The sequence below is a fragment of the Quercus robur genome, chromosome 3 (genome assembly GCF_932294415.1).
Source record: "Quercus robur chromosome 3, dhQueRobu3.1, whole genome shotgun sequence".
In the NCBI taxonomy this organism is placed as follows: Eukaryota; Viridiplantae; Streptophyta; class Magnoliopsida; order Fagales; family Fagaceae; genus Quercus; species Quercus robur.
In genome coordinates, this window is record NC_065536.1 from 59,283,941 (window position 1) to 59,344,888 (window position 60,948).

Genomic DNA, 60,948 nt, shown 5'->3' on the forward strand with positions numbered 1-60,948 from the left:
TGGAAGGAATGTCTATGATCTAGAAACTGGGCGGGAAATCTATAAGCATGTTCTCGGACTCAAGACTTGTCGTGGGACAAGTAAATGGAGAATTGGGGGCGAGGGATGAAAGAATGTAAGAGTACCTAGTCCAAGTCAAGCGCTTGCAGGCGCATTTCAACAATTTCAGCCTAATGCACGTATCCAGGAGCGGGAACACCCACGCTGACTCCCTTGTAACGCTTGCCACCTCCTCGGCGCAACCCCTCCCTTGGGTCATACTCGTAAAAGATCTATACAGGCCATTGATGGTGAGAACCGAGTTGGTGCATGTTCACAGCGTCAGGGCAGGGCCTAGCTGGATGGATCCTCTAGTACTGTTTTTAAAGAACGACATCTTACCTGAAGATAAGAACGAGGCCGACAAGATTAGAAGAAAGGCTTCTCGATTCTGGCTATCCGAAGACTCCAAACTGTATAAGCGCTCATTTTCAGGACCGTACTTGCTATGCGTGCAACTAGATGCCACTGAGGCTATCCTGGAGGAATTGCACGAAGGGATTTGTGGAAGCCATACGAGGGGTAGGTCCTTGTCTCATAGGGCCATAACGCAAGGTTAGTGGTGGCCGAGCATACAGAAAGAGGTGCAGGAATATGTGAAGAAATGCGATCAATGCCAAAGGTTCGCCCCGAATATACATCAACCAGGCGGGACCCTTAATCCGCTGTCCAGCCCTTGGTCATTCGCGCAATGGAGCCTGGACATCCTAGGACCATTTCCCAAAGCAATGAGGAACAAAAGGTTTCTCCTTGTCGACACGGATTATTTCACAAAATGGGTTGAAGCTGAGCCGCTAGCAAACATTAGAGACGTTGACGCTAAGAAATTTATTTGGAAGAACATCGTCACCAGGTTCGATGTCCCTCACACCCTAATCTCGGACAACAGTCTTCAGTTTGATAGTAAAACTTTCAAAAGGTATTGCAGCGAGTTGGGAATTGCGAATAGGTACTCCACACTGGCTTACCCACAGGGGAATGGGCAGGCCGAAGCCGTCAACAAAGTCATAGTAAATGGGTTGAAGAAGAGATTAATTGACGCGAAAAGAAGGTGGGTAGAGGAATTACCCCATGTTTTGTGGACGTACCGCGCCACGCCACGCAAGCCCACAAGGGAGACCCCCTTTTCAATGACCTATGGAGCTGAGGCCGTCATTCCCCTAGAGACAAATTTCCCAACACTGAAGACCAGCACATTCTGCCCTAATTCTAACAACTGGCTACTAGAAAAAAGTTTAGACCTCATCGAGGAAAGAAGGGAGAGAGCAATGGTCCAACTTGCCTACTATCAGCATAAGCTCAAGCAAGGTTATGATGTCAAGGTGAAGCTAAGACCCCTAGCACCTGGGGATCTGGTATTGAGGAAGGTCCTGGGCACTGCAAGAAATCCCACGTGGGGAAAACTCGGACCAAATTGGGAAGGCCCATATGTATCACCTCGGTGGCTGACATAGGGGCCTACTTTTTAGAAGATTTGGACAAACATGTAGTACCATGCCCTTGAAATGTAAATAACCTGAAAAGGTATAATTATTAATGAAAGTTTGTAATTCTTGGCGCCACACCATTGTGTAGTTTTATCTAAGTGTTAAACAGAACTCAAGTCCTGTCTGGCTCCTCGGACCATAAGGTAGGGGGAAATTAACTACTGTGCAGTTTTATCTAAGTGTTAAACAGAACCCAAATCCTGTCTGACTCCTCGGACCACAGACTAAGGGGAAATTAACTACTACGTAGTTTTATCTAAATGTTAAACAGAACCCAAATTCTGTCTAGCTCCTTGGACCACAGGCTAGGGGGAAATTAACTACTATGTAGTTTTATCTAAGTGTTAAACAGAACCCAAGTCCTGTGTGGCCCTTCAGACCATAGGCTTGGGTGAAATTAACCTCGATGCGATTTTATCTAAGTGTTAAACAGAACCCAAATCCTATTTGTCTCTTTGGACCACAGGTTAGGGGGAAATTAACTACTACGCAGTTTTATCTAAGTGTTAAACAGAACCCAAATCCTGTCTAACTCCTCGGACCACAGGCTAGAGGGAAATTAACTACTACGCAGTTTTATCTAAGTGTTAAATAGAACCCAAGTCCTATGTGGCTCCTCTGACCACAGGTTTGGGGGAAATTAACCTCGATGCAGTTTTATCTAAGTGTTAAACAAAACTCAAATCCTGTCTGGCTCCTCGGACCACAGGCTAGAGGGAAATTAACTACTACGCAGTTTTATCTAAGTGTTAAACAAAACTCAAATCCTGTCTGGCTTCTCGGACCACAGGCTAGGGGGAAATTAACTACTACGCAGTTTTATCTAAGTGTTAAACAGAACCTAAGTCCTGTGTGGCCCATTGGACCACAGGCTTGGGGAAAATTAACCTCGATGCAGTTTTATCTAAGTGTTAAACAGAACCCAAATCTTGTCTGGTTCCTCGGACCACAAGCTAGGGGGGAATTAACTACTACGCAGTTTTATCTAAGTGTTAAACAGAACCCAAATCCTGTCTGGTTCCTCGGACCACAGGCTAGGGGAAAATTAACTACTACGTAGTTTTATCTAAATGTTAAACAGAATTCAAGTCCTGTGTGGCCCCTTGGACCACAGGCTTGGGGGAAATTAACCTCGATGCAGTTTTATCTAAGTGTTAAACAGAACCCAAGTCCTGTATGGCTCATCAAATCACAGGCTAGGGGGAAATTAACTACTACGCAGTCCTATCTAAGTGTTAAACAGAACCCAAGTCCTGCCTGGCTCCTCAGACCACAGGCTTGGGGGAAATTAACCACGATGCAGTTCAATCTAAGTGTTGGATAGAACCCGAGCCCTGTGTGGCCCCTCGGACCACAGGCTTAGGGGAAATTAACCTCGATGCAGTTTTATCTAAGTGTTAACTATCATTTTTTCATTCTTTCATTCATGCTTAGCCGTATTGCTTAAATTTCGAGTAACGTTTGGCCCTCAGAAGTTAGTAACATAACCGAAATTCATTCATAACAAAGGCAGAAAAGGAATAAGTAAAACAAGATTCAAAGAAGAAATCATATCATTCATTGAAGAAATCATATCATTCATTAGGCTCCGAAATGTATTTTCTTACAAACATTGGTAAAATAAGGAAATAAAAGATAAAAAAAGACAACTAGAAGAAAAGTCCTACACTAACGTCCTAGGCTTTATCTTGGGCAGAACTCTTTGCAGGGATCTCTGCCTCGGGGTGATCACCTCCTGCCTTGGGCTCAGGTCCGGCCTCCTTGGCTTGCGCGACAACGTCCCTTATAGTGAGGGTGTCCTCAGGCGACTTGTGCTTTGCAGGTGGCTGCACCTCCTCGGCTTTTGGTATGAGAGAATCTGAAGTAGTGACCCTAGCAAAGAGGGGCTCCTCAGGAGGACCTGAGCCCGGAATCTCGCGAATATCTTCAGGAAATAAGATATTCTCAATCTTCCTAAGGTCGGAGTCCGCGGGAACTACTGCCCGGTCCAAGGCCACCCCCCAAGACATAGTGATGTAGTCCCTACAGACTGTAGCCACCTCCTCGGTCAGCCTGGCCTCGGTATCCGCCACTCCGCGCTAGTAAGAGGCTGCCACCGCAGCCTCAGCCTCCTCCCTGGCCAAGCGAGCCGCCTCTTTTGTCTTTATTAGCTTTGCCTTGAGGTCCGAGACCATCTGCTTCTCGATCGCGAGGTTTATTTCGGACAGATGAAGTTGTTAGCGCATGTCCCCAGCCTGCTTGGTTGTGGTCTTAAGGCCAGCCTCAGCACTGTCTCGGGCCTTAAGCACCTCCTTTATTTCCTTATTCAGGCGGTCTTTTTCCAGCCTAAGGGCACCGGTAGCTTTCTCTGCGGCAAGGCAGGACTGAACCTCAGTGTTCAGACTTCCCAGGATTTCTTGGCCCACTCCTCAGCCACGAAGATTTGTTGAGTGACTTACACGGGAGTGACGGAGGAATCATTAAAAGAAAATAACGAATAGGCAGGTGCGGAATAAAGAAATTGAACAAAGAGGAGTCTTCGTTTACCATGGCCAGATCTCTCTTCAGCGACATGAAGAGATCCGGTTGCCGAGTAGCCCAGAGCCCCTCCATGTCACGAGGTAGGAGAAGGGGCAACTGCAAGGCCTCAGCAAGGTAAGACACCTGCCCTCGTTGGGACTCCCAAAGAGTTGCGTTCCACGAAATAGGGGTGCCGTCCAGCTCTAGGCGTGGGGACCAAGTGCGCTGCTCCCTCTTCATAGCCGCCTCATCTCAGCTATCAACGGACCTTGTCCTTTTTTCCTTGGGCTCTTTACCCTTCTTCTGTTGCTTAGCCTTTTAAGGGCCGACCTTGCCCTCTTCCAATTCTTCCACTGGTCTCTTCTGCTTTAAATTAGGAAGGGGTTGTAGCGCTGGGTCAGTGGAGGGGGGAAGAGGAGGAGGAAGCTTGGCTGTAACCTGCTCCTTGGGGGCATCCTTGGAAGACTGCCCCTTGTTTCTGTTGGATAAAAGGCCCCTCAGACCGGACCTCGGCTTCAGATCCATATCCTCCTCTTCAACCTCTTGGCTAGTGTCAATCTGAGCAATTACTAAGTCAGGAGTGTGAGCCGCTGAGAAGCAATCAATGTCTGAACCGGAATCTGAGAGTTCTACAGGCCCGGTTGACACCTCTCCCTCCTCGGCGAAGCAGAACTGGTCGATTTCAGCCTCAAGAGATGAATGCAAGGAGTCAACTCCTTCTCCTAGGGTGGCTACCTCTGGGAGAACGCGCTGAACAGGCAATTGGACTGGAGGTAGGTCTCTCCAAGCAAGAAAGCCTGGTTTAGAAACGTCGATGCGAGCTAACCGGAGACTTCCAACCTTGATGGCTTGACCGGCGTCCACAAAAGTGCGAGAAAAGGGCTCGTAGTCCAAGATAAGAGGAGCGGCACGCAGTTGCTCGTCCTCACTCACAAAGATTTCGGACCTTAGGAGGAAGTTGAGGGCCTGGACGTTGACCAAACTTATCCGCGGAGTTGTTTGTTCTTTGTCTGCAAAAACCCAAAGGAAGGGTTATGTTAGTCCGAGGAGGCAATTAATAAAAACTAAAACCGAAATAAAGGAGAGAAAAACTTAAAACTAAGATCCCCTCCAAGGGATCTGACCCTACAGTGCCCCACCTGGTGTTCCCGCCTTAACTGGGCAATGAAGACCATCGTGCCATGCTCTGGAGACGATCAAAAGGTCGTTCTTCAAGCCTTTGTTGGACTTGGGAAGGCAGGATATCAGCCTCACCTCGTCGGACCTGGATTTCAAGTAATACGACTCATTGAGGCAATGACATTCATACAAGTGAACTACATCGTGCCATGAGAGGCCGAGGTTCATCTGTTCATTCAAAGCGTCTACGCACCCCAGGATTCGGAACATGTTCGTAGCGCACTGGTGGGGGGCTAGCCTATGACCACGCAAATAATCCCTAGTTATTCTCCCCATGGGGATCGTCATTCCTCCTTCTATGAAAGCTATCATTGGAATAGCGACCTACCCCGTCTTTCTCTTGGTTAAGATCTGGTCCGAAGAGCAATATTCTAGACCTACTCCCAGTGGGATACGGTATTTGGCCCTGAAACCTTCCATACCGGCCGGAGAGTCTACCAGTTTCTCAAACTTACCCATCCTACTAACCCTAGGTGATACGAAGAAGGTTTACTTAAGAAAGGAAGCCGGGAAAGGCAGCAGAGAGGAAAGGCTAAGTAATACGGGAATTGAGCACTTACGGGAGCGAAGATCCTAAACCTCTTGAGCTTGCGAAGAACTCGCCGGAAATCTTCAAGGGAATGGCTGTGGAGTTTTGAATGCTTTGCAAAAGGAAGTACTGGAGTGCTCTGGGACGTTTGAGTGCTTTTGCAAAAAAGTGGAAATAATTCCCCTTAAAAGCCTTATATAGCGGGGAGAAACTGAACGGGCTTACTCCCGCCCAAAGAATTGGGGAAATATCAACCGTTAATTAGGCACCCCACCATTGGATTCGAGGGACATAAAGCCGCCTAGCATAATAATTAGCGCCTCGTGGGTTACGAAACGCTAGTAGTAGTAATGAGGCACGTGAGGCTGTACCTCCACACGCGTAAGTCAAGGATTTACAATAAGTAATCCCATAAGTGTCAAAATCCCGCCTTTTCTCCTCAGATAAGAGGGAAAGACCCGGAATTTTGAGGGGCTATTGTAGGGGCAAAGGCCCAAGATCACACAAGGGGCCTTGGGTCCCGTAGGAAAATTTGACCATGTCCGAGGAGAAGGCATGGGAGCCAAAAGGGCTCCCGACCCAATTCTTATGGGCCCAAAAATATTTAAAAGGCGGTCCGAGGAGAAATGTCTCCTCGGACGTACCAAATATGGCTCAAACATGCACTCTGCCTGCTATAAGGATCCACTCCTATGAGCATTAGTAACAGGGATGAGTCCTACAAGCCCGTAAGAGGGAAGAAAGTGTAGGATGCCAAAGGAAATGCTACAGCTACCACATTAAATGCATGACAACTACTTTTCTGGCCGCATTAATGTGGAGAGGACTTGCGAACAGTGTTGCCTTGGCTGCCACAACTCACAGAAAGATGGAGGAGATGTCCGATGGGATGAGTACTTAAGTGAAGGTCCAGATGATCAACAAATATAAGGCCCTGATGACTTCAAGGGGGCTATATAAGAGAGGGGAGTCCCCATGAAGGAGAGGAGGAAAAAAGAGGAACTGAGAACAGAAGAATAGGGTGAGAACCATGGCCTTTGAGCAGGGATAGAGATACATCCTCCACGTCTCCTCGGACCGTATATCTAATGGACATGAAGGAGATTTTCTTATTTTCAATTGTTGTATGGCCCAATATTAACTAGTATACACTTCGTTAAGGCCTAGTTCTGTAACCCACTCTCTATAAATTCATTGTTTCGGGCTCCTTGGGCCAGAACCCCATACCTGTTGGGCCTGGACCCTAAATTGCGACCCTACAAGTTCAATTGGTAAAAAATTTGATGGTTAAATAATAGATCTAGGTTCAATCTTCGCCTGTACCAAAAACTGATTGGTGCTTTGATTTGATGATATAAGAGTTATCATTAGCAAATGTCATATGCTGAAACTCTAAAAAAAAAAAAAAAAAAAAAAATCAAGGGTCCGTTAATTTGGTTATTGAGCAAATAACTCAAAGGTATGTTCATCTTTTAATAAATTTATTTTGGTTATGAATTCATCTTTTGAATGTAAGATGAGAGACCCACATTACCATAACGTGTTTAAATGAAAATTTATTGAGCTAAGGAGACAGTACATGTTTTGCTGCAAACAAAAAAGGGGCCTAACATAGCCAAGGTCCCATTAAAAAAAATGCAGTCAAGGTTCATTAAAAAAATAAAAGTAGTCAAGGAGCTTTTCTTTTTAATTATTATTATTAGTATTTTTATTTTTCAAAACATATTAGCAAAAATTATCACAGAGAATCTCCTTATTAACAATTAATAACTTTGTAATTTAATAACATTTCTTCTTTAAACAAAGAAGTACAAAGTTTAATCTATACTATAATTTAAATCATTCTAAAACTTGAAAGAAAACAAGTATAAACAATTAAGTTCAAATTTATAACTGTTTCTCAAAAAAAAAAAAAAAAAAAGGTTCAAATTTATAACTAATAATAATATAACTTTTATATTATTAAATCAATCAATTGGCACTCTTTATATAATCAATAGAAACATTCACAATTCAAATCTATCATCTTCCAACTACTAAATTATTATTCATATAATCTTTATAATAGGTTTACTTAGGGATGGAAAAAAAATTTTCCTCTTGTCCTACCTCACCTAAATTTTTCCTCCCTCAAATAGGTACTACAAAAAAACTAAGCTTATGCGGCGTTTGTAAAACGTCACAAAAAACCAAAAAAAGTCATTGTAGACACAAATGGTCTATTGCGGCGTTTTTTTTTTTTTTTTTTTTTTTTTTTTTTTTTTTTTTTTTTTTTTTTTTTAGGAATGTACACCACTATGCATCCCCCCTTATATGATATCTCATTAACATTAAAGTCACCTCATTAGAAATAGCAAAATACCTCAAGATTAATTCATTCTCGACCTGCCTCACTTTTGTCCAAAGAGAGGATGAGACAGGGATAGGCATCACCAATCTGACCCCAACCCACCTTTTTTTTCCATTTGTATGATAATTACTATAGATTTTATTTTTCTCATTTAAAAAAAACGTTAAACTCTTCAGACAGCTTTTTGTGGATCAATTGAAATATTTAATGGATTATAATTATTAGAATTGTATCATTCGTTACACTTCATTTAAAAATAAATAATTTATCATGTGTATTATATAATAAAAGAATGGCAAAATTTAGGTACAATACTTAGATGTTATTCCTTAGATTTTTCTTTCTTAAGATTTAATCATATGGTTGTACTTAACTAAAAATACATTTTTATCTCATGAAAAAATGCACATGACTGAATCTTAAGAAGAGAACACCGACTAAGTATTGTATCTAAATTTTGTCCATAAAAGAAAATTTGATGGACATGTTATGAGCTTATGATCATAACCATACATTTTCCAAGTGTTTTAATCTTCAAAATTTCTATGAATATAAATAAAGATTAAAATCAAAACAATTTCCTCTAAAGTAGGTTAGAGGTAACAACTACATGGTGTTTTAAACGAGTACTCACACATTTTTTGTTGTCACATAATATATTTAATAATCAGGAGATTTATTAAAATGATTTGAATGAAAAAATAAAAAGTTTCAAATCAAAATATTTAAAATAAATTATTCTAATCATAACAATATCATATCCAAAAGATGCTATAAAAAAAAAAAAGTCAAATAAGATGATTTTTACAATCTTCTTAATTTATCACAATAATAACAAAGTTTTAACCTATGAAGTATACAGCTACTACAATACTGAGAAATCAATTTTTTTTTCTTTATTTTGTTTTTAACTAAAATTAGAAAGGTTTTTTAATTAGCCAATATCTTATTCCTAAAAATCATACTAGTTTCTTTACATATAATTTGTGTAGCCATTCGTGACCTATATGGATACTCAAAATAATTATATAATACAAAAAAATCTTTAAAAAAAAAAATTCAAAAGAAAAAAAAAAGTTGATATAGCACGTGTAAGAGATTGGCGGTGGGGATAGCCACGTTCACAAAGATTGGCAAAGATATTGATGTTTCTTTCTATCTTTATTATTGCAAAAGAAAAAAAGAAAAAACGAAAAGACTTGGAAATCGGAGAAAGAAACAAAATACTCTCTCACTCAAAAATAAATAAATAAATTGTACGAACTTTACAGTAAATTTCACCGCCAAAAAGCGGTATAAAAAAAAAAGAAAAAGAAACAGAAAACATTTCCCTCTTTTTCAATGCCGGCATTTGTTAAAGCAGTAAAATTTTATATTTTATATATTTTTTTACTTTTACTTTTTGTGTTTTTTGTGTTTTCACCTACGGATTTGACGGCGCGTCACTCCATTGACCTGTGGTCAACTCTTTGTTTTCTTTTACCACCTCGATCCTAGACCAATCACTGTGTCACACATACCCATGATTGACCAAAATCTCGGGACAATCTCAACCTCAATCTCAATCAATCAAAAATATATATTGATTTATATTATCACTCGCGATACGATACGATCGCGTCAAAATACGAGATATATCGGTGACTGTGATTTGGAGATCACACCAAAGTGGATATCAGAATCTCAGAGTTTATGGCTTATAATTAAAAAAAATATTATAAAAAATAAACCTAAAAAAATAAAATATAAAAGTAGATTTGAGATTTCTTAGAGAGAGAGAAAGATTTGATTTGAGAAAGTGACTACTAATATAGTAGCGAGCGTTTTGTGTTGTGTTGTGTGTGTGTGTGACATTTTACACATTACAGCGTATAAAAAAAAACGTAGAGCCACAAAAGCTTTTACATAACAGAATCAAAATTTGTTTTTTTTTTTTTTTCAATTTTATAAAATAGTTCATAGATGGAGAGGAACGTCGTCGTTTCGCGGCGGAGGAAGACGGAGACTACGGCGGCGACGGCGGCGAAGATTGACGGTTTCGATGTTTTGCCGGCTGGTTCTGAAGAAGCTCACGTTCTGGCCGTTGACGACAGTCTCGTTGATCGGAAAGTCATTGAACGGTTACTCAAAATTTCTTCTTTCAAAGGTGACCAAAAATTTTGAATTTCACATTCTTTTTTCTTTTCTTTTTTTTTGTTTCTATTTTTGGTTGTGTATATACTGATTTTTTCAACCATGTGAAATGTGCAGTGACTGCTGTGGATAGTGGAAGAAGAGCCTTGCAATTTCTTGGTTTGGACGAAGAGAAAACCTCCTCTGTTGGTTTTGATGTGAGAATGAATTAAATTTTCAAACAATTCAGTGTTTTTTTTTTTGCTGCATATATGAGTTTCTTAATTTTTGTTTGGCTCTGTTTTACTTTTTCAGGGCTTGAAGGTGGATCTGATTATCACAGATTACTGTATGCCTGGAATGACTGGCTACGAATTGCTCAAGAAAATCAAGGTCAGAAAATTTTCACATAATTCATTTAATTCAATTTTTATCTTTTTATAAAAAAAAGATAGTGTGTAATTCTTGTTTGAAAATGTAAACAGGAATCGTCTAATTTCAGAGAGATTCCAGTGGTGATTATGTCCTCTGAGAACATCTTAACCCGTATCGACAGGTATAGACTCGGTCACATGTATTCTTTTCTTCTGTACTGTTTCCGAGGTAAAAACCTCGGAAAACAAAAGCAGAAACATATAATTGACTTTGTTTTTTTTGTTTTTTTGTTTTTTTTAAAAGATGTTTGGAGGAAGGGGCAGAGGATTTCATAGTGAAGCCGGTGAAGTTAGCAGATGTGAAGAGATTAAAGGATTACATGATGAGAGAGGTTAGGATTGAGAGTGAGAGCAACATGAACAAGAGAAAGAGTTGCTGTGATCTAACTGAATCTGAACCGTCCATTTCTTCTTCATCATCTTCTTCATCATCATCATCATCGGAATCTCCTTTACGGACTCCTATATCTTCATCAGCTCCGTCTTCTCCTACACCTTTAGATTCTCCAATCAGGCGGCTGAAAATGACCCCCACTGAATGATTATAATAGTGGGATATCCTGCAATCTCTGCAATTACTTCTTCTTCTTCTTTTTAAGAAAAAAAAAAAAAATTTAAATCCCTTTTCGTCAAAACTGCAATTGTCCGTTATCTGTAACGGTTTTTATTGCATTACCGTTATTTTTTCTCTTTTTGGGTGGGCGTTATTTGTTTTGTTTGTGCATATAAGGGGTGACTTCTGTTTTTACTAATACTGATATGATGATTTTACTGATTTACATTACTATATTAAGAACAATATCAGCCTTTTAATTGATATTTTATGTTGTGTTGTGTTGAAATACATTGCTTAATGTTAATTTTTTTTATTGCAATCGATCAACTTGTGTTAATGGAACTAATTTCAAAATGGGCTAAAGAGTGGAGTGGTATGTATAATTGTTATTTACCATTAAACCAAAACGTAAATTAGTTTTGATGTTGACGGATGATAAGAAACTTAATAAACTTAATTTGTTCGATTCTTTATTAACGGCGGGTGTAATTGGACACCTAATATGGCATTATCAACCTTTTTGTGTTAAAGGGTATTTATGAAGCTAATTTTAAAGTGGGTATACTTTTCTTTCTTTATTGGTTTGAATGGTTGTGATAATTAAAAAGAAACTTGTAAGGTCAAGCCACGCGTTCAAATTGAGCAGTAAAAAGCAATGAAAAGGAAAATGTGAAATGCGGGATTGGAATGAGGTGTACAGATTTGTTGGGGTTAGGATTGCATTGATTTGGTTGGGATTGGGAGAATAGGTATGCAAGATCTTGTCTGCTAGAAAGAATATTTGGAATGGGGATGTGAATTGGACATGTTTAAAATGTTCCCTTTCAAAGAGGCTGGGTGGTGTGGGGCTAAGATGTACTGTAAATGTTTTGTCTAGTTGTCTCTTTCAGAGTGGCATGCTAGCATATGCCCCTCTGGCCAAGAGCTTAGGTTAAAAGACCCAATCAAACCCCACAATCTCTAGGCCTGGCTTCTGTTTCCAGATAAATCAATCAGACTCTACTTCAACATGGGATAGAGACTATTGCTTTGATGTGTTTGAAAGTCGGTTTAGTTTTATCAATCTTTAGAAATTGGTTTTTGTTTGGTTCTAAACAAGCGACCAAATTTGCCTTTCTATCTAGGCTGGCATAGACTTCAATTATAGGCCTCTCACAATTATCATTTAACAGGCACTACTACTAAATTTTCATCTCATTTCTCATATGGCAATTGTTTTGTTTATATGTACAATAAGATTCGAAACTTTTGGCATTCGATGCATGATAATTATTTTTTACGATTAAGGTGTAGACAAGATTTGAACCTAAGATTTTATTTTACTAAAACCCATTATAAAGTGGCAAATTGATGAATTGAAGGTAGCACAGCACTCCTTCATCCTAATATGAATTTGAAGGTTGCCTTTCTTGATGTGGGCTGGGCATGTATGATCTGGTGTTATAGGGCCCTATGACCCCCCAAAAAAACATGCATGAAATGAATAGACAAGAGGGGCTTTCTGTTAGGTCTCTTTTGTTCTTTCTTTCGGCCATTTTTGCTGAAAGGGAGCCCAATAATGTCGTGCCTAATCTGTCACTATGAAACGGTGTTTGATCATTTACGAAAACTAAATTGGAATCTACATTGCTGGCAAGGTTATGTGCTAGTGGCTAGATATCTTTTGCATTGTTTTGTTTTGCTTAACAAATGTCCGATGCTTTGATTGGTGCCGCTACCATGGGATATTTGGGCCTCAACAACTAGCGGGTGTAGGTTTTATTCAGGACAAAAAATCTTTATTGAAGTGGAATTTATGCATTTGTCATTTCATTTTCAGAACTTGTCCTCTGATTTTAATGCTTTTACAAGGAATCGTGATAACCCATGCTTAGAAAGTGAGGTAACTGGATTTATTGTAAATAAAGATGCAAAATAAGGACAAAACTTAGTATTATAGTTAGTTGGATGTTGTATCTTAGATTCCTTAATTTAAAATTTAATGGTAGCGTATTGGCTGAATTATATAATTGATTTAATTGACTTTTGGAAAAGATAGCACATATTATATTGTCGGATTGTGAGTTTCGACATCATGCCCTGCGAGCTTATTTTTATGAATGGTTGTAGGGAGTCGAATTGTGGTCCCCCAACAATCCTCTCTCACAATGACACTCTTACGATTTGAACCCATGACCTTGGCTTTGATACCATTTGTCAGATCATGAGTTGTGCTATTCAATTTCAAAACCAATTGGTGATGAGGAAGGCACACTCTAATCTTTTATAGCATTCGATATCATGCCTTACAGCTTGTTTTTAGAGTGGTTGTAGATAATCGAATTGTGGTCCCCCCAACATATATGTTCTACTAGCAAAATAAAATGCAACACTTTCTTCTTATTGGGAATCATATAGTTATATATTATGGTTGCGTGACTTGCATTGCATCAAATGGCTACACCAAATTGTAGCAATATTTTAGATAAAAACAACATGCTTATTTGTTCTTATCTTCATCTTCTAAGATTTCTAAGTTGATAAAAATCCTAATTTGATTACAATTCAAATTCTTCATCTTCTTCTTCATCTAATCCTTTGTAATTAATTTATTTTTTACAAGAAGTTTCTTAATACACTAAAAAGAATGACTATGTTCAGTTTTTTTTTTTTTTTTTTTTAGATGATTATGTGCAAGTATATCCACATATTCACAAAAACCATATTTATATTAGATAACAAGATATATATTATAATAGAGTTTAGAGTTTAATGAAACTCTATTATACATTAATGTTAAAATCATATACACCATATAATGAAAGTTGGGCTTAGAATTTATTATTACGTCAAGTGGCTACACCAAATTGTAGTAGTATTTTAAATAGAGTTGGGTTTGCTTTGAAAAAAAAAATAGAGTTGGACTTAAAAGTCGTGGTTGCACAAAGTGGCTGACCAAATTACAACAGTGTTTTAGATAGACACAAAAACATAATTGTTCTTATAAACTTTTTCTAAACATCTCTATCAATGTTTTAGATAAATACAAAAACCTAGTTGTTGATATCTTTTGTTTTTTCTTTCACACTTTTTGCTAACATTGCACATGTCTTAGACTTCCTCCTCTCAATTTTTCTTCCTGGATAATTAAGCAATCTGGTTTAATCTTTCAATCTCTTTTTTCTTTACGTGAAAAATGACATTGCTTTAAAATCTTTTTTTTTTTTTTTTTTGGTGGTAATAGGATTTAAACCCATGTTCATGAGGCAACACATGTACCAGTTAGATTTGCTAGAAATGTGTAAACAATGTCACCAATTAAATTTGCTAGAGATGTAAACGATGTACACATACGACTAGAAGATGTCTTCCCAATAACTTGAACACAAAGTTCTTGAATTAACATTTTTATATATTTAATTTTCTTAGCCATTTGTTTTTTTTGTGGGTTTGGTATTTGGCATTTTACTATGATTATCAACATGTTTTTTTAAGGTTGTTACTTAGTAACATATATTCTTCCATGAATATAAATAAAAAGGTTAAGAATAAAAAACTTTAAATAACGTTTCTGATCACAATACTATAAAAGGACCCCATTTTTTAATTGGAATTATCAAAAGACATTATCACTTTGCTCTAAAGGTCAGGAAACTCGTGAAATAGAAAAATTTGGAAAACCTTTTTTAAAGGAGAGGGAACTCATGAAGTACCTGTTTACACCTAAAGCCTCTTTTTAAAGGGTGCTTCTTTTACCTCTCTTTTAAAAAAAAAAAAAAATTTACGGACACTTCTTATAAAATTAGACTTCTATGACCCTAAATGTTATATATAATAAGGTTCTTAATAGATATATACTTCTTTTACTATTAAAAATTATGGCAACCTTATTAAGCTATAGACAAAACAAGTCAAATGTTTACAAAGTTGATGGAATTATAGAAATTAAAATTTTAAACTATCACACGAATTTAGAAGATATTATCTTACTTGAATAAATAATTAAAAGTAAATAAAGAGATAAATTATGTCATTCCAAAAGATAAATTTGAGAGAGAAGGAGATGATCATGATAAGTAACTACAATACTACGTATTACATTTTATAAAATAATATCAAGATAAATTAAAGAGAAATTTTAGGGTACATACTTTGAACGAGTAAAATTAATAACTTTTTTTAATAATATCAAGATACTTATACATTGTTTTTTTATTATTAAAAAACAATGTCAAAAATTGTATATAAGAATGAGAATATCTTATTCATAATATAAATATATATATATATATATATATATATATATATATCAACACTTTCTCTTCGTTTGTTGCAATTTTTGCTTTACCATTAACTGCAATGCAAAACCTTTTTCTTTCCCCTTAGCACATGTCTTAATATAATAATAATAATAAGAAAAAGAATAATAATAATAATAATAATAATTTGAATTCAAATGGATTAATATTATTGTCAATAATAATATTAATAATCCCTGTGAATTCAAATAAATATATTTTTCACATAATTTTTCTCACAGCTTATTTTTAATGCATCCTTATCTTTCTTGTTATGTCATAATTGTCAATATCAAAAACCATAACTTACACTAGAAGTCACAAGTAAATACCTAGCTAAGGGTGGACTCTTAATGGCATTTATAAGTTATATCTTAAGAGCGTTATAAGAAATTCTCCATCCTCTAAATTTGGAGGTTAGATTTGACAACCCACACTCCTCGGGGAGCCTAAGTAGGAACGGGTGAAAGACTAAGTATTGCACCTGATGTAGTAGCTATCAAAAGATGAGATTGAGACTTGAAAAGAAATCTTTAAATCTCAACCATTAAATAAATAAATAAATAAGTGAGAAAAGGTAAAAATGTGAAAGTTAAAAAGTGAAGATGGTAAAAAGCATTTGTGAGTGAGGAGGGGGTAATTGCATTGGAAGGGTATTTCATTTGATTCTGATCCGAAAGTTGGCATCGCTCTCCTCTCTCTAGGTCACAGAGCAAATCACATGTCAAGTAACATTAAATGCGATGTAATTGAAGAATGACTAACATATATTGTACAAAGTACAAAGTCTTATGTTAGCATTCAAATAGGTTAGAAGTTACTTAAAGAGGAAGATCACTTTAACTGATCTCCATGGTCTTGGAAGTTACTCAAAGAGGTTACTTAGACCTCCTTTGATAAGTAACATGTTGTGGGTTGGCAGGGATTAGGGGTGTCAAATTGGTGGGTTTAAGGTGGGCATAATTAGGTTGGGTATATAAAACTCATTTACCCATTAAAACTCATTTAACTAATTACTTCTAACCCAAATCCAACCCAACCCAATTATTATGGATAAACCGCAACTCACCCAATTACCCAATTATCAAAATTACCAAAATGCCATTAAAGTGAAAACCCCAACACTTTCTTGGATTTCCTTTTCCACTCTCTCTAGTCTCCATTCTTGGGATTAAAAAATTCCACATAAGCACATCTAATCAGCAATTATATTAAAATTCCAAATAAAAAAATATTTTCTTTTCTTCTCTATTTTCTCTCACTTTCTTGGCAACCAAACAATGCAACAAATACCCACACTAAGCTCACCAACTACGACTTCCCAGTTGGACCTTACCCTCCTCAGTCCATGGCTACTCCATAAACAAGACCTCCGGTGACTTCTCCGTCGAGCTCGGCGACAACTGCAAGATCACTCTCCCATCGGACAACTATCTCGCCACCTATTCCAAGACAGTTAAGGGAAAGATCGTTTCGGGTAAGATCGCTAAGCTCAATGGGATTCAGGTCCATGCATTGTTCAAGTGGTGGTCCCATTATCGAGAACCGATCCATTGGCGAAGACTCGGGGTTCGAGGTTGGCATGGTCATCGTCAAGGCTCAAATCTAGGACACTGCTGATCAAGAATGGTACTTTATCTAGTCTAGAAACTCATACTACTTTTGCTTGATTCGTAGGGTTTTGATTTCTATGATTATTTGTTGAGAAAATAATCCCTAGGAAAAATATAAATTTATACTTCAATTGTTCATATGCTGCTTTCTTTTTTTCTTTTTTATGGGAGGGGTTGGGTTGAATTTGGGTATATTATTTTTGGGTTAAATGGGTCTCAATGGGCTTTTAGTTAAAACCCAATAATCACTGAGTCTAATTGGGTTGATATCCATTTAACCTAACTAATAATTAGGTGTGTTTGGATTCAATTAGAGTAAGTGAATTTGGGTAGACAAATGGGTTTAGGCTTACTTTGCCATCCTAGTAGGGATCAATTCTTAACATTGAGACGAGAGGCTGATAAGCAATTCTAGACTCTTATTCATGGTAATAGGGTACCTAAATTGGGCGTGAGGTTAGTATGCCCTTTTAAACCAATGGGTTTAGGCCCAATATTTTTCAAATGATAAGACTGTAGGCCTGAAAGTTTACACCCTCCAATCAAATTCATACTATCATTATAATACTGTCTTTCTTGGTACATTAAAAAGATGGAAATGGTATATTACGAAAGAAACCTTTTGAAGTTCAGCAAAAAAGAAAAAAAGAAAAAAAAAAAAAAAAAAAAACCTTTTGAAGAGAGTTTCAATATTTATTAGGAAGGGAAATGTTAAGTTGTTAATCAATACTCTAAAAGCATTGATTTAAAAACTATTTTTAGAAATATTTTATAAAAAAATGAAACAATAATTAATTTTTTTGAAAAATTTTGTATATTTTCTATAAAAATAGTGTTAAAACTTTCTAATATAACTAGTTATAAGCCCGTGCGTTGCACAATTTTATGAAAAAACTTATAAAATATATGTATAAATAATTATATATTTTAATAATTATTATAACAAAATAAGTGCTAATTTGTTAGTGACTTGAAGTACTGTTAAAAATAATATCAATGATTAAAAAATATCAGAAGTATTTTTTTTCCTTTGGAAAATCTTTGAATACTTATTTGTACACTATGTTTTTAGAGTATCCTTATTCTCCTTCGTCATTGTTCTTTATTAAAATCTTTAGACATAGTATTATAAAAATTGACCACTTTTAAAAGATAGAACTATTCGAAGAATAATAACCTTTAATTTGTTCTAATTATAGAATCTATCATAATTTTTGCTTCCTGTACTTTGCACAATTTTATACATAAATTCATATAATACAAAATTTATTTGAGAAACAAAAAGAAAATGAATAGTTTGAATTGTAAGAGAGACACTACGTGTAAATAAATAAAAAATTGCAAAGCTCTACATATAGATTACAGACCTTTCTTAAGATGGTTGGAATCTTTTATGACAAACCTGGAAAACAAAATCAAGAAAAAAATTAAACCGAGTTAAAAAAAAAAAAAAAATTTGAACCATATAGATTGTAAAATTGCATATGAGTCTATGACCATTTAATACCATGCTTTAAAATAAATTTTTTTTCTATAAAGAGCTATCATTTCCACTTTGATTTTACTACTTTAGTTAAATAAGTTCCATAATCGCAAGGAAAAAAAACTATTTTATAATGATGGTCCAAAATTTTGCTATTTAAAACCAAAAATATAAAAAGATTAATGAAGAATTTGTTGGGAATAGAAAATTATACTAATAATTAGCAAAAAAAATATTAATTAATGTTGCAAATGAATACATAATTCTATGCGCACTTTACATAAATAAATGCTGATATTCAAAATAAAAATAAAAACTAAAAAGGGAACAACATGAATAAATCATACTTGACAAAATTTATTTTATTTTGTTTGATAAATTATATAAAATAAATCCTATTAACTTAGTTTTAGTGTATTTAAATGATCTAGAAAAATAATGAAGCATATACTATTGAGCCTAATCACATCTAGCAAAATAATAGAGGATTCAAAATAAAGGCAATTTAAGTTCATATATGCTTGCATGAGATACGTACCTGTCCATAGTAGCAATGGAAGCCTCATCTTTGAGATGAAGAATCAATATAATGCTAATAAAAATAAAAATAAAAAGAGAGAAAGAGAATGTGGTTGATATTTTTATATATATATAAATGATGCAAAAATTCATATCTAGTTAAACATCTAGATGATGAAAGACAACCTACAAAAATGACAAATTTAAAAAAAAGAAAAAGAAAAACACGGCTAGGTTCTTAGTTGCGTTGACAAAAAAACAAAATGTATAATAGATAATCAACAAATATTAAGCACTGAATCCAACATTATTTTCACTCATCATCCTCATCATCATCGGCTATAGAGTTAAAAGCATTCAATCTCTCAATCAATTTGTCCTTCCTTTCCTTGTATGAAAGCTTCTTCAAGTCAACCTTTTTGTGTCCCTTTGGAGGCTGTTTCTCAAACTTCTTATTTTGATAGATTTTTTTTTTTTTTTTTGTTTAAAATGTCATCAACGTAGAAATTATCAAATTAATAGAGATATATACTGTTTTTTGGCATAGATAAAGATTATCAAATTAATTGAGATATATACTATTTCTTGGGATAGATTTATATTAATCATCTCTTAAAAAATTTGGATTTTTGTTATCCTTTAATAGTAAAAAACGTGAACAATGAACAGTGAGATGAGATTTAAATTTAGAAAATTTTTTATTATTTTTCAGTGACAATCTCCTTTGTCTCAAACTTTCTTTCTTTATTCTAGAAAATTTGAAGTATTGCAATTTTGACCTCGTGACTCGTTTTTTATACAACTCAAAGAAAAACAAAGACTATATAGACTTTCAGTGGCATTAGCTATTTTAGTATTTGAGGATGCAAAGTGCAGCATCAGCTAAAATTTAAGTTGCAACTTGAGGAAATTAGAAACAACAAAAACGTGGGATGAGATTCAAATTTAGAAATTGTTTAAAATAGACTTTTAATTAGAGTAGAATTAAAATTTTGAAAATTTAGATGATAAATATTATCTAAATTAAATTTTTGTATGTTAAATATTATCCCTTAATTTAAGAAATATATCCTAACAAATAAAAAAATAATGTTAATTAGATGATATATATTATCTAAATTAAATTTTTGTGTGTTAAATATTATCCCTTAATTTAAGAAATATATCTTAACAAATAAAAAAAATAATGTTAATCTAATTTTATTTGATGATAAGAATGTATTAGAATCCTGGTAGGATACTATTCCTTTTTAGTTCTTTAAAAATCTAAAAATTTAATAAAATTTCTGCAATTTGGTGAAACCACGTGGCGCAATCATGGCGTCTAAGCCCAACTTTTATTATATATATAATATAATATAATATAATATAATATAATATGATATGATTTATTTAGAGTTGCTATAAGTACTCCTATTAACATAACCCTCGTTAGAATATTGCACCTTAGTATGGCCAGTAACTGAGTTCTAACTTCTAAAGGCATATCAATTTCGAGAAAGGATGCAATTTTGTTGTCAGTGTCATAGCCTCTTAGTCATAGGTGAGGTTGAAAGTGCCAGTGGAAATGTAAAACCTTATATTAATTTTCTTTGAGGGATTATAAAGAACTTTTGCTTAGTGGAGGTGTGGATTTTATTTTTTATTTTTTATTTTTTTTTTGGAGGGAAAAACCAATGTCTTCATTTCATTACTATTTAAAAAACACACACACACATTATAGTGTGCATTAATATTCAATACAGACTGTATTTATAATGCATGGTGTATCCTCTTAACAAAATCTGATCTTCCAGACATACCCGAGCATGTAGAGGTGTGGATTAGTCTAAAAGTGCATGTTTCAAAAACCTCCCCCAAAAAATAAGATGTTAGTCTAAATATTCAAAAGCTCATTGTAAAGATTGATGCTAGAGTTGTTGTTGACATTATATGTTATCAAAATGCCCTGATTGAAACTTCTCACCCTTGTAGTGCTCTTATTTTTAATTGCAGGTCCCTCCTCGAGCTTTTTGATGAAGCTCTTATCCAAATCCAATACACCGTCACCCACTACAAAGGGAGTTATTGCGCAAACCTTTTGGTCAAAGAAGGAAATTTTATTAGTGACCCTTTTTGAGTTTTTTCATGTATTCAAATCCTACTCCCTATAATTTGTTTACAACTCTTAGCTGAGCTTGGGGTATTATGTATCCTAGATTTTGTGTTATTTCTATTTGATCTTTAATTCATGCTCTTTTCACCCTCTCCCCAAAAAAAAAAAAAAAGTGGGTATATGCCGTAGTTAGTTTATACACGTATGTTACAATAATATTTTGCTTACATACATAACAAATAAGGAGACTATAGTTTCTCGTTTGGTTTCCAAAGACATGGGAATAAATGCGTTTTTTTTTTTTTTTTTGGAAAATTTAGTTGTCATGATATTTAGCTAACGTAATGTGTTTGAACTTGGTAAAAGAGTATAATTAAGTGTGTATTTGAGCTTAGTTTGTTTCTTTCTAATATATAATAATAATAATAATAAAAGAAGCTAACATAACAATCGCGTTTCAAATACAAATATAAAACAATAAGATAAAAATTTAAATAAAGTTGATAAGTGATGTCAATCCATTTGCGGTCTAAAATAAATCTAAAATAATCGGCCAAAGTCATGTTAATCCATTAATGTGGTAGCCATGCATCCATAACAGATTGAACATATGTGATCATCCTCCAAAAAAAAAAAAAAACTATAATAAAATAAAATAAGCTGCCAAAACCTTGCTGCCTATAGGCTATAGCCATCATAATATTATTATATTATATTCAAAGTCATATATGTTTTTTTTTTTTTTTTGGAAAGTCATATATGTTAAACACAAAAGCTGTCAACAATTACCATCCTCCTTTCTATTATAATTACAAAGAAGACAATGTTTATTTCTCACTACCTATTGCACACAATTTTACACGCGCATAATTTTTGTATTGAAATCGTTATTTTGCACAGTCCACTTACCCTTTTATACTATTGAATTAATTTTTTTTTATTAAGTAGATTATTTCATTTCAATATAAATGGTTGAGAATCTTCAATTAAACATAACACAATGATTATTGTATATATATCTAAAAAATAAATAAAGTATATGACAAATGAATTCGTATATGGTGCATTTAAAAAAAAATAAACTTATTGTATTTGTACAAGTACCATTATTTTTTCCATTATTGTATTTTTCTGCTTAATATTCAAAACATATTTTTCTTGAAAATACCAAATTATATATGTCAATATATTTTCTGTATGATACAGATACCATATTTTACTATAAATATGGTATGTACTATGGATGAGACTGAGCATGTGTGGACAATCGTCAAATAGGCCCATATCTTATAAGCTTTGAGTGGGTTGGGCTTCTAGCGTTGTATCTTGACTCTTCATGATATTCAATGAAGTTTGCTTTTGGTTTCCAAAAAAAAGAAAAATTCATATATTCCGTCAACATTTCAGAAAATAGTCAACACACACCCTCTTGTCTTGAGCCATCTACTTTGGTTGCTCTTTATTTATTATACCAATACTATGACTCTGTAATTCATGCACATATTAATTAAAGAAGCTCAAATAATATTCAATGAAGTTTGCTTTTGGTTTCAAAAGAATAAAAAAATTCATGTATTCCGTCAACATTTCAGAAAATAGTCAACACACACCCTCTTGAGCTATCTACTTTGGTTGCTCTTTATTTATGATACCAATACTATGAGTCTATGACTCTGTAATTCATGCACATATTAATTAAAGAAGCTCAAATAATATTTCAATAATATATAATTGAAATTATATAAGAAATAGATAATGAAACTAAAAAGTAAAATGACTTTCAGGTTACAAGGTGAAAAATATACTGTATAAGATCAAATTTTTATTAAACTAAGTAGATTACGAAATAATTTAAAATAAATAGTGAAACTCTTTTAAAATTTCATGAAACTTTTTGATAATTGTGTTTTAATTGAATAAGTTTTTAATATTTCTTAACTTTGATAATTGACTTTCACTTACGCTTTTTTTGTTTCGGTGAAAAATTTTGTTTAAAAATAAGTTTCCATGTTTTTTAGTATTTGGTAGCATCAAAAAAATAAGCCAAATGAAAATTATCTTTGATCAACAAAAAAGATATAGCTTATTTTTAGAGATTGTTTTTTTCTAATTTTTTTTTGGGAAAACAACTCTATCTCAAAGTAAACTAAATAATGGAAGTTAGAATATTATTTTTCAACTCATCTAAGGTTGCTACCAAACATAGGAAAATGAGATAATTTTATATAAAATACTTTTTGAAGAATGACTCATCTTCTAAAAAAATATTATTGTTAAAACAAACAAAGCAATAAAGTAAATTATGTTAATAATTTTTATGTACTTATAATGCGTTGTATCATGTATGGCTAAAATTATGCCATACTATTTGTTAATAGTTTTATTGAGCCGCATGGTATAAGCCTAATGACCTAATTTTTTCCTATTAAAAAATAATGCTAGATTATTAAAAAAATGGCAGTCACTTGGAATAGGCAAAATGACCAATTTTTTATTTATATTATATATTTTTAATAATCTAGCATTATTTTTAATAGAAAAAAATTGGTCATAAAAAATATAATATAAATAATGCTAGGGGAATTATGCAATTTACACAAATATTTAATAAATGGTAGTTACTTGATGCAATGATAATATAATCATATCTCATTAGTCAATATCTTGGAGTCAACCTAGGGATTTCTTCTTAGTAATTACCTGCTGAGTATAGATAGGGGACTACACGTCAGGTAATAAAAAACCTCCGAAAACCATATTTACTAGTGAAGAGGATAAAATTAAAGAAGACAGGTTCATTCACTAAAGCTTGCCACAGGCGACGGTACTGAGATAATAAATAATCAAAACAAAAGGGGCAAGATGACTAATCAATATACCGAACGGAAAATAAATGAGATGGGTGGATCCTCGATTAAGGATGGATTTTGGATGGACAGACACAAGAGAGTTGATATCGAGGCCACGTGGCATCTACATGGCTTTGAGGATCTTTCTCATAAGGAAACATCTTCCTAAGCAAGAAACGAAGGTCGGTTCCACTCTACTATAAAAACCCAGATCCCTTAGAAAACAAGATACGCATAATTTACCCCAGCTCTGGCACTCTAGAATTGCGAAAGTTCTCTAACTTAGCATTCGGAGAGTCTTTGGCCGGTATCACACTGGTACTCTCTGTAGGATTTTTCTTATTTTTTATTGTATAAATTTTGTCTAGAGCACGTGAGAACTGTGTGGTTTACTGACGATCTTTAGCATCATCAACTAGTAGCCAAAAAAAAAAAAAAAAAAAAGGGTCAAACGATTTGGTGCAAAAAGTAGATAGCTACTTGATACAACTAGGACCTATAATATCTATTTTTTTAATTACAATAATATATATGATATATGATATTAACACAACAATTAGAGAAATAGCGATTACCAATAATACATTTATTACTTTAAATTAGTGACAGTTAAAAACTTTTTAAAATACTACATGCTATCTTATGTGAAATTAAAATTATATATCATTTGCGTATTTCTGTTGACAAAGTATATGATGCACAGTCAACAGATATATGAATCTAGCGTCTCACATAACGCGTGAATCGCCCAGGTGAAAAAAAATTAAGGAAATAACCAGTGGGAAACTGGGAAAGTGGGATGTCCCCATCCATCCACCGACTGACAGGGAAGTAAACAACAGATAATCGTGAAGGTAGAATTGCAATAGAAAGTTCTCAGCCACCAAGATTTACTAGGCAAAGTGCACGACAAAAACACACTATTTGACCAAGTTATTTATGAGAAGGGGCCACAAACCATGACCTGATCTGAGAGTAGTTTCTGTCAACCACTACATCACACTGTTTGATGGAGTCTTGCTTCGCTGTTCTCATTAGAGGTTTGGCATCCAAAAATGTATGAGAATTGACCCACTAGTTTATAAATGTATAAGAGAATTGACCCGTTAGTATATAATATAGCATTTTAGCTTTTAGTTTCTATGTACAATTTTTTATAATTTTATAATTTTTTTCTCACTTTTTCAAAATACAAGTATATTTTAACAAAAAGTTTTCAATAAAAAACTAAAATTGTTTAATTTTAATATACTTTAATACAATTTTAACAATAAATTTTAAGTAAAAAATTAAATAAGTGGTATCCAAATATACATAAATTTGTCTGTTTAGCCTAAACTGATTTACAAAACAATTTGGTGAGCAACCATTCTCTATGGCATTAAATAAAGAATAAAGACTTATAAATTCTAGAGCCCCAGAAGAGAAGAACAGGTGTCCATTTTTTGGTAAAGACTTTTATGGGCGCCGACAAGAAAGTGGATTTTTGATGGATTATTTTGTGCATTCATTAACTCATTTGATAAGACCATGAAAAGGAGAAGAACTTTCAACTAATCATTACCTAATAAACAAAACTGATGAAGTCTTCGTTCTGACTTTTGCATTTGAAAGAATAACTACTTCACATACAGGGATTCTTGTTAAGGTGTGACAATTTTGAGGAAGTCTTCGTTCTGACTTTTCCTTATGAAAGAAGAAGTACTTCACATAAAGGGATTCTTATTAAGGTGTGAAAATTTGGAGGAAGAAGTCTTCCTTCTGACTCTAGCTTATGAAGAATGGAAAAGGTTAAGCCACACCTTTATAACTTAAGATTTGATCTAGTTGCGAGTTTTAATCTCCACCTTTTATTTAGTTAGTAGGTGATATGACAGTTTTTCATTAAAAAAAAAATGTTCAATTAAAAAAGTGCTAGAGGTAAGCCAACCCTATAAACTATAGTAAATGATAACGAATATCTTGAGATCATTGATTTAGGAACTGTTTTAAGAAATTTTTTATGAAAAATTAAAGAAAATAATTACTATTTTGATAGCTTTTTCTATATTTTATAAAAGTAGTATCAAGACTTTTCTGAATTAGTTTATCAACATTTTCCCTAAGGTTACCGGTTAACATGACCAATAAAAAAGAACTACATCATATTTCTTTTCATATTTCTTATCAAGATGGATTTGGATTGCTTTTGTTTAACATCAATTTTGAAAAAAATGAATAAAGAAAAATATAATAAAAAGTTAAATCTAGACACGACTACAATATACCATTTTTTTTTTTTGGCAACTTATTAGGTGACACGCTGTCAGTTGATAAAAAATAAAAGTGATATTAATAGTTTTTTTTTTTTTTTTGGAGAAAAAATAGTTTTTTTTTTTTTTTTCTAGATGGATAAAAATAAGCACATGGTAATACTAAATATATGAATAGAAATGCCCACATAGTTATACTAAATATATTATACCACAGCTGGAATTCTTTCCCTCCCTTGCTCCCTCAAGTCTGGCACCAACTCGTCCAAATGGTGTAATGGTAAATGACACTAATAGTTGATCCATATAAAGGTAATTATTCACAAATCTCAACTTATTACATCAAAAAGTTTCCAAACAGTTTGGTGTAATTAATTTAACTCATCCGCCAAAAATATATGATTTGACTTATTTTCTTAACAAAAAAATTATTAGATCCACAGAGGACTGTAGAAGTGGTTCTCATTGATCATCCAAATCAATAAAATGCTGACATTCATGCAAATGTGACATCACTTGGTGGTTTATTACTTTGTTTTCTTATGCTGATTAGGAAGCTGACTCACGCACTTGCATAGCTGTCATTATTGTGTTTTCTTATACTAATAATTTCTTCTTGACAAAGCAACATTACACATAATTTACATTATCAAAAGTTATGATGTACACTTAACACTCTGGCACCATCATATGTTTGACAAAGTATAAACCACCCCATCCACCTCCTTTGTCTTACATAAATTAGATAATAATTTTTTTAGTGAAAACCAAAGTGCATATATATATATATATATATATTATATAGTATATATTACATATTATCTTATTCTTAGCACAAAGTGTTATTTTGGTCATTGCCAAATACAAAAGCCCGGGAAAAGAAAACCCGGAATGGAACAAATATAACTAACACAACCCATTCTTTCTTTGAAATTGTCAGCCTCAACCAAAGTAGTAATATATCAAACACATAAATATATAAAAAAAAAAAATTTGTACACGACAAATGATAAAGCTCCAAATACAGAAAAATAGAACGACATTCAGTTCTATGAATCTCTTCCAATTCTATCAATTAACTTCATGGCTGTGATATATCTTCAGCCATTTTCAATCCTAGTTTTCTTCTCTGTGTTTTTGTTCATTCCATTCTCTCATTGCCAATACGGTTCTCCACAAAACATTGAAACTTTCTTTCCATATGATCTATCTCCTTCCCCACAACCAGGTTTTCCCACCACCCCATCAAGCGCTCCTCCCCCTCCATTGCCATCACTTCCGACATCACCGACGCCACCACCACAAAACTCATCATCCACAAGAAATAAGATTGTGAGGGCTGTAGCTATCACGGCAGCCGGGACTCTGGCTCTGTCTGTGCTTCTCTTCTTTATAATCCAAAGGCGCGTCGCGGAAAAGCGCGAAAGAGAGGAAGATATTAGTGCTAATTTGGATCATGGTCAGCAGCCTGCAGCAGGGGCAGGCAATGAAGTGAAAGATTTGGATGGGAGTCTTAAAGGTTACATTGTGGATGAAGATGGTTTGGATGTGCTTTATTGGAGGAAACTTGAAGGGAAAAGCTCCAAGAAAAGTTTCAAGAAAGACGCATTACATAATTCAAGGAATGAGGAACAAGAAGAAGGGGTAGAAATAAATGAACGTCGACAAAGAAAGTCTGAACCTATACAAGAAGTTCCTCTTCTCCGAGGAAAGTCTTCAACTTCCCAGGTCATACTTGTAGAAGAAGTAAACGATTCGGATGATGATTCAGATCAATTTAGTCCTTCTTATCCTCGTCCTGTTGTGTTTGGAATCAAGGATGATGCAAAGCCAGAAGATTTGATTCAAATATCAACTCCACCCCCATCTCCTTCCCCACCATCCTCACCTAAACCGCTTCCCCTATATGCAAAAAGCCCTGCACGGCCTCCTCCTCCGCCTCCTCCACCAATCCTAGCGAATAAGAATCTTGCACCGCCACCACCGCCACCACTTAAGGCAGGTGGTTTGAAATCATCATCTAACGTGCCCCCGGCTCCTAATGCCAAGCCGGGTCACAGTAAATCAGGAGAGTCTTCATCTGGGACAGGAAATGGCCATGTCAAGATGAAGCCTTTGCATTGGGATAAGGTGAACACCAACACAGATCATTCCATGGTGTGGGACAAAATTGATGGTGGTTCTTTTAGGTAATTGTAATTTGCATTTCTGGATTTCAGATGAGTTATGTTATATATATACACACACACACAATAATCTTTGGTTGGTTTTTTTGCTGATTCTTAATGGTTTCGATTTGGAACTTTCAGGTTTGATGGAGATCTTATGGAAGCCCTCTTTGGCTATGTTGCCACCAGCCGGAACTCGCCTCAACGAAACAATAATTCAACGGATGGAAGCTCACAAGTGGTTATCCTTGATCCTAAAAAGTCTCAAAACATTGCAATTGTTGTGAAATCTCTGGCCATTTCTCAAGAAGAATTTCTTGATGCGCTTACTGAGGGCCAAGGCCTAAATGCAGATGCTATTGAAAAGCTGGCCAGAGTTGCCCCAACTGAGGAAGAACAATCAAAAATTCTAGAATTTGATGGAGACCCCAGAAGACTGGCTGCTGCTGAATCCTTCCTTTACCGCCTCCTGAAAGCTGTTCCATCAAGTTTTACTCGTCTTAATGCTATGCTTTTCAGATTGAATTATGACTCAGAGATTCTAAACCTGAAGGAATCTATACAAACACTTGAATTGGGTTGCAAGGAACTTAGAACACGAGGGCTGTTTATGAAACTTCTAGAGGCAATCCTCAAGGCTGGCAATCGTATGAATGCAGGTACTACCCGAGGGAATGCTGAAGCCTTCAACCTTAATGCTCTTCGGAAGCTCTCTGATGTTAAAAGCATAGATGGAAAAACTACTTTACTCCATTTTGTTGTGGAAGAAGTAATCCGGTCTGAGGGAAAACGGTGTGTTCTGAATAGGGATCGTAGCATGGGTCGTAACATGAGTCGTAGTAGCAGCCATAGCAGCACCAGCAGTACCAGCTCAAATTCTGAGAGTTTAACACTGAAGGAGGAAAGAGAGAAGGAATTTAAAATTCTGGGATTACCAATGGTAGGTGGCCTCAGTTCCGAGTTCTCTAATGTAAAGAAAGCAGCCAGTATAGATTACGACACCTTTGCTGGCACAATCTCGGCTCTCACAGCCCATACAGCAGAAATTAAAGCACTTTTGTCCCAATGTGGCAATGATAGAAGTGGAGGAGGGTTTGTAAGAGAGATGAAAGGTTTTCTTGAAGCAGCTGAGGAAGAACTAAAGGTGCTGAGAGAGGAACAAACAATGGTAATGAAGCTTGTACAGAAAACAACAGAATATTATCAATCAGGAGCTTCAAAGGACAAAGGAGCACCCCCACTTCTACTATTTGTTATAGTTAAAAATTTTCTTGATATGGTAGATATGGCATGCATTGAAATTGCTAGAAACCTGCAGAAGAAGAAGTCAGCAACTACTGTGGGACCATCATCGCCACATTCAAGGATCTCAGTGAGGTTCCCAAACTTGCCTGAAAATTTCATGTCTGAGAAGTCAAGAGGCAGTTCTAGTGAATTAGATGATTTTTAAATTAGGCCTTCATCAGTAAAGGATTTTTTTTTTTTTTTGGGGTATAGGTATAGTAGCAGGATTTCGTTGTATATAGATGTAATTCAAATCAAATGATATGAATTGTGAAATGAATAGCCTAATTCTTTTTATTTTTTCAGTAGAACTGATTCATCTTTTACTGCATCAAATTGTTTTCTAAATCCTTCAGTCACAGCTGGAAGGCTAGAGGTTTTATGAACTCAAAACATTAAGAGATGTAATGAAGATCAGGGAAACTTTAAAGACTACTAAAAGTGTAATGTACTAAAAGAGAAAATTAGGAAACGAGCAGAGTTGCATGGAGATAATTTTACAGAACCTATGGTTGTATAGCACTAGTGTAAGTCTAGTTTCTCTTTGTACCACTTGACTCAAAATGCAGTACTTACATACAATATAGATAGATTGTACATTCTTGCTGTTGTTATTTACTTATTTGGTAAAAGTGTCATTCATTAAAAGCTAAGAATTAACAAGGATCGTTTTTAGGATCTTAATTTCTAGAATATTTGATCCATGAAATTACGTCCTAGAACTATAAAATTACAGCGTTTGATTCATTAGTCACATTCCCATTAGATTCCATAAGTTATGGTTGGTTCATAACATTCCCAGGAATAATACTATTTTTATCATGAATTTCCCAAAATTATCATACGTATAACATTTAGACTCTTGGAAGGAATGATGAAACTTGATTGAGTTAACTAATCAACAACCTACAATCACCAAGGAATGAGACTCAAAGGACTCTTTGGATGTTCAAAAGCAAAAAAAAAAAAAAAAAAGACTGTTGGATGAGGTGGGATTTCTCTAGCAAATGGACTATCTCTTCATCCAGCTCAACTTTTAAAATTCAGTAACCAAAAATGTAAGGCTAACTAGAGGCCAATCACAACCGTCCATTTCTCAGCAACTACATTGGTAGCCAACTCCACTGATCTAAAAAAAACCTTCAAACCATTGATCTTTGAACTGACCCCCAAAAACATAAATAAATAAACCTACCACTTCCCACATTCCCTGGGTCTCCAACAAGTATTTTATTTCAATGACATTGGTGGTCATTGAGAAGCAATGACATCTGTGTAGAGATTGAGTCATGCAAGAGTCCATATCAAAGAGCTATCTACAGCTCAAATCCTTTAGGAGCACCAGGGTCCAGGTAAATTAATCTCCATATGCCTATATACGTTAGAAAGAAAATAACAGGAAACTCTACATCAAGTTGTCATTTAAAATAAATGGTAGAAAATGAAATGATTTAGAGAGAAAAATAGAGCAGAATCAAGGATTTATGTGGTTTAGCTTGATGGCTTACATCCACAACAGAAAGTTCTTCAGTGATTATTGTTTTACAGATTATTTGCCCTATGTTTGTAACTACTAATTCTAACTACTTTCCCCTCTATTCTCATCTTCCTTTGTTACAAACATACGCTAATATTGATTTATGAGAATCACTTGATTGGACTAAAATAGAAAGAAAATAGATATTCTTTTGATTTTAGTCAATCAAGAATATCAACATTTACTAAATGTGATATTCATAATAAGAATACAAAAAAATGTGACGGTACAAACACACTAAAGTTGACTTATAAGAATCAATGATTGGACTAAAATAGAAACACAATAAATATTCTTTTGATTTTTTAGTTAATCAAGAATATCAACATTTGTTAAATGTGATATTTATAACAAAAAATGTGACAGAAGATTTGTATTCATGATACACTAACAACATTAATGCCGGTGTGCTTTAAATATAGATACAAGCAAGAAACCTGTTAAACCATTAAAGAGAGGGAAATAGTGGGATTTTTATGAAAAAAATTTCACTGGCAGGTCCTGTGCTTAACTCTCTCTTTTTTTCTTTTTTTCTTTTTTCTTTCTTTTAAGCTATATTAAAATTCACATATTAATACAGTACATCAAAAGTTTATACATAATACATGGATGTCCACTGTATGACATCTTACAAAAGTTGAGCACACAAAAAGGTGGGAGGATCAAAACAAACACACTTGGACTGTGATAGGTCTCTGCCTTTGGTTGCCAATCACTCTGTGCAAGAGTTAGCTTCCTGATGTACATGGCGAACCTTAGCTCACCATGCTCTATAAAGTAGGCTCCTGCAATCATTCACAAGTATGGAAATCTGTGGAGGGTACAAAACCCTCATGGATAATGTTGAGGAAACTTGCAAACAAACATTAAACCCTCCTGGGCTGTGGGAGCTCATGTGATAGAATTTGAGGGCATGATGGAAGTTGGAATGGACAATCTCTGCTCAAGGGAGTTGATTCATTATATTCTTACTTTTTGTGCTTCCCAACTAAGCATCAAAAACTCGTAAATTTCTTTTCTTTATTAATATTTCTTGGTTTATAGGAATTTGAATAACTCAATTGCTTATGCCTTTGATTCCCACTAAAATGAAAAATTTATTCTAAAGACGAAAAATAAAATAACATTGAGAAATTCAATAAAAGGTTTGGTCACTCCACAATATAAAATCTTAATCAAACCATAATGGTTCACCTAGGCCAGATTATTATTAGAAACAGACATCATAGTTTCAACTTTCAGCTTTCAACAAAATAACCAAGTGCCAGAACAAATATAGAATGGCAACCAACCACAAGAATTAAATTAATTCTAACTGTCCAACAATTTATATACCTTTTTGTTTGCTTTATCTATATTTGGTTTGAGACTAAGGGTAACAATTTGCCATGTAATCTAGCAGAGCCCCAACCTCTTCCATATCTCCTACACATTATTAATATGGGTTCTCTTCTAGCCATTCAGATATGCAGTCTGCGCCTCATCAGTGACTATTTGCTTTTGGCTGAATAATGTATTATGGCACAAGTCCCGTGGAGAAGCAATTCCTTCATTTGTATCTTCTTCTTCTACAAAAGGATTATCCTCCAAACCAGATATGTTTCTTACAAGATGATGCATGAGTCCCAAACAAAGAACATGGTTCACCGATGAGTCTCATTCTTAGAAACTTCCTGCATAATTGGATTTATATTACTACAGAATTAAATTCCATGGGAGGAAAAATTAACTACTCCATTAATAACTTCACGAATGTAGCTTTAACTCATTAAACAGAGAGAAGTTCTCATGGTGCATATGCAATTTTGTCTTCCCCCAAACACAAAATAAAAACCCTCTCAAACCCCCTCTTATAGTTAATGATTTATGAAGCTCTTCAGTATTACTATAACCTTGTTCTTAATTAGCTGAAAATATGGAAAACTCTTGACTTGTTGATATAAATGCCAGGGAACCAAAAGCTGGTTGATTAGGCTTGGGAACTCATTCAGTAAAAGACAATAAGTAGTGCGTTTCCTGTAGGAATAACAAAGGGGGTGAAAAGGCTAAAACAACGGTGCTTTGGGCTCCTAACATAAACATTATCTTCCAAATAAACCATTTTGGCCTCTCCCAAAATGGGGAAGACAAAACATGGGGCCTTATCTTGTCTCAAATGTCACTTGTTTTGAGTTTAGAAGGGGGAAAAATGGAACTTATTTCTATCTTGAATATTAATAACGTAGCCAAAAGCAAAATTTTAAGTGAAAGCTAGAAGCAATTCTTCAATGGTTCTATGAATGCTGCTACTATGAATCAAGGAACACTTCTAAGAAGGCCAGATGGGTGATGCTGCCAAAGGATTGACATGGTTATTAACCCATATATACTCCCATGCCTCTAGATCCTTAACAAATGCACCAATCTTTTAGACAAAATAATGCAAAAAGTTGTCACAAACAGTGAGAAATCATCACGGTGATTGTGGCCCACTTAATGTGATGCCAGCTTGACAGAATAATTTTAACAGCAAAGCAGGACAGCCATGGACCTCACCACTTTAGTCTCAGCAAAACATATTGTGTAAGCTGCCTTAAGAGTTAAGAGTTAAGTTGTACATTATGTAACTATACATGGTATCCCCTATTTAGATCATTCTTTCTAACAGATTGCAATTGAACAAGGAAGGACACAGAGATGTGATATACCTTATCTGAAGTGCTTTTTGACATTTTTGGTCCCCGATAAAAGCCTGGCATGGGTGTAGCTTTGAAGTTAAGACTCTGTCTTAACTTTCTGATTTCTGCCTCTTTTTGCTCCTGTGTCAAGCATAGGGAGTTCAGACATGCCATTTGTGTAGACTGAATAAAGTAATCTTCTGATGAACTAAAGACGGTATTGTTTGAGGACATCTTTGAAACTGTATTATTCATTATGAGAATGTGCAGCTATAGAACAATCTATGATGAAAAGGGAACGACATGCCCTTTTTAAAGAGAACTATTAAAGTAAGTGTACCTTTGATTTTGATTGAAGGTGTGTCTTCTCTACCTCTTTAGCGTTAGACTTTTCCTCCAATTTCTTTAAAAACTAAAAATAACCAAATATGAGGTCAGTAGAAGACAATATTGAAACTTCATCAAGATATCAAATGAAATTATGTGCCTGCATAATAGAGATTTTCTTTGGGGGCAGGGGGGGGATCATGTTGGTTTTAATGGGTACCTCCTTTCTTTTTTCTGCCCTTTCATCACTTTTCAAGCCAAAAGAAGAAGGGGCCGCCTTAACACTTCTTTTATCTGCACCGCCTGCTTTGAGTGACCTACTCCAACACAGCAATGCAATATTGAACTTTCCATAATAGTGGATCAAAGATTTCAAAAATTAATTGAGCAGCCCTAATAATTTCATTAATGCAAAACAAATCAGGGGACTATAATTGGGTGATTTACATAACAGCAGGTTAGAGGCATTCAATAGCATTCTTTCAGAATTGTTTCTTTATTGAATTGGAATGGATTGGTCAATCAGATAAATTATTTTTCACATTATGCTTAGTTCATTTAGACCTTTGTTAAAAGGAAATTTATGTCCATTGATATGAACAAAAGCCGTGCTGCATGTAGATCAATGTTGGACAGACTAGAAACAAAATTTTGATAGAAAGGAGCTAATTAGAGTGAGGACATTGAGATAATTGAATTAAAAGACAAAAATGGATAGAATTGAATCTCCTTGTTTTGGTGAGGAAGTGGTGGCACCTACAGTTAAGACTGGACAATCAATATAATTGGACACTAACAATCACATATAAAATATGAGAAACTGTTCGGATCTCACCCCCTATCCACTTGCACTACCCTCCTTGTTCTGTTTTTGTTTAGATTAGATAAAATGATCGGTTCAAATTAAAAACTAATTAACTATGACATAGTGATAGTAAACATATAGAACCAAACAGTATTAAAATTCAAGTATCACATGGATTTAAGCCAAAATAAACTACATTACATGATTACATGCACAGCAGTATGCAATGGCAAATAGTGTGGAGCCAAAACATTACCCTCCATTCTCTTTTTGTGGAGTCATAGAAGTGGAAACCATTGGTTCTGTCCCCTTTGTAGCCACCTATTCAAAAAAAGAAAGTTCCACAAAATGAAAACCTGATTCTACATAAGCCAATTTCAACTTTTTATCAGTAAAGACAGAGTAGTTGCTTAAAGGTTTCTTCTTTTTATGGTAAGTAAAAAGGTTTCTTCTTTTCGGCAATGGTTGTAATGTGATAAACCTGTTTAGGTACTGGAGATCTCTCATCACCGGAAGATTTCGGTTGGTTGTAATTCTTTTGAAATGACTTGAATGCTCGTTTGACAATGTCCTTGTCCCCCATTTCCTCCATAATTAAGGATTTTCGATTCGTTGTAAGCGAAGCTTGATCAGAATTTGTAGGACCCAAGCTAAAGGAAATGTGCAGGGATTTAGGAGCAACTTTCTTACTTTCAACAATAGAAGGATTTTTCCTCGTTGGTAAAGATGAATCATTTCCCTTCTTTGTTGAAGATCTTGATGCAGATAATGCTGTGGAGGTTGGTGCAGCCTTTGACACTTTAGGAGTGCTAATATGTGATGCTTTAGTTACAGGTGATGCTGGTTTCTTATTTAGCCTTGCCACATTTCTCTCCTTCTTCAATGGAGTAACCTGTACAAGCGAAATCAAGAAAACTATGAGCCACCAGATGCAAAACAAAAACCAAAGTTTATAAGCATTTAAAGTTTGACAAAAAGATCAATTAGTTAAAGAAATAAATCATTTCACCTTCTTAGATTCCTTTGGATGGTCCAACTTCGCCTTTTGCTCCTTAACTTTTGGATCATTTCCTATCTTAGCATTCAAATTGTGCAGAACTTCCTTTATGTCTCTAGATTCAAGCAAAGCAGCTTTTTTTTCTACTTCTTCTTCTTTTACCACAACAGCGACAGAAACTTCCTTTATGTCTTGAAACTCAACCACAGCAGTGTCTTCTTCTTCTTCTTCTTGTACTAAATGGGTCAGTTCTGGTTTGCTTGACCTGGGGCTATCTACTGAGCCACCATTTTCTTCTTTCACTCCCTCAGCTAATGACCTTTGATCTTCTATTCTGATTGGAGTGTCCTCCTTCAGATCATCCGCATGGGCCCTAATCACCTCACTGACCAGGTTGGTTTCTTGCTTAACAACTTCTTCTGTGGAACCGTAGCTATTAGATGCATTGAATTCAGAACCAGCACCACTATCATTACTAGTCAGATCTGTAACATTTAGATTCTCTGGCCTCAACTGATCATTTTCAATCCGGTTATCTTGATCCATTACCTCAGCTTTGCGAGCAGCAATCTTCTTGTAATGGGCATCGAAGTAGGCTGCTTTTTTAGCTACTGATCCAGGTGTTGCACACTTCTCAACTTCTTCTAAGTACTTATTGGAGGAGAAAGCTGACCATTTCTCCCAAGACAGTGAATCATTATCAAACCTACCAAAAGAAACAGACGCATCCATACCAGGTTTTGAGGCAGCTGTGATTGTCTCTCCCATCTGTGCATAAAACAGAAAAAACACCAAAACCCAATCATATTTTCAAGCTAAAGCACACAATGACAACTCAAAACAACAACAAAAAGTTGGGAAATTTAGCTAATTACAGATAGTTAACCAATCAACAAGCCATAAAAACAAATAAAACAAACAGGGAAAGAACAATAAATTAAAACAGATGGGTCACTTCTTAGAGATTTAAAGACAAATTAGGTGTACTACTAGTCTACTACCTTATCTTCAACCCTAGAAACATCTGCTATTGATTCACCCATCTATCTCAGTGTCAGGGTTGAATTACCAATGAGCTACCGCAAAAAAACACAAAACTGAATATGCCATAGCTTGGAACATTCAATCTATTCACTAGATCTCGCTGAAAGACCAAAGAGTAAGCAAAATCACTATGGACTCATGGACTATGGAGACAAAAAAAAGAAGACTCTGTAAAAAACTGTTAAGCAGTGAAGTGTAACAAAGAAAATATGACGTGTCCATGTGTTGTGTCCTACATTTCTGGTTTTTTTATTCTATTTTTTCAATGACACAATTATCACTACAACCTTTTCCGGTAATGACAACCTTGTCTGCTTCTGGGACTTCTGGAAGGTCCTAAATGATAGGTCCAATCAACAACAACAACCAAACTGTTTGAAAAAAAGAGATAGAGATCAGAGTTTCAGATAACCCATTATGATGATACTAGTTGCAGATTTTTATTTATTTATTTATTTTTGATTGTTTTTAAGGATAAGCATTTGAAACTTATCTAAGCTGAAAACTGGTACTGCTAGATTTCCTTTTTAGGTGAACATTAATAGAATCAAGACTAATAATAAGGTACTATTTCTAGTTTGATGAAAAGCTAAACCTTTTGGTAACAAAAAGAGAAAAGATAGTGTTTACACTTTACACTACCAAATCTTTTAATGAGGACATTAAGATTTAGTTGGGTCAATAATGGTGGTTCAACAAATCAAAAGTTGAAGCATTGAATAAATTAAGACATCACAACCATTTTTTTAACAATTTTCTATGTAACCAATTTTCATTCATACTCTTCAGATTTCTTATTTAGGGCTTCAGAGTGAGACTTGACTTTGAAAAACCACTAGACATTTATCAGACCAGCCATGAAAATAGTTTAAAACTTTAAAAATAAATAATAATTAGATGGTAAGGAAGGCCCACTTTAGAAAAAGCAGTGTAGTAGAGGGTGTTTGTGGAGGTGTGTAAAAGTTACATGTCTCTCAAATAAATTATCAAGCCTACTAAGGCCCTGTCTGGACCCCTACTATTGAAATGTTTAGACAAAACGACATGTCAATATTATTGTAAAAAAGATATCCTAACTGAAGAAAACGACAATGTATTAATTGTGGATGTGCTCCTACCTAGTCACTGCATAAAGGCCTTATTATTTGATAGGAAGAAGAAAAAATATATGAGATTTAAAATTTTTAAAAAAAAAAAAAAAAAAAAATGAAGAAGAAGAAGAGATTAATATTTTGTATTGTAAGAGTTTTACAGAAGACACACCAAAAAAAAAAAGTTTTATGTAGTAAATTCTTAATAAATTTTTGTATTTAAATATTTTAGAACAAAATTAATGAATAAAATTGTCAAATCACCTATACAGTATATTTTCTTTATTCTTTTCATTTCACTTTAGATACATTAAAAATGGTAGCTTAGATAGACGATAACCATTACTTTTTTGGGAAAAACTTGCAATAGGTATTCACTTGCATTGAATCCATTAGTATTATACATGGAATCTATCTCGATGTGTTTACTTTTAGCCATGTGTCTTCATCCCAATGGATCCAATACACGAGACCCAAGTCAAGTTTTACTTAGTCTACAAATTAAAGAAAAATATCAATCTGTCCGTAAGCAAAAACAACTTGCTTGATAGCCTCACTTCCATTCCATGCATGTTTTAGCTTGTCCCAACCAAACCTCGTCCTAGTTCTTCCATTTTTTCTTCAACTCACTTTTCCTTCCCTACCAAAATGGACTCAAAAGATGACCAATACAAAGGAGGTTATGCTAACCAAGATCCTAGGGCATTGGTGGAAGGGTCGCAATCATATGGGCCTAGCCCAAGCAACTAATTGGAGTTATAGAAGCGAATTAGACCACAAAATATAAAAATTAAAAAAACAATACCATATTTCCATGAATTATCCTTAACCAATCAACATCATCAACTTGTGTGGGCTTTTACTTCCCAAATCAAATACTCTTAACTTGCCTTGCATTTTTCTTCTCTAATGCTCTTAAGCTACTCAAACATTTCCCTACCATAAACTTTTCACTAAACATCACTCTTCAACATTTGGTATATATATAGCTTAATACTCTTGTGCTGGTTAAAAATCATATCCCCCAAAGCTGAATGTTTTCTTGTTTCATTTCAATGGAAACCAATTGGTCCCTTTTGCTCAAAATATTCTTCTGCCTAGCTCTTTTATTGGGCCAGGCCACACCCGATCCCGATCCGCTTCAAGATTATTGCATTGCAGATAACCAAAGCCCACTCTTCATCAATGGTGTACCATGCATTGACCCAAACAAAGCAAAACCTTTCCATTTCACCACATCAGTTCTGTCCAAGCCCGCTAGCTCTAACACCAGCCAATTTGGGTTCAATGTCAGAACGATCAACACCGTCGATTTACCTGGGCTCAACACCTTGGGCATGACCATGTCCCGAATTGACATAGTGCCGAAAGGCTCCGTCCCGCCACATTCACACCCACGGGCCTCGGAAGTAACCATTTGCCTCAAAGGCCAACTTCTAGTGGGCTTTGTGGACACCTCTAATCGTCTCTATCAACAAACATTGCGGCCCGGTGACTTGTTTGTGTTCCCAAAGGGTCTGCTCCATTTTCTCTACAATCAAGACTCAAGGGTCCCGGTCCTATTGGTGTCTGGGTTCAGTAGCCAAAAACCAGGGACTCAATTAGCATCAATTGCCGCATTCAAATCAATTCCTGATATTCCTGATGAGGTATTGAAGAATGCGTTCAAAATTACCAACCAAGATGTCACCAGGATTCGAAGAAACCTTGGAGGGTGATTATACTTACTTTTTGGAATAAAGGGTTTGCTCACAATTATTTATTCTTGGAATGTATGCTTGCTTGTGCTGGTGGCATTGATAACCTCTCTTTTTTTCATGTAAAATAGACTACTCAACGACCATATTGTAATCCTTTCATTTTTTTTTTTTTTTTTTGCTTGAACCATATTGAGAACCTGTGAATTTGTGATCCTATTTTTTTATGTAATACTTTCATGATTCATGAATATGAAAGTATGACAATAAATGAAGTCAAAATGGATGGAATTGAATGCATTGCATTTTGTAGCAAAAAAATTCATGGCAGTGAGGGCTTTTGGGTTTTGGTTTTGCTGGCAAAGGAGATGTGTCTAGAAAGCAAAGCATCATCTATAGACCAAGTAATTTCACCAAACACTTGGCGTAGTTTATAAAATTGAAAGGTCTCTCCACATTTCAAAGAACGCAATCTTCATAATAAATTCTGGTAAATCTTCAACTAGAAAAAAAAAATTCTGGTAAATCTTAATCATAAATTTCCAGATCTTGTTATACGGGTCATGCCTATTATTATGTTTTTTTAGTAATGTTTAGTTAAATGAACTGTTGGGCATGTGACCAATGGCAAATGGCCCCCATTAAAAACTTGATCAGGTAAATCCCATGTGAGTAAGCGACCAAATTAAAAATAATAATAATAATATAAACATTAACCCTCAAGATGGGCAGACTTATTATTGCACCAAATGTTGTTTTATCTTATATTAATCTCTCTAAAACAGTGACATCTTGAAAAGGTAATAAGGGGATATTGAATTGAGCTCGTCCACTTGGAAAGTTAGTGAAGCAAAATGAAATATGAATGCTTAAAATCTTTGTCGACTGGATAGAATTCTATGAGCACCTATGAATATGACGGGAATATTTCTCTTCTGTTTTCTTTATTTTTGTCTTCATATTAAAGGTAATAAAAAAAAAAAAAAAGGTTGAAAATGAAACCTGACCAGTATTCAGCTTCGATTTTTACCATATGGCATGACACGTATTAAAACAAAGTTGTCACTCATTAGGAACTTGAAAGGAACAAACATGGAATTACCACCGAAATTCAAAGAAATAAACGTCATAGACTTAATTGACCTGGAAAAAAACAAAGAAAGTTTCGCAAAAGCATTAAAGCCCTGGAAGAATCCAAGGCTGTTCAAAAAACAAATTAAAAAATACAAAGAAGAGCTACGTGTCAGGCTCTCTGAGCCCCCATGAAACAAACACACCTTAGAGTATCTAATATAAGAGCTAAATACAAAATCCTCTCTCCTATAGAATATAAACCCACAAAAGAGACCTCCAATATACTCTCAATACCTGGAATTTTTTGACTCATGAAAAAATAGTTCATCAAGTATGATGAAACCTACCCTTCGTTCTTCAAATGTTTTTTTTCTATTATAATAATCAAATATTTAATAAAAAAATATTAGAAGATGTGTAGTTAAAAAAATAATAATAAATAAAAAAATAAAATTTAAATGAGATAAAAAATATGTCAGAATTCGTATTTTAAAAAAAGTAAATAACTAACAAAAATAAAAATTACTGCTCATTCTTCGTACCTTAAAAAAATTTATCTAATATAGTGAAGATGCTCTTACAGGAATAGTTTTTAGCTAGCAGAATTCAATAGCTTCTCATTTCTCCTGCTCAACTTTCCCATTATATTTTTTACCTTGAATCACTGCGAACCTGTGATCAAATTCAATCATAACCTGTAAAAGTGATTGACCCAGCTTTTCCTTTTCTCTCTTCTTTTGTCTTTTAAGTAGAAGTGGGAAAAGTAGACAACACAGCAACTCAAAGCTTTGTCCATACGTCATTGGGCAAACAAAAAATATCACAAAAGTTCAGAACTATTCAACCATCACAGTAAATTTAACACATAATTGAAAATTTTGAATGATACAACAAAACAACAAATAAAAAAGAACAAACTCCGACTGTCATTTCTCAATTTTTCTTCTCCTCTATAATCTTTCCACAGTCCCATAATACTGATAATAGTCCATTACAACACATTGAAAGAAATCAATCCACCAAAAATTGTTCCAAAGAATTGGAACCCCCATGAATTAAAATCAAGAATTAAACCAAGAAAAAAATTTTAAAAAAAAAAAACCCCACCAAACCCTTCTCTATTAAAAATCAATCTATGTACAAAGTATGAAAGAATCTTTCAACAATGTAACAAAAAATAGAAACAAAGAATAATCATAAAAAATAGCCCGAATACCCAGCCAACGTCGTAGTAGTAGATGACCCAGAACCCGACCCGAGTCGTTGACGATCTTTACCGTGAATGAAAAGATCGTACGGCTCCCAAAGCCTGTCAACCTCGCAGGGCTTCTTGACATCAAGTCTCACCCATGGCTTCCCTTTCCCACTCCAATGTAACAAACTAACCGGACCAGGATGCAACGACCTACAACTACCTCGTACATTGTCGCCGCCGAGCCCATGTTGGTTCCATCTATGGTGTATGGGCTCCACGTGTCCCGCGAAGACCAACAAAAACGGTGGCAACGAACCCAGCTCATAGATCCTCTTCTTTCTCTGCACTTCCATCCAGTTCTCAATTCTCTTCCTGTAGTTCCCTTCTCTCCACTTCACCAAATCCATGACCATAACCCCGGTGTTGAAGTAGCACGGGTTTCGGGTCGAGAATACCCGGGAAAGAAGCGGGTCGGACCAGAACGGGTCCGTGAAGTACTTGGTGAAATTCGCGTGGCAGTACTCGGGGGCCCCGATGACACGCGTCGAGGTCAGGTTGGTCTCCCAGAGCTTGACGATGTCGTCGACCACGACCACGTCGGAGTCGAGGTAAATCACGCGGTCAACGCAGGAATCGAGAATGTCTCCGAGGTAGTTACGGGCGTAGTTCAGCGGGTTCTCGAGGGCCTGTCGGATCGAGGAGGAGATTAGGTTTATCACCGTGTCTTCCCGGAAGATGTAGACCTTGAAGTTGAGGGAAGGGAACGTGGATCGGACGAGTTGGGTCAGGACACGGGGACTCGCCGGGTCGAACTCGGCCGACACGAAGTGGAAGAACACGTGCTCGGGACACGACGCGTGTCGCAGGACCGAGTGAACCGCCGCCATGGACCCACGTAGGTACTCCGAGTCCAGCGTCATCGCTATGTGGATAAACGACGCGTCGCACGAGGACACGTAGGACTCCTTGTTCTTCATCAGCGGGCACTCCTTTCCGTTACGGTAGTCCGGCGCTTCGGCAAACCGCGACAACCCATCAAGCCCAAGCCCATCTCCGCGAAACGACCGTATACAGAGACAAAACGGCGGCAAAAGAGCCGACACGAGAAGAAACAAAACGACGACGCTTAATCTGAAAGGAAGCATTACTGGGTTTTTTTTTTTTTTTTTTTTTTGTTTTCTTTGTGGGTTCTTGAAGAAGAAGAAGAATAAGAAAGAGATGGGTTTTGGAGATTGGGTATAATGAAGTGTGAGGCTATAATAAATTTCTTTCTGCTTCTTCTTCTTCTTTGTTGTACATTTGTAACAAAAAATCAATACGCGGTTTTGCTTTCCCTGTGAAAGATAAAGAGAGAGAGAAAAGTGGGAACTATGTTTTTTTTTTTCTCTTTGAAAGAGAGAGAGAAATTTATTGCGTATTTATATGGGATTTTTACTAGCCTAGAGAGACTCTCTTAACTCTGAACTGTCCCTTTCTGTCTTTTTAGTTTTTCCTCTCTCTCTCTCTCTGCGTGAGTTTTCTTTTATGCGGAAAAAGTCCCATTGGTGAAACCGCTGGTATGGTAAAGGAAGGAATAGTTTTCTTTCTTTGTTCTTTGTTCTTTGTTCTTTGTTCCTATCTTTTTCTTTTTCAATTTTTTGGGTTTTTCTTTTTTCTGGGTTCGGATTTTTTTTTTTCTTTTTGGTTATTAATAGGAGTGTGGAATGGATTTTATTAAAACGCGTTTGAATTTTAGGGGGATTAGTATTAGAGCAACACGTAATTTGGCTAACGAAGAGTTTGAATTTTTGTGATCATAACTCATAATAATAACGTATTTACGCGCTTTTGTAATTCATTGACTACAAGGAGATTTGACCTAATTATCTGGACATAACAAATTTTATAACGGTTTGACCGAGAAATTGTTAGTCATAAGTAAAATTTAGATCAAAATTAATAAAAACTTTGTTAACTTAATTTAATAAAAAAAAATGTTTTTTTTTTGGGTATTTATAGCATTATTTGGTGCCTAGATACATGCAGCTTAAGTGGGTATGATTTCACCAAAATTCGAAGTTTTCTTTCCCATACTTAAAACAAATGTGTACTTTCTTATATTTCTTTGGGATAAGTGTTCTTTTTAATTTCAATTCATTCAAAATATATTTGTTTATTTGCTTTAGTTACGCAAACGCAAATTGGATTTTAGGAAAAGAATTATCTTCATTTTCAATAGCAATGGATTCATTTTATGGTTTAAATGAAAAAACAATTGTAAGTATTTTGAAAAAAAATAAATTATACATTAATTGGCTGTCAAAGTAAGCCAGATTTTAACTTATCCAAACACAAATTTAATTATGATTTTAGCTAAATTCAACTTATGAATTTTGAAAAGTGTACTAGAAAATGCTGCCCTTTGTTTTTTTGTGATAAAATGCTGGCTTTTATTGGACTTGCCAGGGCACATATAGTTAACCATAATTTTAGTTTTCTAGAGGAATAAAAAAATGCTAAAACCAATTCAATTATTTAAAAACAATGTAAGCAATAACTCAAAGTCATTCATAAGTCATAACTTACTATTGCACGATTGAGTTATTATGCCATATGTTTAATCCCTTTTTTCTCCCTCTGAATGGGGCCTTATGTAAAATCAATATCAAAGCTGAGTGTCCCTTATGAAAAAGAAAATAAAATTTTGAGGTGCATTAACTTAAACTTATTTTTAATAAGAGATCCTTAGTGACTAAGTAAGCACCCCTCCAATTCCCTCATTAATTTTAACAATGGATTTTAAATAGTTTTAGGAACTTGAGCAGCATTGTTTAAATAAGAAGGTATACCTGTGCACTATTTATTGTAATTAGTCAGCCATTCATATAACTTGCCAGCTTCTGACCACAAACAAATAACAATTAACTTTATTTTATAATAAAGCATTAAAGAATTAGAGAAGTCTAGAGCATTTTTTATTTTTATAAGAAGTCTAGAGCATGTTTATTCCGTAAGAAATATTGAATTTAGAGTTAGGTGAGGATTGCTTCAACAAGAAATCTGAAAATAAACAATATAAAGTGTAGGTACAAAACAATATAAGTACAGGTACACACTAAAAAAAATCACCATTTTTTTCACAATTAATGATTTGGTATGTTACCATTAACTCAATGTATATTTAGATACTGCTTATTTGCTAAAAGTTTATTACTGAAAACAGTATAATAAAATAATTTTTAAAAGTATGAATAATGCTGTGAGATCCAAAAATGCATGGATATACGCATTTTGCTGAGTTTGGTGGTCCCATAAACAGTACCATGGGAAAAAAACCCCAAACGCATTAGTATTATCCAAACTCACACTCAGGGTCTGTTTGGATACTGCTTATTACTATCCAAATCCAGTCTCAACATTGCATCACATAAATTTAAAATGATGTTTCCGTTAGGCCCATGCAAAAGCAATGTTAATTAAATTATTATAGTTAAAAATTAAAAGTTTTGTAATTTAATGATATTACTTTTTTTAAAGAAAAGAATCATAATCTAAAACTTTAAATTCTTTCTCAAAAAAAAAAAAAAAAAAACTCTTCTTATCAAAATTAAACAAAAATACCTTAAGAAATCACAAAAAGAAAAAGTCTAAAAGCATATTTATTGTAAAGGTTTTGGGCCTATTTGGTGAGTAAGTTCAAACTCAAATTTTTATATTTTAAACAACATTACACATTTTTTCACCCACACATATTTTAAAAAACTCCAAACAACAATTTTCAAACTACTCTACCAAACATCCCCTTAGAGTCTAAAAACATGCTATAGAGTGGTGGGCCCATTTATGGAGTTAAATCAATATTTTCTACTCACTAATAACAGCTAATAACAATCTATTATGACAACATGCTATGAAGCGATGGGCTCGATTATGTGATCAAATAAATATAATATGTAAACTAATAACAACTAACAACATATACATTTAATATTTATTACGAGAGAGTTGTGAAAGTTGGGTGGACATCACTTTTCTCAAGGCCTTTTATCCCAATTTATTGAGATGATGTCATGATATTACGTGAACAACGGAATTAAAAAAAAAGTATTAAAAATCCATATAAAAATAAATGTTTACTAATCATATAATTTGTAATTTGTCATTTTAATAAGTTATAAAATTAATTTTCTTCATGTAAAGCCTTATAGTTTAGCTATCAATTTATAAATAAATTAAAAAAACTAATCCTAAACAAAATTATTGTCAAATTAACTGTGCTCATAATATTGATGAAAAAAAAAAAAAAAAAAAACCCCAAAGTGAGCAATAGTGAGGTGGTAGGTAGCTCTGCAATGATGGAAAGAAACAGTTTACTGGTTACACGCTGTAAATGAAGTGCCAGGTCATAGACATATACAATGCGGTGAGCACAGCATGGGCGAGGCAATCAGTTCCTTTTTTTTTTTCCTTTGATGTTTGGAACAAACAAAGAATAGTAGCAAAGTACCAAAGGAAGTAATATTCTTTCCCTCCAGTAATGAAATGCCAGCTGTGTCCAATTGAAGACAGCTGTGATCTAATTGTGATTGACGTTGACGGCTGCAAAGCAATGAGTCTGGCAAAGCCTCAGGAACTCTCTGCATCATTGGCTGGTTCCCAACTCCCATGTGATCACGTGCTCCTCTACTCCCATTCCCATTAAAACTTGTATTAATACCAAACTTTTGTGCATGTATTTTCAAACACAACGGCTCTCTGCGTATTTATTGTAGAATTTCAAACTATTACACGTTTGCTTAGAACTTAGAATAATTTCTCTATATAAAAAATAAAAAAAAAGTCCGGTTAATGTGTGCCCTAAGGATACACATTAAATTTTCTGTTTTTGAAAACATTTTTTTGGAAATTGAAAAAGCCGTCGTTACTTTTTCAATTCTCGATAAAATTTTTTCCAAAAATGGAAATTAATATGTACCCTGAGGGCACACATTAGTAAAATCCTAAAAAAAATTAAAAAAAAAAACTTAGAATATTTCCCATAAATAAATAAATCTTTAAATTACAAATTACATCCCTAAAATTTTGAGAAGTGTAACGTCTACGATATTTTCACAACAAATCATAATTAATAAATTGTTACAAGTTTTTTAATTTAAATACACCATTGAAATTGTTATTTTACCCACTAGTAACAGCAACAATCTAACACATAAGATTTGTCGTGAAAATGTTGTTGATATAACATTTTTCTTTTTATAATGTTGTGTCATTTTTAATTATTGAGTAATGCTAGCGATACAAAAAATTTACAAATTGATGATGTAGTGAGAAGTTATTAATAATTTTTTTTTTTTAAAAGGTAATATTAATGCTAGCGATACAAACTTTTTTACAAAAAAATTTACAAATTACTAATGTAGAAAATGGTTATTAATAAATAATAATTTTAATGGTGGGTCTAGATAAAAACTAATAAGAAGTTGGTCACGTCAACATTTTGTAAAAATATTGTAAAATAATTTGTGACCGTAGCATTACTCTTAATTATTTAATTATTTTAGGTTACAAAAATTATATGACATTATTCTATTGGACAAACTAAATACACGTGACAACTTTATTTGGCACTTAACATAAAATAATATAAATAAAAAGTTGCTTATACAAATAAAATAAAACTTCATGTGATAAAATCCAAACACACTCAAATTTTAGGATATAGTTTGCAATTCAGTCAAACTTAAAACAATTCTCATAAACAATTTTAAAAAAAAAAAAAAAAAAAAAAACTTAGAATAATTATTCCTTATCAATTATCATCAAATTAAAAACACTAATTTATAGCTGAACAGTCCCTCTCAAACTCAGTCAATTATGCACCCCCCATAAAAATTTAATATCAGTTGTACATATCATAAATTAGTTGACAGGTATACTTCAATTCATAAAAACAATTTGCTTATACAAATAAAATAAAACTTCATGTGATAAAATCCAAACACACTCAAATTTTAGGATATAGTTTGCAATTCAGTCAAACTTAAAACAATTCTCATAAACAATTTTTTTTAAAAAAAAAAACTTAGAATAATTATTCCTTATCAATTATCATCAAATTAAAAACACTAATTTATAGCTGAACAGTCCCTCTCAAACTCAGTCAATTATGCACCCCCATACAAATTTAATATCAGTTGTACATATCATAAATCAGTTGACAGATATACTTCAATTCATATAAACAATCTTATAACTTATTGTAGGTGTGATAGGCCCAATAGTATATATATATTAGGCTAGGGGGCCCAATCCGAGAACATCTAGAAGTCCAAGGACGAGTAAACGTTGTCATTGGAGTCCGCGTTAGTGAATGAAGGGGTGGGGTTTGGTTATAAGAGTCCAAGAAGGTGGTCTAAGAAGGAATGCCTCTTCGACTAAGCAAAGCAAAGGTTCAAAAGTGTGATCTGCCATCCAAGACAACGTTCTGGGAGATTCTATTAATAAGGATACACATCATGAAGGCACAGGACAAAGGGGAATTATGAAATATCTAAGAGAAAGTTACTACCACCGCATTGAATGCTCTGTAGTTAACTCTTTGGCTGCATTAATATGGAAATGATATCTGAATAGTAATTTGCATCCTTATAGCTACTCCCAGAGATTTCAGAAAGGTGTTGATGGGACAAGAATCAACATCAGAAATCTGGTCTACACATGGAGAGTGGAGATGACAGAAGGAAGACAGTATAAAAGAGAAAGAATACCATGAGGAGAGGGAATTAGAGAATGAAGAGAAAAATACTGTAGGAACAAGAGCTGAACTTGTAACCAAATTCAAAAGAGATATATACAAGAACTGATCTCTTCGAATTGTGTCGAGAACATTTTTTTAAAGATAAAATTAGTTTATTTTTGCTTTCTTGTCATCTGAACCAACTGTAATTGTTGTCTAACTTATTAGAGTCTAGTTTTTTAACCCATTCTTTACAAATTCATTGTATTATATTTTTTTGGGCCTAAATCCTTTAACCCTTTGGACTCAGGGATCAAAATCGTGCCCTTACACTTATGATTTTGAATAACTCAGGCAATTAGTAACTATTAATAACTATTAAAAGTTTAAACCTTTAATTGCATATAGTATACCTTCCTTTTTTTTTTTTTTTGTTTGCTGAGAGTATATAGTATATACCCTTTTATCTGTATTTCAAATTTTCAATTGCTTTGAATTACGATGCTACACAACCCAACAGTTCAAATTCAATATATTTATTGTAGAATTTCAAACTGTTACGTTTGTTTAGAACTTTAGAATGATTTATTCGTTATCATCAAATTAAAAACATTAAAAAAAAAAATTTGTAAGCCAGGTTTATTAGATCTGAAGTCTTTTTTAGCTAGAACTCTTTCTTCACTCAAATCTTAGTTAGCTTCCCCTCCAAAAAAAAAAAATCTTAATTAGCTGAACAGTCTCTCTCTCTCTCACTCTTGTCAATTATGCACCCCCAGGAAAATTTAATACCAGCTGCATATATCAGAAATCAATTGACAGATGTACTTCAACTAATTAATAAAATATAAACAAGGATTTTGTTAACAATTTAACATCTTATGATTTTGAATCACTCAGGAATTTTTTTTTAATAAAAATAAAATCACTTTCTAAATTCTAAAAATGATTAAAGATTAAAGACTATAATCAATACTTTTTTTTTTCCAAGGATGTAATCAATACTATTTAAAACTCCAAAATACCAAACCATTGAAATGTCATGGTCAATGACTTTTTATCTTTTGCTATTAGCTTTGCACATATTTAACAACATTAACTTATAGTATAAACTCCCAAATTGTCAATAGTTTCTAACAACTAGTAATCAGGACTTTTATGTGGAGAATCTTGTAAAAGAAGAGAACCATACCTGGAATTCTTCTTCCCTACTTATTATAGTAATTGAAAATATTGAGTTATATAATAATAAAATAAAATAAAAAAATGCCCCAAAAGTTTAGGCTAATATTAGGTATTACCAAAACTTTTTAAAAATATATAATTTGCTCCCTAAGCACAAAAAATACTTAACATCGTTTAAAAAAGTTCAATGCTCCTCCAAATCGACTGCTTCCTCTTCCAATTGCTTGTTTTAATTGCTCAAGTTTAACAATAATTGTATTACAACAATTATATGTACAATGAAGTGTATAGGTAACGGGTAACCAATAACTGATAAAAGAACAACCAAATATTTGAGAGGTAGGGGCAAGCAGGCTGCAAGAGTAGGGCAATTTCCACCTAGTGTTAAGTAATTAAAGTTTGTACTTAGAAAATGTTGTAGACATAACATTTCTTTTTTTATTATAACATATCATTTTTAATTATTGATTAATGCTAGTAATACAAACTATTTTACAAATTTTTTTTACAAATTACTGATATTGTGAATGGTTATTAATAAATAAATAAAAATAATGTTAATGATGGGTTTAGATGAAAACTAATAAGAAGTTGGTCATATCAACATTTTGTAAAATAGTTTGTGGTCATAGCATTACTCTTAATTATTTAATTATTTTAGGTTACAAAAATGATGTGACAGCATTTTATTGAACAAACTAAACATGCATGACAAGTTTATCTAATACTTAACAAAAAATATAAATGAAAAGCTGCTGATACAAACAAAATAAAATTTCATGCGGTAAAATCCAAACACTCTCAAACTTTATGATGTAATATGCAATTCAATCTACTTAAAATGATTCCCATAAACATATTTTTTATTAAAAAAAAAACTTAGGATAATTATTCCTTTCAATTATCATCAAATTAAAAAAACTAATTTATAGCTGAACAGTCCCTCTCAAACTCTGTCAATTATGTACCCCAGAAAAATTTAATGTCAGTTGTACATAACAGAAATCAATTGACAGATATACTTCAATTAAAAAAAAAAAAACAATCTCATATCTTATGATTTTGAATCACTCAGGCAATTAGTAACTATTAAAAGTTTAAAACTTGCATTGTATATTGTATATACCTTTTTTTTTCTTGCTGAGAGTATATATATACACCCTTTTATATGTATTCAATTGCTTTGAATTACGATGCTACACAACGCACAGCTCAAATTCAATATATTTATTGTAGAATTTCAAACTGTTACGTTTGGTTAAAACTTTAGAATGATTTCTTCGTTATCATCAAATTAAAAACATTAATTAAATTTTTTTTTTTGTAAGCCAGGTTTATTAAATCTGAAGTCTCTTTTAGCTATAACTCTTTCTTAATTCTAATCTTAATTAGCTGAACAGTCTCTCTCTCTCTCTCTCTCTCACTTTTGTCAATTATGCACCCCCAGGGAAATTTAATATCAGCTGTATATATCAGAAATCAATTGACAGATATACTTCAACTAATTAATAAAATATAAACAAGGATTTTGTTAACAATTTAGGGGCGGTATGGTAAGAGATTTATAGTAACGTTATTTGTATTTTTTGGAAATATATGTGGGTGAAAAAGTGTGTGAAAATACGTGTAATGTTGTTTAAACACTGAAAATTGTTGTTTAAACAACGGTAACAAACAGACCCTTAACATCTTATGATTGTGAATCACTCAGGAATCTATTTTTAATAAAATAATAATAATAAAATAAAATCACTTTCTAAATTCTAATAATGATTAGAGATTAAGGACAATATTCAATACTTTTTTTTTTTTTAGGATGGAATCAAATACTACTTAAAACTCCAAAATACCATAAGCATTGAAAATGTCATGGTCAATGACTTTTTATCTTTTGCTATTAGCTTTGCACACATTTAACAACATTAACTTATAGTATAAACTCCCAAATTGTCAATAGTTTCTAACAACTAGTAATAAGGACCTTTATGTGGAGAATCTTGGAATTCTTCTTCCGTACTTATTTTAGTAATTGAAAATATTGAGTTATATAATAATAATAATAGAAGCACAAATAATATTTAACATCTTTTAAAAAAGTTCAATGCTCCTCCAAGTCAATTGCTTCCTCTTCCAATTGCTTGTTTTAATTGCTCAAGTTTAACAATAATTGTATTACAACAATTAAAAGTACAATGAAGTGTAACCAATAACTGATAAAAGAACAACCAAATATTTGGGAGGTAGGGGCAAGTAGGAGTAGAGAAATTTCGACCTAGTGTTAAGTAAAGTTTGTACTTAAGGATTAGACTATATAATTTTTAAAAGTTTAGGTAGTACCTAATATTAGTCCAACCTTTTAGGGCGGTTTGTATTATACCCTAATAATAATAAGTAGAATAAGAAAAATGATTTTTTTTTTACATTTTTTTTAATTCTTCTATAGAATATAAACATAACAAAATATTACACTATTTTCACAATAAACCACTTAAAATAAAATAAAATTTTATTGGAATCTAAAGTAACTCAAAATAAGAATATTATGAAATTTTATTATATTCTTAGACTTTCTCTAAATTATATATATATATAAATAAGTAGTACAAAATAGTTAAGTTGAAGTTTACGCATTGGCATAATTTGTTGACTTGAAAGAAAGTCATGCACTTGGTTGTTGGTTGAGTGCACCCTAAGATTTGAAGACTTCACTAGTTCACATCTCCCTTTGTTCGTTATTGGCCAAATGGAGTGAACTTTCCGTCTCCAACAATCAACAAATTCGTTAATAGAATCATTGGTTCAATAATTTGATTCTAACCTATTGACTCACTTTATAAGTCTATTAAAAAAACAAAAAAAAAAACCCTGACGTATGTTGCTTGCGTTTATACGTGTCAATCAAAAGTTACTGTTGGAAAAAGAAAATTAGAACACATTTTCCATGCTTAACACGTCTCTTTCTTTTTCTTTTTTCTTTTTAATTTTACTATTAGTTCCACTTTTGAAGAGGAAATTAAGTGGATGTTTGATAGAGGGATTTAAACAATAGTTTTCAGTATTTATACACTACAACATGCATTTCTATAACATCTTTTAATCCATACATATTTTCACAATACTTAAATAATAATATTAGAAATCTTTAACCAAACAAGCCCTAAATAATTTTATTCACAAAATAGAAACTATACAACAGGAGCAAAAGCTCAATGCAAATGTGACTTCTCCAAAACTCAACTAGAACAACAACAACTCAAACAAACATATAAGACCAGTTCTATATCAGTTAATTACCATAATTTCGTCTTTCCTAATCTAACTATCATAGAGACTAAATGCAAAATTTCAAAACAAAACAAAGAATTACATACAAATCTCCTCAAAGGAGGACTTCATGGTTAACTTCTAAATATTCCAAAGCATGAGTAGTGGCGGTTCCAAAATTTTTTGTATTTTTATATAGTTGTCATTATCTATTTATCATTTTTTTTATAAAATTTTTAAATATTTTAAACTAAATAACAAAGTTCAACCCATTGCATTGTATTAATTATTGACCCACACAACTACCCTCATCCATGAATAAATAATGTACTAAGGGTATGTTTGTAGACTGTAATAGGCATTGTAATGTAATAGTTATTAATATAGTTTAGTTATTTAGTAGTTTAATTATGTTTTAATTAGCCAAAGGCCTTGTAGCTGAATTGACACCTCCTCATGCACAAAATGCTTGGGGGTCTAGGGGGGAAATGATTTGAGCTGCGGGGTTAGCAGCATGTTGTAATTATTTCTCAAAAAAAAAAATTATGTTTTAATTATATGAAATAATCATTCCTTATAAATAGTTATTCTTTAAAATGAATGTGGGGGCTACGGCCCAAAATAACGAGTTGGGCCTTGGGTCCGTCTAAGGAGGCAACGTGGCTCAGCGATCCATGTTTTAAGCCTTATCACGGGAGACAAAGAAAAAAGGTCCGAGGAGGAATTCCTCCTCGGACACTGAAAACCCGGAGCAAAGGTACATCCAAACCACTGAAGCCCATCCCCTAAATACGTGAAATGGGTAGAAATACAAAAGATCTCAGCAAAAACTGTCACCACTACATTGAATGCACTACAACCACCTTCCTGGCCGCAATAATGTGGAGAAGACCCCTGAACAGTGTTGTCTTGGCCACCGTAACTCACAAAGGACTGAAAGAGGTGTCTGATGGGATGGGTGCTCAAGTGGAGGCTTTGATGATCAACAAGTGTAAATCCTAGATGGCAAAGAGGGGTCTATATAATGTATATAAACCCCCAAAAGAAAGGGGAGGGAGATAAAAAAAGAAAAGGGCAAGAAGACTGGGGCATGAAAAGAAATTCTAATGTACTATTCTGTATACATAAATATAACTCTGAATCTCCTTGGACTAGAAGATTTTTCAACGTAATGGTTTATGTTCTTGCTCATGTGTATCTATGTCCCATGCAAGTCTTTGTCTAACTTATTTAACTTTAGTTCTTAAACCCATACTCTACTATATTGATTGTGTTGGACTTTTTGGATCAAAACTTCACACGATTGGGGTTTGGACTCCAAGAATTTTCCCCCTACAATTGGCGCCGTCTGTGGGAAGAACTTGAGTGTTAGTGAGTACGACGTTTAAGCATGGTAGGATCAGGTCCACACTAGGAAAATCCACGCCAAGCTGACCGTCAGCAAACAGAACCTATTGGGCTTCAGCGGCAAAATAATCCTCCTGACCCTAGGCCGAATCCAAGTAATGAAATAAACCGAGAGGGAAGCGTACATACTACTCAGACAAGCCAAAGCCACTCCCAAGTAGGTAGTCGCATATCCCAAAGGCGAAACAACTATCAGGCCATGCAGCGAGAGATAGACGACCTGAAAAAGAAGTTGCGCCGTGCACAGCGAAGGCAATCCCTTTCCAGCTCAAATACATCCAATAACGAGGAGGAGGATGTCAGTTACAGGCGGAGGTCAAGAACTCCCCCAAGTGAAACTTTTTCTTACGAGAAGGAGTCGCGCCATGAACAGAGATATAAGAGCCCATCTGGTAGGGGTTTAGGTAATGATGCCATAACAAGGCACTGGATCAAATCTCTAGGTCACCCTTCTCACACAGGATAGACGGGGCTAAATTACCTCGGCGCTTCAATCAACCTACGTTTGCCATCTACAACGGTCCAGCAGATCCTGTGGAACACGTGAGCCAGTTTAACCATAGAATGGCTATCCATTCCCAGAATGAGGCTCTGATGTGTAAAGTTTTTCCGTCCAGCTTGGGACCAGTGGCAATGAGATGATTCAACAGCTTGAAGACGAACTCCATAGATTCCTATAAGCAGCTCACTCAGGCTTTTTGCTCTCGCTTTATTACAAATAGCAGAGTCCCGCGACCCCTAAGTTTGTTATTATCCTTATCTCTGCATGAAGGGGAAACCTTAAAGGCGTATTCGGATAGATATTGGAAAGTGTATAACGAGATGGATGAAAACCACGATAACGTCACCATCAGCACGTTCAAAAGTGGTCTCCCCACCGAGCACGACTTAAGGAAATCTCTAACTGGTAAACCCGTCACCAACGTTCGCCAACTAATGGACAGGATTGACAAATATAAAAGGGTGGAAGAGGACCAGCTACAAGGGAAAGGAAAGGAGAAGATCATCCCCCCCAAAGGGAATGATTACAGGTTGGAACGATATAACAGTAACCAGCTGAGGAGGGATTTTTCGAGACAGGCTGGACAAACTAACATGCGAACGGTTAATGTCGTATTCAGAGAGCTGGTGCAATAAGTTCTGGAGAAAGTTAAGAATAAGCCTTTCTTCAAATGGTCGAGTAAAATGGCCGGAGACCCCTCGAAGCGCAACCAAAACCTGTATTGTCATTATCATCAAGACCACGGGCATACCACCGAGGATTGGAGAAATTTATGGAATCACCTGGATCAGTTGGTCCGAGAAGGAAAGTTACGTCACCTTTTACACCCCTCTAGCGGTCATCTGGGCCAAGCAGTTCAAGAGCCTCGGAAAGATGTATCTTTGAGACCTCCCATGGGGACGATACACGTCATCCTCGCCGCCCCTAGAAGAACCGGCTCTTTTCCCTCTGGGGTACTATCCATCGCCTGACTCCCGGCCGAGGATGGTAAGAGGGAGTCCAAAAAATCTAAAAAGGGAAACTCACCAATATTGGGGTTCTCAGACGAGGATAAGGGAGGAACTATCCAATCTCATGACGATGCTCTAGTGGTTACGTTGAGGATTGGAGGGTTTGACGTGAAAAGGGTACTAGTAGATCTAGGCAGTGCAGTGGAAGTAATGTACCCCGATCTGTATAAGGGGCTCAACTTAAGGCCTGAGGATTTAATGGCTTATGACTCTCCTCTTATAAGTTTCGAGGGGAAGACTGTTGTACCAAAAGGGCAGGTCAGATTACCCATACAGATCGGATCAGAGGTGGTGGAGGTAGATTTTATCGTAGTCGATGCCTGCTCACCCTACACGGCCATAGTAGCCAGACCATGGCTCCATGCCCTGGAAGCCGTGTCTTCTACGCTTCACCAGAAGGTAAAATACCCGCTCGGAGGCCAAGTGGAAGAAATTTGTGGAGATCAAGCCATGGCTAGGCAATGCATGGTGGCCGCCATCTTGTGCCGATTCAATGCCGAATCCTCAGCTTCTGTGAAGGGCTCATAGCAATCAATTGCCTCGACAGCACAAGTCAGCGAACTAGCCGAGGAGATAAAATGTGAAAGTTTAGAAAAGAATGCTGTTGACGATAATCCAGAAAGATTTTTTCAAGTCGGCTCAGAATTACCTTTTTAAGAAAAAGAGGAACTGGTAGGGTTTCTGAGGAGGAACGTTGATGTGTTTGCATGGGACGCCTACGATGCCCTGGGGGTTGACCCTAGTCTCATTTGTCACTACCTGAATGTTAACCCGTCCTCTATTCCAAAGAAGCAGCCACCCCGGCGCTCGTCGAAAGAGCATGCCGACGCTGTTAGAGATGAAGTGATGAAGCCGAAAAAGGCAGGCGCCATCAAAGAAGTCTTTTACCCCGAATGGTTGGCAAATACGGTGGTGGTAAAGAAGAAGACAAGGAAGTGATGAGTCTGCGTAGACTTCACAGACGTGAACAAAGCGTGCCCGAAGGACCCGTTCCCGTTGCCTCAAATAGACCGATTGGTAGATGCGACTGTAGGCCATCCCAGAATGAGCTTTCTAGATGCCTTCCAGGGTTATCATCAGATACTGCTGGCTCTAACAGATCAGGAGAAAACGGCGTTCATGACACCCGTCGGAAACTACCACTATAAGGTGATGCCTTTCGGTCTAAAGAATGTAGGGTCAACCTACTAAAGGATGATAACTAGAATGTTCGAACCACAGCTGGGCAAGGTTATTGAAGTCTACATAGACGATATGGTAGTAAAAAGTAAAGTGGTGTCTAAGCACGTGAAAGACCTTGAAGTTATCTTTGGCATCTTAAGGGAGCATAAGCTGCGCCTCAATGCTTCCAAGTGTTCATTTGGGGTCGGGTCTGGGAAATTTCTGGGCTATATGGTAACCCACAAAGGAATAGAGGTAAGCCCGGACCAAATCAAAGCGATTAATAGCCTATAAACTCCTCGGAACCCGAAAGAAGTACAAAAACTCACCGGTATGATCGCAGCGTTGAATCGGTTCATCTCCCGATCTGCAAACCGATGCCGACCTTTCTACCTCTTGGTGAATAAGTGGAAGGGATTCGAATGGTCCGAGGACTGTGTCATAGCCTTTCAGCAACTTAAAGAATACCTGTCCTGGCCACCCATCATGTCCAGCCCTGAGGTCGACGAGGTTTTGTTCGCATACATAGCAGTGGTCTCTTACGCTGTAAGCTTGGTACTAATACGAATTGATAATGGGATACAGCGACCGGTATATTACATAAGTAAATCGTTACATAAAGTGCGTTACTTACCACTGGAAAAGGTAATTCTTACAGTAGTGCATGCCACGCTAAAACTTCCCCACTACTTTTAGGCACACATGGTCGTTGTCCTGACTCAACTCCCCCTCCGATCAGTGCTTCATAGCGCCGATTACACAGGAAGAATCGGCATGTGGAGTACACTTTTAGGGGCTTTTGATATTAAATATATGCCTAGAACCTCTATCAAGGGCCAAGTTCTCCCGGATTTAGTCGCTAAATTTGCTGAACCCGCTGTAGAAGCAGTAACCAAGGAGGAAAACATGGATAGAAAATCGATTGGAACAATCTCTGCACATGGAGCCTCGCGATGGAAGGTCTATGTGGATGGCACGGCAAACCAAAAAGGATCCGGGGTAGGGCTAGTTCTAATATCGCCCGAGAATATTACCATTGAAAAATCGTTAAGACTTGGGTTCTCGGCTACAAACAATGAGGCCGAGTATGAGGCTTTGCTGCAAGGAATGGTCATGGTGCAAAAAATGGGCGGAAAGGCGATAGAAGCGTTCTCGGACTCCAGACTGGTAGTAGGCCAGGTGAGGGGCGAGTTGGAAGCTAGAGATGCAAGAATGCAGGAATACCTCGGTCGAGTCAAACGCCTACAATCAGACTTTGAATTTTTTAGTTTAACGCATGTCTCTAGAAGTGGGAACACACATGCGGATTCGCTGGCCACGCTTGCCACGTCTTCTGCACAGGATCTACCTCAGATGATCCTTGTTGAGTATTTATGCAAGATAAGTACAACCACAGAGGATACAGTTCGAATCCATCAGGTCAAAAGCAATCCGAGCTGGATGGATCCCATAGTGAACTTCCTTAAAGATGATATATTACCCGAAGAGAAATTAGAGGCCGAAGGGATACGGAGGAATGCTCCTCGGTTCTGGTTGTCAGAAGACCACAAGCTATACAAGCGCTCCTACTATGGGCCATACTTACTATGCGTACACCTAGAGGCATCAAAATCGTTGCTTGAAGAACTGCATGAGGGAATTTGTGGGAGCCACACGGGAGGGAGATAAAAAAAGAAAAGGGCAAGAAGACTGGGGCATGAAAAGAAATTCTAATGTACTAGTCTGTATACATAAATATAACTCTGAATCTCCTCGAACTAGAAGATTTTTCAACGTAATGGTTTATGTTCTTGCTCATGTGTATCAATGTCCCATGCAAGGCTTTGTCTAACTTATTTAACCTTAGTTCTTAAACCCATACTCTACTATATTGATTGTGTTGGGCTTTTTGGATCAAAACTTCACACGATTGGGGTTTGGGCTCCAAGAATGTCCCCCTACAATGAGGAATAATGATTCATCTCTACAAGGGTTGTAATAGTTATTCCTTAGTAGGTGTATTAATTTCTAAAATTAATATATTTCCAAATAAACAAACTTTCCATATGCACATAACAATTATGAAAAAAAAAATCATAAAAATAACTAATATTTCTTTCAATTTTTTTTTTAAAAAATATATTATTTTTTAAGAAATATAATTATATGAGTAAAATATTTCCTAAAATATATCTTATGTTTGATTTAAAATGCTTTCATTCTATTGTCTTCAAGGTTCTATTATTATGTCATCACCAAACAAATAAATGGTAATAAGTATTGCATTACAACATCTTTTATTCCTTGTAATACATATTCCTATGTGTACGTAATTACTATTATACTCTACTAAACGTGCCTTAAATGTCTACTTAACTAGTCAAATGCTTGAAATATCACTAACTTTACTTTCTTTCTTTTTTTAATCATGAATCACTAACTTTGTAACAAAAAGTTATTATAACATAATATAACACATGCACATGTAACAAATCCTTTATATTTTCTAATTATAAAATTATATTATATTTATACTATACACGCACACATTCATACAAATAACACTATAACAAAAAATAAAAAATAACACACATAATCAGTATCAGACAAACACACACACACATAATATAAATTTATAATAAAGAGAGACTCACAAATATTCACTATTTATTTCTTTATTCTTAGAGTCGAAGATTATGAGATAGGTAGATAAAGAAGAGAGACGAGACGAGATGAGACGAGACGAGACTTGTGAAAATGATATCAAAGAGAGAAGGTGAAGGTGATTTGTGTTATTGTTTGATTTTGGGATGGGTTGATCTGTGATCAAGGGTGCAAAAATAATTATAAGTGTGTGTGTGTATGAGCATGAGCAATAGCATACTTTGCTAGGATAGTAGGATCAAGTCGTGGCGTACTGTGACAATCTTCATTACGCTTACTTCAAATCATCTAGCTAGTTGTGAAGAATATTAAAATCTCTTGATCATTTAAATTTTTTACTATTTGTTCTACCACATCCATAAAGGATAAATTTGAGCAATGGACTAGGAAATCACGTCATATTTACATAAAATGGTAAATTCTTAATACTTAATTAAATTTTTTAATAGATTATATTGAGACCAACATATATATGAGCTTCCTTCAACACCAAAATATTGAATTTTAAGCATAGATTTTCAGTATCGGGTGGTCTCCTCCTCTTGGCTACATAGTATTTGTGTTTTCACATTGGGGTTGGCTTTTCTTTCTTAGTTTTCCCTTAAGTGGTGTTGGTGTATTTGAAATAAATCAGGTTGTAATGGTACTTGTTAGACAGTAAAGGAATCGTTTTCAATTTGTAATAATATTCCTCTTTAGATCTTGGATTGGTTTTGGTGGTAATTTTTCTATGAGATTTTGATCTCTTCTAACATATACTCTTTATTTTATTTATTTTTCTATAATTATTAGTTTTAAAAATACAATTCTTCAATTTCTCTTTAAAATATATTTTTATGGGTCAAATTTTCTCTTTAATAGTTAATATACATGTTTAAGGGATTATTCTTCTGAGTCACTATAACCGTATAAAAG

At 34.7% G+C, this 60,948-nt stretch overlaps 5 protein-coding genes across 6 annotated transcripts; 3 read left to right on the top strand and 2 right to left on the bottom strand.

The window, feature by feature from the left end:
• Window positions 1-9,872: 9,872 nt before the first annotated feature.
• Window positions 9,873-11,448, top strand: LOC126718617 (two-component response regulator ARR5-like). Its single transcript, XM_050420919.1, has 5 exons — window positions 9,873-10,229; window positions 10,334-10,413; window positions 10,511-10,588; window positions 10,681-10,751; window positions 10,874-11,448. Exons 1-5 carry the CDS (start codon window positions 10,046-10,048, stop codon window positions 11,169-11,171), a joined length of 711 nt encoding a protein of 236 aa, XP_050276876.1. The 5' UTR covers window positions 9,873-10,045; the 3' UTR covers window positions 11,172-11,448.
• A 15,723-nt stretch (window positions 11,449-27,171) lies between these two features.
• Window positions 27,172-30,020, top strand: LOC126718619 (formin-like protein 4). Its single transcript, XM_050420920.1, has 2 exons — window positions 27,172-28,462; window positions 28,583-30,020. Exons 1-2 carry the CDS (start codon window positions 27,357-27,359, stop codon window positions 29,889-29,891), a joined length of 2,415 nt encoding a protein of 804 aa, XP_050276877.1. The 5' UTR covers window positions 27,172-27,356; the 3' UTR covers window positions 29,892-30,020.
• Window positions 30,021-32,396: 2,376 nt separating this feature from the next.
• LOC126718620 (protein WVD2-like 7) lies at window positions 32,397-37,526 on the bottom strand. 2 transcript variants are annotated; one of them, XM_050420922.1, is made up of 8 exons: window positions 37,380-37,526; window positions 36,061-36,816; window positions 35,533-35,943; window positions 35,308-35,372; window positions 34,467-34,563; window positions 34,260-34,331; window positions 33,950-34,060; window positions 32,397-32,935 (listed from the first exon to the last, which is right to left on the bottom strand). In XM_050420922.1, exons 2-8 carry the CDS (start codon window positions 36,814-36,816, stop codon window positions 32,906-32,908), a joined length of 1,542 nt encoding a protein of 513 aa, XP_050276879.1. In that variant the 5' UTR covers window positions 37,380-37,526; the 3' UTR covers window positions 32,397-32,905. The 2 variants fall into 2 exon arrangements, with proteins under 2 accessions (XP_050276879.1, XP_050276878.1); XM_050420921.1 differs by lacking the exon at window positions 37,380-37,526 and adding an exon at window positions 37,050-37,325.
• Window positions 37,527-39,182: 1,656 nt separating this feature from the next.
• Window positions 39,183-40,180, top strand: LOC126718621 (germin-like protein subfamily 1 member 1). The gene has a single exon (XM_050420924.1). It carries the CDS (start codon window positions 39,218-39,220, stop codon window positions 39,899-39,901), a length of 684 nt encoding a protein of 227 aa, XP_050276881.1. The 5' UTR covers window positions 39,183-39,217; the 3' UTR covers window positions 39,902-40,180.
• Window positions 40,181-41,857: 1,677 nt separating this feature from the next.
• Window positions 41,858-43,548, bottom strand: LOC126718622 (probable galacturonosyltransferase-like 9). Its single transcript, XM_050420925.1, has one exon. It carries the CDS (start codon window positions 43,292-43,294, stop codon window positions 42,149-42,151), a length of 1,146 nt encoding a protein of 381 aa, XP_050276882.1. The 5' UTR covers window positions 43,295-43,548; the 3' UTR covers window positions 41,858-42,148.
• Window positions 43,549-60,948: the final 17,400 nt, after the last annotated feature.

What these genes read in the sequence shown, in the direction of transcription:
- LOC126718617 (XM_050420919.1), top strand. Translation starts at nt 10,046, where the DNA reads ATGGAGAGGAACGTCGTCGTTTCGCGGCGGAGGAAGACGGAGACTACG. An exon ending in CAAAATTTCTTCTTTCAAAG is followed by an intron (nt 10,230 to 10,333) that starts GTGACCAAAAAT and finishes TGAAATGTGCAG; the next exon opens with TGACTGCTGTGGATAGTGGA. An exon ending in AATTGCTCAAGAAAATCAAG is followed by an intron (nt 10,589 to 10,680) that starts GTCAGAAAATTT and finishes AAATGTAAACAG; the next exon opens with GAATCGTCTAATTTCAGAGA.
- LOC126718619 (XM_050420920.1), top strand. Translation starts at nt 27,357, where the DNA reads ATGGCTGTGATATATCTTCAGCCATTTTCAATCCTAGTTTTCTTCTCT. An exon ending in ATTGATGGTGGTTCTTTTAG is followed by an intron (nt 28,463 to 28,582) that starts GTAATTGTAATT and finishes TGGAACTTTCAG; the next exon opens with GTTTGATGGAGATCTTATGG.
- LOC126718620 (XM_050420921.1), bottom strand. Translation starts at nt 37,091, where the DNA reads ATGGGTGAATCAATAGCAGATGTTTCTAGGGTTGAAGATAAG. An exon ending in ACCTTCAATCAAAATCAAAG is followed by an intron (nt 34,061 to 34,259) that starts GTACACTTACTT and finishes TGCTTGACACAG; the next exon opens with GAGCAAAAAGAGGCAGAAAT. An exon ending in CAAAAAGCACTTCAGATAAG is followed by an intron (nt 32,936 to 33,949) that starts GTATATCACATC and finishes CCAATTATGCAG; the next exon opens with GAAGTTTCTAAGAATGAGAC.
- LOC126718621 (XM_050420924.1), top strand. Translation starts at nt 39,218, where the DNA reads ATGTTTTCTTGTTTCATTTCAATGGAAACCAATTGGTCCCTTTTGCTC.
- LOC126718622 (XM_050420925.1), bottom strand. Translation starts at nt 43,294, where the DNA reads ATGCTTCCTTTCAGATTAAGCGTCGTCGTTTTGTTTCTTCTCGTGTCG.